The sequence below is a fragment of the Pecten maximus genome, chromosome 2, assembly GCF_902652985.1.
Source record: "Pecten maximus chromosome 2, xPecMax1.1, whole genome shotgun sequence".
Classification (NCBI taxonomy): Eukaryota; Metazoa; Mollusca; class Bivalvia; order Pectinida; family Pectinidae; genus Pecten; species Pecten maximus.
Window position 1 is genome coordinate 39895698 of NC_047016.1, and position 72089 is coordinate 39967786.

A 72089-nucleotide genomic window follows, 5' to 3' on the forward strand; every position below is an offset into this window, starting at 1 on the left:
GCAAAGAAATACATGTATATTACAGCTGAAAATCCCGTACCATCTAATTAAGAATCTTTAATTCTTGTCACATATATACAAATCTAGCTGTCCTCACTTGTACAAAGCCAAACCAATTAACAGCTTGCTTACTTTGACACCGATCGCAGTCAATATTGATTATCTGATTTCCTTCTGAAGTAAGATAACTTTCATTTGGTTGTCAAATGGGAGTTACACAATATTTACAAACACAGATAAATTGTTTGATACAAAGCTTAAGTGTCCCGATTGACGTGTACATTGCATCCATTGTTTGCCCTCACATTCTGCTTTACGTACTGTATGAATGGGCTCTAAATACAGGTCAAATTTATCAAAACGTTTTCGTGACGCGCTTTTTGTTCATTTTTAAAGGTGTAAAAATGGTTAAATCAATTAAAATATACAGAAAGAAGCCTGAAATTCGGTTCGTATTAAACACCGGAAGAACATTATGTCCCTCCTTGTTCGAATCCAAAATCAACACCGGAAGTACAATATGTCCCTCCTTGTTTGTATCTAAAATCTACACCGGAAGTACAATATGTCCCTCCTTGTTTGTATACCAAATGAACGAAATTACTGACAAACAAAATCGTAACTCCAACTCTAAATCCATAAAACAATGGCAAATATTATAAATATCTTGAAAAGGTAGAGGGATAGTTCTAGACCAGGCGCTCCAGTTGGATAAGCGTCTTTTCCTTCATTGAAATCACCCACCATGTGTAAATCTCGGTCAAATGTATGTAAGTAAAATCCTCAAAATTAGAACCAGGGTTTATAACATAGCCGCCAGACATATCAACAAGTCTGACGTCATATCTTACAAGGAAATAGATTTTTTCCCCATTGAGATCATGATTGCGAACATAAAAAATACCCATGCATGTTCTTAACTCAATCTTCATCCCTCGAAACCTTGTGGTGTTAGATTCTCTTTCATTAGTTATCATCTGTTATTGAAATCGTGATAATGAAATACACATAACCTGCTGGTATTTTGATTGAGCCTCCCGTAAATAACATTATATATACAATTCGAGTGGATAGTAATCTACATCTTAATATGTTGTCAAATAGGTCTGTCTATAGATGTATCTGTCTGCATTAGACATAATCGATGTTATCGCTAATGTTCAAATTCACCAGACACGGCATGCTGGTGACATCACTAACGGTTCACTCCCATAAATTGACTGTGTGTCCCCTGTCACGTCTCCAGGTTAAAAAAATCTCAAACAACTACACATTCCCTATACATTTGTATATACATCTCCCCGAACCAAGTTCTCTTTTCTAATTCTTGGTTGTGAGTCACAAATAATTTCCCAGTTTGAGGAAATAACATTTTTTTTATGGTTTTGTTTCGTTGGTTTTAAATAAGCCAGATAAATCGCAAAATCATCATAGATTTAGATAAAAGAACAATGTGGGTTTTTTTCAGTTTAAATGTTTTAGAAAATTTTTAAAGTACTTGAATTCTTAGTACCTACGCGTATACGTATATATTTAGTGCTCTCGAAATTGCATGGCTCACAAAGTAATATACAGACATCAGTGTAGCTGGTTAATGACGCGATGAAGCATAGTGGTGACTATATTGGATTTTAACACTAATGTATGTAGGTTTAACGAAGCCTAAAGGTTTAGCATAATGTTGTCGTAGCTCACTCAATTTCACGCAGACACGAGAATGATTATCAAATTTACATTTAATTTATCTTAACATCATAGGATATACCATATTCACGTGAAGAAATATGTACCAGTTTTCAGGGAAACGACTAAATGAATTTAAAAATACTTTACATTGTTTTATTTTCACTGACATAATCATACAGTCCCATACACATGTTATATCATCAAATACCATAAAGTTATATAAATTTAAACAGATGATGTCTTTTGTAAGGAAATAAAAATTATCCGAAACAAATGTTAGAAGTATAGAAATAATGGTTCTTGTACAGCATAGCTACAAGTACGACAGGATACTGTTAAAATACCTATTTTAGTGGAATTCTTATTTTAGCGTTTTTCGCTAAATTACGACTTCGCTAATAGCAGTTAATGTACCTTGTTTTCTACGGCAGGCATTTTCGTTACGCTAATCCATCATAGTGCTAATCTGGTTAAATGCAGTTAAGCTTTTAAATTTGTGTGCGCTAAAATGATTAGCGTACAATATGTGAAACTTTATGTACAGAATAGCATACCTCTACAGCGAGTATGGCGGTACACACATACCCACACTAAAGTAACATTCACTTCAATGAAAGACTCATTTAATACACAATGATATCTTATAAACTTGGTCTGTTGATGAAGTGATTGGCTGATTAAACAAGCAGAATAACGTAATTCAACGAAGTAGCGATATATAAACATGTACAAACTATGGGCGTACCCGTGTTTGTATGTGGTTTAATGGACCGTCAGCACAATGGGGTCATTTTGGCCCATTACATGGTAAAGTGACCCGATATAATGCGGTCAGCCACCACGAGCGGTCATGTCAAAAAGAGAGGGGGTTTATACAACGAGAAGCGACCCATATATCACGCCGTGATTTCATTGAGCTCAATATTTCGTCCGAGACACCTTTCAAATTGTATTATACCCTTTTCCTGAATAAAGTCTGGATTTGAAACTTTAAACAGCTCCGTCGTCGAGCGTTTAAATGCTACAATGATATTTCTCGATTTAAATCACTTATCTTTAGAGTAAATTTTATTACACTAGACATTTAAACTCTTTGTAACACGTTTTTGAAGTCCGACCTATAAGATAAATGCTAATAAAAGTTGATGATGAAATGCTTCTACGCTTAAAGCCACACTTACACTTTAACACTCCGATGGCCACACGCAAAGAAATTGCTGCTAGGAACGTCATGATCAGCGACATCGGAAAATCGTGTCTCTACGTTGTCTCTGTATTGTCACTATATAACACTGCCAAGGTCAATTCCGTGTTATGAAACCATGACACGGGCGTAGTAATATGCAAAATACATGTTGGTATAATTATCATACATGTAGCTTTAAAGTAAGCGCGGCCAAATTAATCTTGTCATATGACAGAAAATAACCTTAAATTTAAATTAATTGCTATTGGTTGATAACATTTTAGAAATGATATCAGTTTCTTTGCTGATTATATTCACGCTCTCTATATTTTTTTGCAGGGAAAGTCACGAGACAAAATGCCATGGGCAGTTCCGTCGGCTGTTCTACTTGTTGAACAGACATCGAAACATCTTAATTAAAAAGTTACTAGTACAAACAAAAATACGAATGTTAAGAATATGAAAAATTTAAACAATAAACATTTAACATCACTCTTTTCCGTGTTATCTTACAACACGGAACAGGATTGTGGACAAATTGCATAACGCGAGTTAAATGTTTAAATAGATGTTTAGACGTTGTAGAATAGTTTAGAATTATATAAGAAACAAAAAGTTGAAATCGACATGTATTGGATTATATTAATATTGATCCTTGAATCTGACAGTATGCTTTGTTTACCCAAAACTTGGATATCTTTCATAATCATTACCATTGCTCGCATTCATGCACCGGGGACAGCTGCGTATCTGCTGATTAATCCATGATTTATTTTGAAGTTAACTGACGAGGATGGCTTAGGCGATAATGGTTCGCTTTCAGGATTAATTTAATTAATTTTATCCGTTCCTGGAAACACCATTCTATTTCCGGGTTGCAAAGACATATAGGCTAGGGAGACTTATCTGCACGTTATTCAATATTCCTATTACCAAATAATAACTAAAAGTACTAGCTATAGCCGCGCGTCTGTATTGCAATGTATCAGATAACCGGTAACAGGTAGAAGTTGGATTTGCCTCATTTATATTAGATTTCTAGACTTTGAAATGAATCATTGAATGAACCGTTTTGTTTCTAACTCAGACTTTATCAAAACGTTTTACATTATATTGTATTACAGTCTCTGTGTCGTAAGTAATATGTGTATAGCCTTTTGGACTCCATTAGATACATTCATAGTAGTATATAGCAGAAGTATACACCTTATTTACACCCGGTAGTAATATGAAAAATACTCTCTTTTATTCTTGGAATAGACGATGAAAACCAATCTGGAACTGACACCTATTTGTCATATATTTAAGGAGAAATACTTACATCTGCATAAAAAACATGTTTCTCTGCGTCTTTGGCGTCTTGCCGGAATCAACAGGTGATTAGGCGTAGTATCTGTGGTTTCTATAATTTCCGGAACGCAGTGGTCGGTAAGTTTTATTTATAGCCGATGGAGGCGTTCAATTGAAGTTCCTCCGTTTTGTTTAATTATGACGATGCTACATAAGTCATTGTTACAGGGCCGGCAGTCGATAAAGTGCCTGTCACAAAAATGCATAGAATTGCTTCCACAGTAAAAAAAAATTCTAATTAACACCAACAAATGAAAAAAAAGATAATACTGTCCTTATAATAATCGTTTATAAGACCTAAAGTTATCACACTAGAGTGACCTATCGGGTTGACCTTTTATTGGCAGAGACAAGCCGATATTCAAAAAGGGATGTTTGATATATGTGTATACAATGCACCCCCCCCCCCCCCTTTTCAAACCTGTCACTGTTCGCTGTTGTCTTCCAAAATTGAAAGTAATATCGCAGTCAGTTTCCCCACAACCTGACCTGTATATGGACGTTCTGTACTCAGTACATCGATACCGCGATACCCCGATACACCTATACCCCGATACACCTGTACACCGATACACCTGTACACCGATACACCTGTACACCTATATACTTATACTCCGATACACTTATACACCGATACACCGATACACCTATACCCCGATACACCTGTACACCGATACACCGATACACCTGTACACCTATATACTTATACTCCGATACACTTATACACCGATACACCTGTACACCGATACACCTATACTCCGATACACCTATACCCCGATACACCTGTACACCGATACACCTATACACCGATACACCTATACATCGATACACCTATACACCTATACCCCGATACACCTGTACACCGATACACCTATACACCGATACACCTATACATCGATACACCTATACACCTATACTCCGATACACCTGTACACCGATACACCTATACTCCGATACACCTATACCCCGATACACCTGCACACCGATACCCCGATACACATGTACACCGATACACCTGTACACCGATACCCCGATACACATGTACACCGATACACCTGTACACCGATACACCTATACACCTATACACATGTCCACCTATATACTTATACTCCGATACACCTATACACCGATACACCTATATACCTATACACCTATACACCTATACACCTGTACACTGATACACCGATACACCTGTACACCTATACATCGATACACCTATACACCTATACACCGATACACCTATACACCGATACACCTATACACCGATACACCTGTACACCGATACCCCGATACACATGTACACCGATACACCTGTACACCGATACACCTATACACCTATACACATGTACACCTATATACCTATACACCGATACACCTATACACCGATACACCAATACACCTATACCCCGATACACCTGTACACCGATACACCTATACACCGATACACCTATACATCGATACACCTATACACCTATACTCCGATACACCTGTACACCGATACACCTATACACCGATACACCTATACATCGATACACCTATACACCTATACTCCGATACACCTATACCCCGATACACCGATACACCGATACCCCGATACACCTGTACACCGATACACCTGTACACCGATATACATGTACACCTATATACTTATACTCCGATACACCTATACCCCGATACACCTATACACCGATACACCGATACCACCATACACTACACTCGATACACCTATACATACCCCTTACACCGATACCCTACACTACACCAACCTACCCTATACACCGATACACCGATACACCTGTACACCGATACACCTATACACCTATACACCTATACCCCGATACACCTATACACCTATACACCTATACACCGATACACCTATACACCTATACCCCCATACCCCGATACACCTATACACCGATACACCTATACCCCGATACATCGATACACCTATACACCGATACAGCTATACACCTATACACCTATACCCCGATACCCGATACACCTATACACCGATACACCGATACACCTATACACCTATACACCTATACACCGATACAACCTATAACCTAACCCCGTCACACTATGACACCGATTACCCCTGTACACCGATACACCTGTACACCGATACACCGATACACCGATACACCGATACACCTATACACCTATACACCGATACACCTGTACACTGATACACCGATACACCTGTACACCTATATACTTATACTCTGATACACCTATACCCCGATACACCTATACATCTATACACCGATACACCGATACACCTATACCCCCATACCCCGATACACCTATACACCGATACACCTATACCCCGATACATCGATACACCTATACACCGATACACCTATACACCTATACACCTATACACCGATACACCGATACACCTATACCCCCATACCCCGATACACCTATACACCGATACACCTATACCCCGATACACCGATACACCTATACCCCGATACACAGATACACCTATATCCCGATACATCGATACACCTATACACCGATACACCTATACACCGATACACCTATACACCTGTACACCTATATACTTATACACCGATACACCGACACACCTATACACCGATACACCTAAACACCGATACACTTATACACAGATACCCCGATACACCTATACACCTATACACCTATACACCGATACACCTATACCCCGATACAACGATACACCTATACACCGATACACCGATACACCGATACTCCGATACACCTATACAACTATTACCCGATACACCGATACACCAATACACCTAAAAACCTATGCACAATTGGGATCGCCAACTTTGCGTAGCCCTTGACAACTCGGTAGTGGCGGACACGAAAGAATTTCTTTGGAATGCAATTAATTATTTATCAACTTAAATTTTAAAAAATGGAGGATGTTAATTGCATAAAATATTCAACTTTGCGTCTTGTATAAAACTATTCTACAGTCTATTCTTGTTTTAAATCGGCATCTTCAATCAATTCCAATTTCGACCATGGTTGTCCATGCATGGGGCGATAAATCCAGCACACACAAACAAACAAACAAGTTTTTTTTTTAACCATTAGTTGAGCAAGATTCCGTAACAGACTGCACGCCATTCGGATGGGTTATGCAATATTGTACATCGGAGCAGGTACAGTAGATCTCAAATGTCAGATATTTCAGGTGTGACGTCATCGTGATTTTTTATAATCTAATTAGAATTAAAAGACTAAACACTATGTCCATTCTGAAAGTAACTCTAGTCTTTACGCAGTGGCTGGGAAAGTATGATTGTATAAACATTTGTAAGAACGTGGGCTCAGAACCAACATCCATTCATCCATTAAAACTTAGTCATGCTTGTCATGATTATGCACGAAGGCACGTAAAATGTAGATTTAAAATGCGCCTTAGAAAAGAGTCTTTTTAGAAAAGTTTTCAACCCACACAATATGGGAACCAAATACCTGTCCTGGGACTAATATAATATTATACGTGTAATACGCGTGACGATATTTTCCATAGACGATGTAGGTCCTTGATAATCTTAATTATCTTTTTCGGCATAGCCGTATGAATATTCTTTTGGCCCCGGATGTGACGCGACAGGTGGCGTTACTGGTCAAGATGAAGTACGTGATTGGTCATTGTAGCGGTAAATGCAAAATGCAGATATGCAGTTAAAAACGAAACAAAGTTAAGATTGAATGCAAGTTGAATAAGTGGATGTATCTTTTCAAATGACACATTAATCAAATTATATTCCTGATTCAAATGCAGTCTTATCATCACCAAAAATGATTCAAACTGATATAATTTTGTTATCCATGCTGAAACGTATTAGTTCGTTAATTTATTTCACCAGCAGTTTTACATTATAACCACCAGCATTACAAATATGCCGTTTATCTTTTTTAAAGATATTTCTTGTTTAAATATGGTTACTATGCAAGTTACATTCGGTAACTTTGATGTTTTCTACTATTTCGTATTCTTGGCAGGACGATGAGGTCGCGAGCTCGAGGCCCGGTCATGGCACGAGTTTAGAATTCATCGAGTCTTCCTTCGTCAGTTACTATGTTCTATATATAGATTTCCTGTGGTCATGGACTCGAGCGAGCTATCGTACAATAATCAACGAATTCCGTCAAGTAAAGGTGGAGACAATTGTGGAGCCCTCATTCAATTGTTGCACATGATTCAATTATGCTCCAAATCAAATCCTAAGGAGTATAACCATTGCAATGCATTTTACTGATAATGTTAATTTTATTTCGTTTCTTTTGATGGAGTATATGACAACATTTTTGCATCAACAAACAGAAACAGGATATGGAAACAAGCTTGAAAGCTTATACTAGTCCACTTCCTTCAATTGGAATTATTGAGATGGACAGCAATAAACGAAATCTGAGAGAGTAAAAAGAAAGATGTGATCATATATAAACTTTAATATTATTTACTAGAAGGAGAGGGTGTACAGGGAAGTGGGGATAGGTGAAAGTGTTACTGATGACCCATATTCTTGACATGGTGTCAAGCTAAATAAAATATTGAGCGTAGATTGAAATCCCTCTGGTAGGATACATGACTACTCAAAAAAATATTTGACAAAAGGATGCATATGCCTGCAACGAATACGGTAATATATGTATGAACAGCGCCAGCATTAGTTTCTTATATTAAGCTAAACTATTGTCGGTACTTCATTTTAATAATAACTTGCAGGGTTTAAGAACGTTTTAAAGTTTTTTTTCGGAGATGATATAAACATAAGCTGCATACTATTGTCGTGCTATTTTATAAACTTTGGGTTTGTTATCAGATCGGAACAAAAAATGCATGAGTAACTTACGTAAATGGCTAAATACTTATAATTTAATTTTGCTTGTAACAAGCATTTTCATTGGCTCAAAAAATTATGTTATCATCTCATAACATAAAAAAAATAAAAGGAACTACTTTCAGTTATACCGGAAGTAGCGGAGTAATCGTTGTTCACAGGATTTTGTATTTATCGATGTGTTTTTAAATATCTGGAGCAAAATAAACAGGTTAAACTTAATGAAAATGTTTCTTATCGTTGTTAATTAAATCATAAGGGTTAACTGTAATATTGTTTTTACGTTATTGAGCAATTACACAAAAAACTGGGGTGTACTCTTTTCATAAACCGCTTCGCGGTTTATTCAGAGTACACCCCAGTTTTTTGTACGGTGGCTGGGAAAGGACATTACATAGCATGATAAAAACATTTTCTATCTCGATCGATCGACTTATTATCTCGATCGATCGACTTATTATCTCCGTCGATCGACTTATTATCCCGATCGATCGACTTAATTATCTCGTTCGATTGACTTAATTATCCCGATCGATCGACTTATTATCTCGATCAATCGACTTAATTATCTCGATCGATCGACTTATTATCTCGATCGATCGACTTAATTATCTCGATCGATCGAGATAATTAAGTCGATCGATCGAGATAATAAGTCGATCGAACGAGATAGAAAATGTTTTTATCATGCTATGTAATGTCCTTTCCCAGCCACCGTATTTTTGTGTTATTGCTCAATAACGTAAAAAAAATATTACAGTTAACCCTTAAATAATGAGGCATTACGCCTCTAAAAAATGACGCAGTGCAATTTATGTTAGATTTTGTGATGATTTTCCAAATGTACATAAAAAATTTATCCCAGCTAAAATTTCGCTGACCTACTTTTACATGGCGATGTCGGTTAGTATGAAATATTAGGAAATATCTAAATGGAACACATATATCTTTGATTTATTTCCCGTTTTGCAAGCAGTATAAACTGTTGGAAAGGCCTTTCGATACCACAGAAGTATCGGGTGTCACAGTGGTACACGTAACACAATCGAAGTACAGTTATTTGCGCATAATTAGACCGATTACCTTGTGGTTTAATTCATACTTATCGACATAAATACTGTATAACTCTTAATCTATATCAAAGGTGCATATATCTTGTGTACAGACTTTTGGTTCCTAGTGTAAACATTGTACGATAATACACCTTTTTAAAGTTATATTCTGTCTTTCAAAATAAATAAAGAAGAAAAATATGTATAATTAAGAGAAGAGCGGAGTGGGTGGCGACAAGAATTCCGGACTTTTGGGTCCGTCTTTCCGCCTTTATTTATCAACTTAAACATTCCGTTGTTGTAAATCCGCTTCCGGCTTATTAAAACAGTCAACACTTGATATCGCGGTATTTACGTAAAGGATCGGCGGTTCTCTCTGCCTGTCTCTCCATCAATACTCTCGAGTAATATCATTTCTGTGGGATTTAAATAAAAACAAACATAACGATTACGTATATCACGGATCGAAACGAAAATATTACAATATATTTGGGACAATGCACATAATGGTAGTCTAAGATCAATATTGGATTTTAATTAAAAGGGTTTACGAAATAGTTTGATTTTCTTTTTGTGTGAAACCATGTTATTGTGTGATTTAACAAATACTGATTTCTATAGTCATTTAGCTCGGTATAGATAGGAGATTTAATCTCTACAAGACGGCTATCGCACAGAATCAGCAATGTCACGGGATGCCACGATTAGTCAAACTAGATTCCGTCCTATATTTTGCATGACTTGTAATTTTCCAACAGAAACACACCCGAACGGAGATAGACATTGAGAATTGTGTTTCGTTGATTGGATTTATTTCTAGTGATGTTGATCAGGACTCAATTGTCGATTAGCGAACTACTTAGTCGTTATTCAAGATGAAATATCTTTATTAAGATAGCAAACTGTATCTCAAACTAGTTTTAGTTTATGTTGGGATGAAAAAAAAAGCTGTACGTCGATAGGTTATTGTCGAGGTGATGTAGTCACCAGCTACTACAATGTGATATCTCCTGAAAATGACACTTGCTATTCACGGGGCTATGAGCCCAATAAACAAACAGTACGTCGATGGGTTATTATCGAGGTGAGGTAGTCACCAGCTACTATACAAGGTGATATCGCCTGAAAATGACACTTGCTATTCACGGGGCTATGAGCCCAACAAACAAACAAACAATTCATCAATAAGTTATCATCAAGGTGCGGCTGTCACCAACTGCTGCAAGGCGACCCCGCCTCAAAATGATATAGGTTGTTCACGGTGCGAATAACCAAACAAACAAATTAACAAACAAACAGTAAGTCGATAGGTTATTATCGAGGTGGGGTAGTCACCATCTACTACGGGGTCCTACCTCAAAATTGCACTTGCTGTTCTCGAGGCGATAAAACCAACCAACAAACAAACAAACAATTCGTCAATAAGTTATCATTAAAGTGAAGTTGTCACCAACTACTACAAGGACATTCCGCCTCAAAATGACATAGGTTGTTCACTGTTCGATTAACCCAACAAACAAATTAACAAACATAAAGTCGATAGATTATTATCGAGGTGGGGTAGTCACCATCTACTACGGGGTCCTACCTCAAAATGACGCTAGCTGTTCATGGGGCGATAAAACCAACAAACAAACCATTCGTCAATAACTTATTATTAAAGTGAGGTTGTCACCAACTACTACAAGGAAATCCCGCCTCAAAATGATACTGGTTTATCAGGGGGCGATAACCCCAACAAACAACCTAACAGTACGTTGATCAGTTCTTATCAAGGTGAGTTTGTCACCAACTACTACGGGGTCCCACCTCAAAATGACACTTGCTGTTCATGGGGCGATAACCATGCAAACACACAAACTGTACGTCGATAGGTTATTCACACGGAAGAAATATATTCACTATAGATGATTTTAGTCATTCTTAGTTCTCATAAAAAGTATATAATTTTTATCAATAATTTCCCAACAAAATTTCATGTCCAATTGTGTTATTCTGTGTAATAGAACTGTTTTTTTAGTATATAGTTAACTTCGTGTCTATTTTCAATGCCAATATAGTAATAATTTAATTATCCACCGTCATATCAAACGAAGTCGTTTCGAATTCCATTGGGATCCTTCGTAAGGTAATTGAATAACACGGATGCAGTTTGATTTTAAAAAGAAACTTTTTTTTATCTTTTTTTTTTATCAATGCGTCAGTAAATCATCTTAGCCTCGTAGATTTCGTGGTCACATGACTTTGATTTTGTTTTGTAGCAATTAGACAAATAAACAACAAACAAATATTATATCACCCTATAGTGCAAACGGCTTATTTACGATGTAATCATAAAAAATCGGTATATCAGACCACACCCAAATTATTTTCTTTCATTTAATACAAGTCTCGACTATATAACGGGTGTGTGTAGATTTCTTTAATACAAATATATTTGCATTTAGATGTTTTACGGTAAGTCGTCCTGTGATCCCCCATTCACGCTGGTTATAATATATGCAGCATGTCGAAAGGTCTTGTAAAATTAAATGCATATCATTTGCATAAAAGGTCGAAGCAGTTCGGTGTTTACCATTCAAGATATCAACCTTTTTACTTAACACGCCCAAACAGAAATTCAATTTCGCGTGTGAACCTGTCACAAATATTGAAGTCGATAAATGAGCTTGCCAGCTACGGTATATCTGTTTACAAATAATGAAGAGACGTATGAAAGAAACGTTGTCTACCTTCAGAAATTACATTAAAACTGACTTTTTTAAACAGTTTGTTTAGTTCCTTTTATCTCTTATTAGTTAACCACGAGAAATGGTTGACGCAAGATTCCGAGTCATATGCTGTGCATAATTTCTGTGCCGAAATAAAAATTAAATATATTGCATTTAAAAGCGCGATGCGATGGTGTACATGGCTATCTGATGGAGAACCAAGTCCGTCAAAACCCTAATGTACTTATTCTTTTATCACCACATGGGATAGACAGCATTTTTTTTTATGTTTTGCAAATAAAATTCTTCATATGCAAACAATTATTCGTTATACAAGTGTATAGGTGTCGTCGTGGGAAAAAAACTTGCTAAAATCATATCCGAAAATCCGAGATTTTCAGCAAACCATCCTCCCTAGACCTTATAAACAAGATACATGTATACTAAATCGAGAGCGAAACCCTTGGTTTTTGAATGTATGTCAATTTCTATTAACATGTAACTTATATCATTCCGTGTTATACAGTAAAACTGACAGTGAAATGTATTCGGTGAAATTGACCTCGGGGATGTTTACTTTCTTTACCTGATATCGACATACTGTCTGTGACCACTTGGCATTATAAATACTCATCATGCCTACCTCTAGATCTATAGCCAGACATACATAGTGTATCAATGTCTGATACAGTTCACGATTCTTATCAGTTAGCGACGATCTGTCGGCCTAATAACAGTTGACAAAAGAAGTTTACTTACTCGAGATAACACTATTAACTTAATCTGCCCTGAACACATTCGTCTTTCTTTGCCGGACTCTTTTCTTTGAAAAATCATTGCGCATCTTTACTAGACAATTAATGATGACGTATTCAACAACGACGCCATTTTCATGTCACGGGATAACAATGTACCATCTCAAGTTGATTTCCGGAGATCGTCGGACAATTCCCCGAGATATTGCGATTGGACATATGATAATATGCTACCTAATTGAAACTTTTCTTTCGGTCAGGACTTTGAATGTTGACAAAACTATCGAGACAAGATTTAAATAAATCTGATATAGGGTTATTTACCTGTTGATCGAGAGCGGGACCCAGGGAGGTGAAACTAGCTTCACCTTCAAAACAAACAGTAATTTAAATTTTTGTTAAGAATTCGAGCGTTTTTTGTTTTTTTTTTTTTTTCGTTTTTTATTTCTTTCTCTCAGTCACACTGATGTGTGAAATAAGTGATCACAGGGAATTTAGATTTTCTATTGATCACGGCAGAGTGTCATACTTCCACAAATACTGTATCAATCGGGGCCCTACGCTGAGGTTAATATGGTATTATGCTAACCTGGTAGAAAGACATATTAACCGATGACAAAGTCCAAGGTCAATATTTTGGATTCCACAAGGTCTTCACATCTAATATGAAAATTTAAGACCTTTGATTTTATCAATATGGAGTTGAACTAACCTGGTAGAATCAAATATTGACAGAGGACGAAAATATTTCATTTTACCAGGTCAGAATAACACCATATCAGCCTAATCAAATGTCTTTAATTTTCATATTCATATTTTGCATTATATATATCTTGATGACAGAAAAATTGCATTTGATATTGTGAGGTCACAATGATTATGACGTCATAAATACAACTGGTGTTTCTAAAAACAGAAACATCTGTTAAATATCTCTTTCACGTTTTGATTTAAACATATTTTATTGTATTTTATTATATACAAGGGAATTGGGCACAAGTTATCAAACGTGTATTAAGCTCTTTCCCTTTTTTTCTTTCACGTGACCATATTCTAGTCATATCTAATAAATTATTTACATTTTTCTATCGATTAATCGCTGGATATTCGTTAGAAATAGATAATGACATTCATCTCGGACGCCATTTCTACAATGTGGTCATCATCTCTCTTCTCTTCTCGCGTATGATCAGCTAGCTGTTTCTACAGGAAGTTGCAGGTTCAGCGATACAAAATAGTCCTGTGATAGATGATTGTACCAGGTCAATTGTTGTCAAATCGGCGACTCACAATAGCGATTTGTGTTTTAAAAAGAGTAATAGGAGCCTTCTGTGGAAATATCAAACGGTTACGTTTCACTTCTTATTTAAAAACCACAGCAGAAAAAAAACTTGGGTTCGTTTTAAAGTTCAGTTAAAGTCCGTTAACAAATATAACCAATGCGATAGCCGGATTTCGTTTGGTATTGGACGAAACTTTATGTAAGGGTATCGTGTAGACGAACGGATGTTTAATGTTACTTGTTGACTCAGTCTTTCATCAAAAGTAAGATGCAAAAATGGCCTGTATAGTCAGTCACTATTGTTCGTACTGAGACTACAAAGGAAACCCTACGCCACTTTTATGCTTTAAAGATTCCTAGCGTTAGATAGGTTAGTTAACATCTGGCACTATTCATGACTGACTGACTAGAATTAATTACATGTACTTGTATATGTGGAAGAAATCATATCAGAGTTGTGTAGAAAATGATATTCTGATCAGAACCGAGCCTTATCTGGACTCTGAGCCCAAATTTTACACCTGAGGATGGTTGACTAATTTTCTCTCACATCTTAAAAAAGATGAAAATCAATAATTGCTCTGCAAATTCAAGAATATAGAAGATGAAACGTAGAAAGAGAGAAAATAGAGGAGAACTTCATGAGTAATTTCAATAATTGCTTATTTTATCTTCTATGCGATTGGTCGGCTGATCAACACAACCGAATCACGTAACATGCCTTCTAGTGACCAATCGGAACACATCGCATCCGTCTGCGTAGGCACTTTCGGATAAAATGACGAGGGGTTCCGATTCTTTAATGACTTGGCCATCGGATCTCCTCTTAGTTTATTCAGTTCCGACAGCGAATGCACCGTCACGGTGAACGTGTTTTTATTGAACAGTTTTCGCTGATTAATACACACGCAAATGGACAAGGCACACATTATCACGCACTGACAGGCGCTTAACAATGATCTATTACAATATATAAAGCCGAGTATACGTAAAACTATTTCTAAAACCCTTTTATAAATTACAAAATATATACACGGCCCATTTGGTTTCTTACAAAAAAACTTTTTTTTTCAATATATCAATTTTTTATTATCAAAGAAAATTGGCATATCTTACGATCTTATTTTACTTGTAGAGTTGATAAAACCGATATGGATAAATATATCTACGGGTATGAGTGTATTTAATATTATGATATACATCGCCTTAGCCTTGTATATCACCTTTCTTCAAACAGTTTAAACAAATCTGAAAAAAGGCCAACTCACATACCGGTATTCTTACAAATGACTCTGAGTTAGAATGACTTATTTGGGACACTTAACTTAATAGCTCCATTACATTATGTTAGTCTAACCCGACATTGAATTACGTGGACGGGTCAAACTCCAGGTCAAAGTAGAGCGACTAGAGGACGTATTACATTCTAGATGTATTTGGTATGTAACACTGTCACTCATTGGTCGTAATGAGATCGCATGGCATCAACTATTTCCTTGGAAAACCCAATGACATCACCGAGAAGCCACACATCGTGTATATATATATATATATATATATCGGTCATCCATCATATATACCCATATGTACCGGCCACACATTGTATATATATTGGCCACACATCGTATATGTATATTGGCCACACATCGTATATGTATATTGGCCACTCATCGTATATGTATATTGGCCACACATCGTATATGTATATTGGCCACACATCGTATATATATATTGGCCACACATCGTATATGTATATTGGCCACACATCGTATATGTATATATACAATAGCCGCATACGATTTTTGCATCTTGGTGCAATAGGGTGATCAATATTACGGATTGAAATTTAAACGGAAAACTCGTGTAACTTTGGGTGAATAGCGACTACATTATAATGATCGTAGTATTATCAAAATATAACTGGACCCTGTGTTAATAAAGGTTATCAGGTTTACAGATGTCACACCTCGGACAGTGGCTATTGGTGTGTAACAGGACAATAAAAAAAAACCCGTTCACAAGTATATAGGTGTTAAGTAGGTCTCTGTCACAAACATAACGGGCCATGCTTCTTTTGCTCAGGAGGTACCGGACCGTGGATTATAAAGTCGGACACCCGGAGTTCGTTTTAATGTGTTTCCCCTTTCTCGTTTATAGATGTGTTAAAGATTAATTCTCCGATGTTACAAAAACCACAGCAAAATATAACAAAAATATATTTTTGTGTGCAAAACGATAGACTGATAAGATTTTTACAAAAAGAAAGAAAATAAAAGTTTCTCATCTGTGATGGTATATATGGTGATTAATTACTGACTATCAAAATACTTGTACACTGTATGTCTAGCTATACAGAAAGCCATAACACGAAATCTAGACATATATGTTACACCTTGTGAACATGAATGCACAGTCTTTGAATGGTCGCGCTAGACTACACGTGACTTACATATAAGAATACTTAGCTTTACCCATATAAAGGAAAATCCTATCCCACACGTTTTCATCATTCGAAATTTAATATAAACCATGGCAGAATTGCACCCACACTGTTCGTCCATCGTGCGCACAGATTTTCGATTGCCATGTCTACCAAAACTTCCTATCGTGCGCAGACTGCACGCGTGTAGGCATAGTGCGCACACTGCACGCACAATACTTAAAATGCACATTACACGCGTACACGTAGCCATCGTGCGCACATCGCACATTGTTAAATTTAGTGAAATTCTACAACTGTACACGTTTTTTACAAGGGTGAGGGGTCAAGGTCGGGATGGGGTCAGAAAATGTATGCAGACGGATCGGCATAACTGGCCATCAGACACTTTTAACTATATTTCCTGAAAATATGTACGTAATCAATAAACATGATGACAACACGAGATTGTCGTAATCAGTGAACGCCCATTGGAACTCGGCACAGAGATACACGGAGATACACGGACACACCTGAAGACTCTCATGTTGCGATAGTACCATCAACACCGACACACATTCAGGCTAGGACAGTAGTTTTTAAGTATTCAGGTATAAAAGTACTGATAATTAAACGTAAATTTCAATGAATAAAGTCCTCATTGTTTGATTTCGTATCAATAAATCTTATCATCCACGGTTACATTCCTCAACTCGGTCTCACGATAAAACCGGTTCACCAAATATGTATATACACGGTGGACCTCGATCGCCAGTTAGCCGAAATTAAACGATAATGTTCAATATTATTTTCCCATTAGACCAATGATTTTTCTAGAAAAAAACGCGGAGGGCAAATTTATAGGAGTGTTTGAAATTCAGTAGAGCATATTATCGTTGTATATATTATCCTGGACAAACACAAATATCCCCATTCTAAATAACATGTTGGGAAACATACCTTATTACAGCTGATGCTGTCCAGATTTTTTTTTTTTTTTTTTTCATTATTTTTTTATTTAACGAACAACACCTAAGTAGAAACACCAATGAATCTGGTCTAGTATAAAGCTCTGTAAATACCAAAGTTAATATATATTTATAGGACTTTTATCAATTTTTAATTTTATTTAGATCTCGTTTTGAAACGCGCTGTATTTGTGCTACCTCTATATAACATATGATGCCTACAGTACAGAGCATATCATTTATTTGATATCTTGCATCTATTTTAGAAAAAAATACCTTCGATAATATGATAGAATTAATAATCAAAATGGCGCAAAATACCCTTAATGAATACCTGTCGTGAGCACGCACATATAGACGTGCGTGTTCCACCCTCATAAACACTTATAAAAGAAAAATGTGTATGTGTTTCACAACTTACCTCGGACTTTCCGAGATCCCCGCTTTAATCGCACATACACGTTTCCGAAACGAAATGATTTGGTTTAGTTCCAAAACCAAAATATCCAAGGATTCTGCAGGATTCACACTTGGCTTTCTATAATTTTTCCAGCGGTAAGCAATAAGGATTCACAATTTTCAGTAAAAGAATTTACCGACTTTAAACACTGCTTTTTAAGTGAAGACACTTGAAATAAATCCACTCACACCGGGAAAATATTTTATATTTTTACACAAATTTGTATTCCAATTTATGTGAAACAACGTCTTCACCGTGAAAATCTTTTTCACTAAAACACAACAGTGATCCACTTTTCCTATTTGTTAAAGCCACTTGGATATTATATGTAATAATCCACCCTTATAACATTTCAAATGATCATCACACTATGTGAGATAAATCCTGTAGGAAAATCCGGGCGATTATTTAAACATTACAACACTGGATCATAGAGTGTGAAATCTACTTGCTTTTCGAAAGTATACGAAATTGATCTATCAATTCAGATATTGACCCGGAAACATTCACGAGTCACATATGACCCGCAACCGGAAATTGCGCATGCTCATTTTAGGTTTAGTTGATGTCGCCCAGCGTTTAGCGCGAAACTGTCGATGCGTGTATAAATTTTATTTAAACACAATAAAGGATTAGCTCGATGTTATCGGACATGGCAAAGTTACAGTTGATACGGCCTAAATGAGTAGGGATCGTAAACATACGATTCAAGTGAAAACTGTGTACTTTAAATTTGATTACGCTATGTAAAAAGGCATTGGTTGTGGTTTAGTTCACTAGTGGGACATCGCGTTCCCAGCCCGACGTTAACGCACCTTGATTTTTTAAAGGGAAAATCAGAGAGCTTTTCATTGCATAGGTATATTTAATTATAAATGGACACCTTTTTCATGCTAGATTCGTTTCAGTAAAACTTTAGATTCGGCAAGAAATCATAGAACTCGAGAATATGTATGTAATCATCTCATGTTCGATTTCATGCGAAAATTATAGTTTTTAAGAAAAATGGAATGGATGCGCGTTAAGCTGACTAGTCCCTTTAAAATCCATTTCTTATATATATATGTGTGTGTATATATACCCGTATTGTAGGAAGGAGGCACGCGTGTTCACGCTTTCTACATGTGTATGTATACATATATATTACGTTTCTGCATGGAAAGATATAGCACAAAGAAAACGTGTACCGATTATCTAATATATGTATTGATATTAAGGAAATATTCATTTCAAAAATGTCTGTATAACTTTATATCAAATCTTAATATTATTTAAGTATATTGCAGTGATTTCATTATAAGAATACCGTGGCACTGTATTTTCACGTTGATCACTCAACTTTTACATGTATTCGTATGATGTATTGGTGCATAATCACATGCTGGTATTTTCACCTATACGGAATACATGAATTGAACTGAACTGTATTTGGTCTAGTTTAATTTCGACAGACAACGAGTTGCCATTGTTTGATATTCGACTGATGACGTCATGTACGACCTTTACCCATTATTTGCCAAACGCGTTCAGATTTTTCATTCGCGGCTCTGAATAATCAGAGTGGAAAATCGTTCCGATTCTGTAAACGTTTTTAAATATCTCATATCTTTGCAGCATTATAACTGCAGTATGCATACATATACAAAATGTACGTCTATTTTAAGATAGACAGTGAACATATATCTGATAAAATCATAAAAAAACATAAATAAAATGTAATATGTGCATTAATTTTTATGTATGTAAAATTAAAGATGTGTCGTGAACAAAAGTTGATATAGATCTATTTTAAAACTCCATATCGTAGTTGCTATCTAATATAGCCATACCCATGATATATTTGTAACACATATTGTATTTTATTATACCAAAGTCATGTAAAATAACACCTCATTCCCCTTCAATGAACAGGGACTTGACACACGAACTTCCAACCCAAGGTTCATATATATATTTATATATAACAAAGTTCCAAAAATGACGAAGGAAGGCAATTTTATGACTCCAGCCCTGAGAGTGGCTTCAAACTCACGATCTACAACTAGCCGCAACTAGCCGCAACTACCCGCAGCTTATACCACTGCGCCACATCCACGTTCTTATAAAAGAACGTTTCAATGGCGCTGTGATGGTTGTTCCGATACTCTGACATGATCATAGTGACAGATCGTCTATATATGATACTGGTATACACACGTATATGAACCGTGGGTTGGAAGTACCTGTGCTTCTATGTATAAAAAAAAAAACTCATGCGAAACAGGTTCCTATTTCGTTTTAGAGGAGGTCCAAATGCCTGATGGGCGACCGCTCGATTCGACTTAATTTTGTTCGCTGTATTAACGAAAAATCTCCATTGACAACTCAACAAGATATAAAGAGATGTTTCCTTGGGCATCTAACGAAACTATGTACAGTCGATAGTAAAAAAAAAATTACAAAAACAGTTAGTTCTTATCATTGTGAAAAGACAAAGGCATTCTAAAAGTCTAGGGAAAAGTTTGATTTTAAGTGTCTTCTTATTAGCAGATACGTCATCAAATCACCAAAATATGTTACTTAATGAAGAACATTAACAGATCAACGGGTTCTATTGGGTGCGCGAGAATGCCAATATCGGGTAAAGTCACCACGTTTCTCTTCACGCTATTCCCGTGCCCGTCGTGTCCTACCATACCACGAGGTAGTCGACTAGTCCCACACACGCTCAACGGGGTTCATGTCGTGGTATTGCAGGCTGTGAGAACATCTCTGTCATTTCTTGTTGAAGACAGTCTTGCACTGTGCAGACTCCGTTTGGTAACGACATTGTCATCGCTTAGGATAGGCCAATCTGCTAGTGGAAAGGCATCAAAATGCGAAACAACTATCGAAGGATCTGACCACGGTACTTCTGCCCATTTAAATTTCCACCATGGAAGCGAAGCTTACCAAATGCTGCTATGCCCAGAATGTGATTATGATGGTATGCCGTATAGAGTAACAAGAACCCAGCCGTCTGTCGAACTAAGTAAAGAGCGACTTTCATCAGACCAGTAGACTCTTCACCAAGACCTTATATTCCATATTCGGTGATCAATTGAAGTCTTGCCGTCCTTCCAGACAACAGATGACGTTTCACTGGTCGACAAGAGCGAAATCGCCTTTTGGTTAAACGTCTGTTGCTCCTCTGAGCCGACACGTGATCATGCCGTGTCTAATAATGGTAGGTCGAAAAATTAACAAATGCTGAAAGATGGCATTTGGAATGGTTCAAGGTGGTATGACGTACAGGGACGCTAGCGTAGGTCTTGCAGACACTGAAAGACTACAGATAGAGAAGAGAGACTTCTCTGTAAACAGGCAAGTCCTTTCACATGCACTGGCGACAAGCCAAGGATACGTATCTTCTCTATCTGAAGTCCAAATGTCATAAGTTTGGAACAAGAAAACTAACTGTTAGACAAAGGAAAGTGTTTATTGTAATACATGATACTGAGTGACTTATTCCAAACATGGACAGTAAATGTAATCCCCGTATAGCTTAAATGGAAGTATTTCGCCATTATCATTTAAATATCCACGTAAGCGATACATGTCCTTTGTGCCTCTTGTATATAAAATCAGTCTTAGTAACGAGGTTGAACGGTATTGAGCTAGCTTAAGGTTTTAATTGATTATTGATAGACAATCCGATTTTTAAGTATACACCTGCGGTATAATATCATTTTTGACAATCCTTTATTTACATACAACTGTAAATTTTCAATAAGAGGTTTGGCTATCTATTACATTTTGAATTAGACGCCCAATTGACTGTCATTGTAAAAGTGTTAGTAAACTGGAAATACAGGTAATAACGTTAATATTTAACACTTAAATGCTTTTTAATTGTATCCGTTGTGAATATAAATGCAATCTGCATGACGAATTAATTGAAAGGCATCCGTTAGGACGTCAGAAATATTCATCTGTCAACAAGACTGTATTTATTTTGACTATAAATACAATCCAACAAGCGTTTGATTGTTATATAGTTGTGTTTTGTATGTTTACATATTTCAAAACCTGTCTTACATTAATAGATAGTGCTTTCTTTTCATCCATTTTCTGTATAATTATTTGACAGAATGGAATCTTAAATAAAATGCATTGCTGTGGTTGATTCGCAGCCAATCTGACACACAATACAAAGACTTGCCATGACGATGATCAATGTAGCGCGAAAAGACGTTACAATAACGCAGTTGTTCTCAATCAGAAACCTCACTATGTTTGATTCTTCCGCAGCTTTTTGTGAAGCATTTCCGTGACGTTGAACAAACTGGCGCAATAATCACGTCATGTGCTCTTTACTGCATCTATGCGCCCATATATGCCACCAATATTAAGATCGAGGCGATGGAAGACTGCGGCGATAAATATATTATATAGAGAATATTAAGGTATAAATTGATCGCGAGTTACTAGCCTAATTAGCACGTGCACTGTATGATCTAGTGGATGTACATTAGGCGTTGTCAAAAACACTATAAACACAAAACGAGTCCGTACATGTAAATCCGGATAGTTACAAAGTTTGCCTTGGATTTTACAGTCTTCATTTGGGGAGGGTGATCATATTTTATATAAATGAGGCTGGTGTGACCCCTAGGGCCTGAGGGGCGGGGCCCCAAATGGGGAACTTTGATGAAATTTTGCTATAAAATCCTACTCCTCCTTAACCCTTTAGTGGATTTCAACCAGATATGTTGTGAAACATCATTTGGGGAGGGCGGTCATATTTTATATAAATGAGGCTAGTGTGACCCCTGGGGCCTGAGGGGCGGGGCCCCAAATGGGGAACTTTGATGAAATTTTGCTATAAAATCCTACTCCTCCTTAACCCTTTGGTGGATTTCAACCAGATATTGTGTGAAACATCATTGGGGGAGGGTGGTCATATTTTATATAAATGAGGCTGGTGTGGCCCCTGGGGCCTGAGGGGCAGGGCCCCAAAAGGGGAACTTTTATGAAATTTTGCTATAAAATCCTACTCCTCCTTAACCCTTTGGTGGATTTCAACCAGATATTGTGTGAAACATCATTGGGGGAGGGTGGTCATATTTTATATAAATTAGGCTGGTGTGGCCCCTGGGGCCAGAAGGGCAGGGCCCCAAAAGGGGAACTTTGATGAAATTTTGCTTTACAATACTACTCCTCCTAACCCCCATAGTGAATTATTACCAAATTTGGTGTGAAACATCATTGGAGGAGGACAATCATATTTTATATAAATGAGGCTGGTTTGACCCCTAGGGCCAGAGGGGCGGGGCCCCAAAAGGGGAACTTTGGTGAATTTTTGCTATAAATCCTACTTCTCTCTAACCCTTGGGTGGATTAATACGAAATATGGTGTGAAACATCCTTTGGGAAGGGTGGTCATATTTTATATAAACGAGGCTAGTGAGACCCCTGGGGCCTTAGGGGCAGGGCCCCAAAAGGGGAACTTTGGTGAATATTTTCTGTTAAATCCTAATCCTCCCTAACCTTTTGGTGGATTACAACCTAATTTGATGTGAAATATAAGGTGACGGCAATCATATTTTTTAATGAGACAGGTATGATAAGGGTGCATTATCGTAGTCCTTTGATTCTGCAAATCATGCATTGAACAAAACGCTGAAAATTTAAAACGTCTTTAAATTTCAAATATATACGTTTGAATAGATCATGGATTTATTGATCATGAATTGGTTCGTAAAATAAATGCAATACCTCCTACAGTGTACGTTGTCCTCGACCAGCCCATCAGAAAACTTGTTTTACCAGGAAGTGTATAAACTTCAATATGATCATGTCAACCGATATATACAATGTTTATATCCAAAAACACCAGGGTATGATTAAGACGGGAAAATATCAAATATAAGCTTGAACTATAAAACTTAAATACATGTACTACCTATAGACATATATGTTTACATTTGCGCTGTTCTGTCACAATATAAACCTAAAGTTCCGTTTCGGAATACGAACGTGAGATGTGTAAACACGCAATGTAAATCATATTTAACTCTCGTTTGGACGATAAGTTATAGAAAACGTCGTGGTTTTATTTATTCTCGGTTATTTACCATATTGTATGACTTTTTGAACATTGTATAATAGATTTGTCATATCTCTTTCATATCGTCCTTGAGATATATGATGAAGAGTTATATCCATTCAGTGGGACACAGTTCTTGTTTTTTTTTTTTTTATTTAGCTTTGAAGGGGCCACGGCGGCCGAGTGGTTAAGGTGTCCAGACACTTCATCACTAGCCCTCCACCTCTGGGTCGCGAGTTCAAAACTGTCGTGAGGCAGTTGCCCGGTACTGACCGTAGGTCTGTGGGTTTTCTTTGGGTACTCCGGCTTTCCTCCACCTCCAGAACCTGGCACGTCCTTAAATGACCCTGTCTTTTAATAGGATATTAGGCAAAATAAACCAAATATTTAGCTTTAAGCTTGTCAGCTCATGAAAATCAAAAAATAGAAAATACAAATACGTAACTTAGTAAATAACATTCTTGACTTTTAGGAATAAATAAATGGTCTTACCAACTAAATACACCATGGCCTAGTCCCCATTGTCAAAGCTTTACAATGTTTACAATATCCCTGTTGCATTTTAGAAGTTATACATTGTGCGCAGAACATGACGTGTGAACCTGGGTAACAGTTTGCAAATAATACAAAACATACTTAACTCTCGTTTGTTTGGAAGAAAGGTTTTTTATTTACTCCCATTAAATTACCATATTTTATGATTTTTTTGGACAGAATTGAATGAAGTCGTTTGAAAAATTAAAAAAGCAAGCGTAAACAATCTACATATTAGCTTTTAATCACCCACTCTCAGTCACAAGGATCTTCCTGGTTGTCGGAATGCGCAGTAAGCCTATCGTTTCACTAAGCAATTAGGAGTAGGAATTGTACCCGTAGAAAGACGATTCGTATTGTCACAAGGCTGACCCAATATACAGGTTAATGTAGGGAGATGATTCGTACAATGTACCCTATGATCAGTCGGCCAGCAGGATCATGCATGTATTCGGGTTCTCATGCAACGCAACATAATAGAAGGACGCTGACGTATTTTCCAGGGCGACCGCATTACTCAGTTTCTTTTTCAAATGCAGAGGACGTGTCTCCGCAGTATGACGTAAAAAATGCAATATGCCGTTTATAACAACGACAAGTACTCCTGGTATAGTTTTACAGCATGCTTAGACAAGAAAAGTGCAAAAGAAGAAAAGGTTTCAACTGATTCATGGACTTTAACTATTTCAAAGTTTTCGTTTCAGGAGAAAGCTCATGGAAAGTTTCTGTCGAAGGAAAGGGAGCATACAAATGTACGTTATGGGTTCTTCCGCCAATTCATCATTCAAGAGGCTCATGGAGATATATTTTATTTAATTTCGATCATACGTTTTCGTATATGGTAAGGGATGAAAATGTAACTGAACTGAATATTAAGCTGTAATCTGTTTCAGTTTATAGGCTTATGACCGCCACTACATTATAGGAAAAACATAATACAGTGGTCGTTCATTTGCCTATGATCCGAAAGCGAAAGTAGTTTAAGGCTTGTACAAATGTAACTTATAACATTTAAGATTACGTTGCCTGAAAAATTATATTAATCACAAGACAATGCCATTATTCGTCGGCCAATATTTGTATAAGGTTTGAAAACTACGTAAAGGAATTGGGAAAAGTATGTTTATATTATAACAAATTTATCATATCTGTGCAAAGGCCAGAATATTTGACATTAGGTAATGGTAATCGACCGAAGGCCGAGTGCAATAGAACATCGGTTTGTTACCAGTACCAGTTCTAGGGTTAAACATTCTGGACTCATACATAGACACCAATGATATACTTGTTTTATTACATAATCACTAAAACACACATAGAATCATTGAAATCTCCACTTTCCTCTAGACCTAGATGCCGCCATGACTGTCGGCTTGCAGTGTTGACATCTTATAATATAAGTGACTGAGACGCTTGAAATGGTAGGACTAAACTCCGAAACGTCAGGCGGTGTTCATTAGATCGCCATGCAATAGTTCAAAACATAGCTTATACGTATAGTTACGGAAAATCAAACGCATTGCGCAATAAATATATATGTATATATAGATGTTTATATTTGAACGAAATGCTGCTTGCATACAGGAATGTACAATAACGGGTTCCAGACTCGCTCCTACGTTTGAGTCATACACGTTACACTACAAGCCATTTTAAAAATAGATCTTACATAAGTTTTCATTGCATATGTAAAGCTTAAATTGTTCCGAGCACAAAGATAACGATGGAAAAAGAAACTGAACATTTGTTTATATCGGGAACATGATATATATGTGACGACATTATGAGTATTTATCTAGATAAAAGTAACGTCATTTTTATATGTACAAAAAAGTAGTCAGATACATATAAAAAAAGTATAAAAAAGGTAGTGAGATAATACAATAAACAATGTATTTCCCAATCCGTACAGTCAATTCAATTCAATTTCATTTAGTTACCCCATGATAGATGAGTACACACAATAAAGGTAACTAATAAACAATCGACACACTCATATAAAACAGAAATCTGGACCACAGAGAATATCAGATTGATACATGGCGTGTTCCTAAAATGATGAAGAGTATCAAGGTTTCTTTTATTTTATTGTGGTTGAAATCAAGTCGCATTTATTGCACCAGATCATATGCGACGTCATTAGCATATTTGTCAGTGTGGCGCTTTGTAGCAACTGCTTAATTAAGTATAAGTGATCAAGATTGATAACGTGATTCTGACGATAGGTCTCTTGACTATGATAACGCTAATTGAGTAGGAATTCGAGATTCTACTTAATCTTTGTTTATGTCTAATAGAGTGTCTTGTCTTATTTAATTAATTTAATTCATTAAAACTGAGGAGGTTAGACTCTAATACTCCTTTTGCTATATATGGTAATAAAATATGTTTAAACTAAACTAATACTCTTCTAGTATTTTTTTTTTTTTTTTTTGCCATCAAATTAATTATACAACTAGAATTGTTCAATGAATATTCTAATTTGAATTTTTATATATGTATTTACATATGCACCGGTAAGACATGCAGTCATAAAAAGTCCGCCAATACCTACATTTTAAATTGTTGCTGTTAATTTGTATTATTATTTTTTGTTGTTGTTAAATTAGTGTTTCCTTTAAAGATTTTTCTAAATGCAATTTCTTTCATGAACGATAATTGTTTTTTTTTTTTTACAATAAGCACAATTGAACTGAAGAATTGACATTACGACCACTACTATACAGCAGACATCACTTGATATAAAACACCCTGGCGAGATTTACGGACACTCTCTCCCGCTTACAATGTAAATGTGTGTAGTGACCGGTACAAATTATTCTAGCATGACCTCAACAGTATGGCCTGAACTATATGTCAACAGGCGCGTTATGACCGGTCAAATCAGCTGCAAACTCGCCCACAATGACCCACATCCATACTTCATTTAGAGTCCGTTTAAACGTACATACATATCGAGCACAGCGTGACATGTACATTGACAATGATATGGGTATCCTTATATTCTTTTTTATCACCCATCTACTTCTACATTAGTTACAAAACTGATTAATTAGTTGATATTCTGTTTACCTATTTACCTACGTGTTTGTTCCTTAAAAGTAAATATTTTTTAATGCTTTGATGTTGTTATTGATATTTGTTGGCATTTAAATGTTTATTTGTAAATCAATTTACTTACACTTTGTCAATTTGTCGACTGAGCTATGACACACGTTACATTTCGCCGCGTTACCGGTGGGTATGTCAGTGTAAAGCGTTCTCACCAGACCAGCTTGTGTCAAACTAGACATTAACACATCACACCCGGTGACGCACCTGAAAAGATTAAATAGGTACCATAGAAGGTAAGTCCGCAGGAGATGGGTGTGGCTATATATCTACTTAATTCTGAAAGCGATGTATAGTGGATGTCGAATCAAGCGTGGATTCCCATCGCATAGGCCTAATGCTTCTATCGAATGGGCTTAGGTTTGTATCAAAATAAAAACGGTTAGTGAATGCAAATGACTTTTTAACATAGTGATAATCAACATTTTCTATCTTGTGTTAGTTGCGATGACATGCAGATATTATTTCCACTCAATTTGTTTACGATAAAACAGACGATTTTCGTTTTTCGCAATTGCATTATCATTATTTTTAAAGCGTGTTAAGTAATGTGATTTAATCATATATTTATATATATGTATGCTTATATAATATCAAAATTTTCAAACGCTGATTTCTCTGGTTAATGTTACTCTGAACGCTGGCTTCATATTTATAAAGGGCTGAATCTTTATTAAATTTATACGCAAGATTTTCTACCTTGATTATTGCTACAGACATCATATATTTGTATACTACGTTAAACAACCAGGCGCGTAGCCAAGTAAAATTGTACATAAACATGTTCGGGGAAGGGGGGGCAGGGACCCCTGTTAATGTTTTACTACATGTACAAAGATAATGTTTAGGAATATCACTGTAATCTCTTGTTGACGTCGCATTAAGTTGTTCTGACTTCTGTGATGTATCTTGGGTTTCGCAATGATCTTGTGGCCGTACACGACTTCCTTCCGGTTGCGCAATGTACTGAATTATCATTATAATTGTACTGTATTATTGGCACTACAAATTTAGGCACTAAAAACGCAATGCCAACATAGTTTTTCCAATTATTTACATATGTGATAAGTCAGTTGACATGATGCTGAGGGAATTACACTTACCTCCAAATTTTAAAAGCACAATTAAGTTTGTATATACATTATGTTCAAAGAGATGCTTAGATGGTGTTCGAACAGTTCATAAAAACGATTGTTTGAATTTCCATGGATGGTGTATCCAATGTAGGTTTAGTCTGTCTTTGAAGCAATTATCACCAGGTGCAGAGATCACATGTTAAGGTAGAGCATTCCATGGTTGAATCACCCTGAAATCGCTGGAGATTAGTTGTTTCTTGCAGGGTTTTTGAACATTTTTTTGAATGGCCTCTTGTGGCTCTATATTCGCATAAGGTGAACAGTTTATCTTTGTCCAGACTGTCAATGTTGTTCAAGATTGTATATACCTGTATCATGTCGGGCTTTTCACGTTCGATATTCTAGATTTTGTAGTCCGAGAATACGTAGTCTTTCCAGATATGTTCTTTCCTTGAGAGCGGGTACCCGTTTTGTAGTTTTGCGTTGTATGCTTTCTATAGTTTTGTTTATCTTTTAAGTACAGCGGTGACCAGATTACAGATGCATATTCCAAATGGGATCTCGCTGTATTTACCATATGTATAAAGATAATGCTAAGGAATATGTGAATTACTGGATTTATCATATATGTATAAAGATAATGTTTAAGAATATGTGAATTACTGTATTTATCATACATGTATAAAGATAATGTTTAAGAATATATGAATCACTGTATTTATCATATGTATAAAGATAATGTTTAAGAATATATGAATCACTGTATTTATCATATGTATAAAGATAGTGTTTAAGAATATGTGAATCACTGTATTTACCATATGTATAAAGATAATGTTTGAGAATATATGAATCACTGCATTGTATAAATGTGACCTCTTGCTCCACATAAAATTTGGCTGACTGAAATAAAATTGTTGAAATCGTTGAATCGGGTTCACAGTGGAAGCACTGGTAGGGGGTTAACTGGAAAGAAATTAACAAATTAAGGAAAATATTTTGCTTGGTTTTTGAAAGTAGACAGATACAAGATAGAATGATGGAATAAAGACGAGAAGTCCCGGAGGGATCCTGGCGCACACAATTTTATAACCCGTATTGGTTTAGTTTAAACATATTTATTGTCAAAACATAGACACGTGATTAGGCACAAGTTACAACAACTTATCAACGCCTTCTCCCAACATATATACAGTGTATTACAAGGCATAGTTACATTTACATGGGTGATGACAAAAATTATATAATATACGGTTTACCAAATAAACTGATCAAATTACAAAATTCAAAACCTATTGCTGGATTTGATAAAACATTGCACATATCTAAAGATATTTCTATTAAGGTCAACGGAAAGTTGTGGGAGTTTCTAAACTTTTTGTAACATTCAGATTATTTAGGTTTTGCAACAAAATATGCCTTTCGTTAGTAAAACGGTGACATTCCATAACAAAAGGTGAAAGGCATTCTCACAAGGATGACCACAAATACAAGCTGTGCTTTCTACAAGGTTTACTCTAAAACGACCATAATTAAGGGAACTACATTGGTGTCTTAGTTTGGTATGCAATATATTAAGTTTGCGATTTCCAAATTTAAAATGCACTGGAGGACGTGACTGGACATTTTTCGATAATGATAATTTAAACGAATGCAAGGACGGCAAGGACCGAACTGAATTATCTAAATTATTCTAACAATGAAGGGTAGACGGTATAAAAGACGAGTTAGTAAGACAATTCTATAGTCATTCATTTTGCGTAGAGCATAGTTGATATTTTCTCGAATTAAAGGTGGTAAAATGGTATATAGATAATCAGGAGTTAATTTATTATGCATCTTATACAACAGCTGTAGTTTCCTCTTTTTTTCTACGGTTAGCTAATGTTTCAAGTCCTGTTTCGTCATACAAAATATTAATCGGTGTATAAGAAGGCAGTCCTAATATAATGCGAGCAGCTTCGCGTTCGGAACTTTTCCGAATCCAATGTAGTACAACCGTCCCACAACTCGCATGCGTATTCTAAAATTGGTAAAATAAAAGTCCTGTATATTGACAAAAGAGAATCCCTGCTTAATAGATATTTCAATTTCCTTAAGACATTGATTTTTTCATAACGGTAGTGTAAATAATATTTATATGGTCCTCCCATTTTACACTTGAATTTAAAACAACACCTAAATGCTTATGACGGTCTGTAAAATTCAAAACTTTTCTATCAAACTCAAGGTCTAAGTTATTGGTACTATGATTTTTTCTCCACTTATTTCTTCCTTCCTCCCTTCCTTCCAATTATAGAATAACACGGGAAAACAACATATAAAGTCTGAGAAAGATCAAAGAAGAACTTTCTGAGAATACGTGATAACACATTTCAACTGTCAGAAAATGCTAGATGACCTCCTGTCGGCCGCCATTTTGTTTTCCCAATCGAACGGGCGTTGTCGTAGCGACCCTAAAGGAAAACGTTATTTAGTTTACAATATTTGTGAAACAAATAACAAAATAGGATACATTTGAGTAGTCACTCTTGTTGGCCCGGATGGAAGCGCGCGAGGATACCGGAGTACCAGTAGAAATCCCAAATTGTATAGTCCTGACCGTATTAGTGATTTTGCTGGAATTTAAAGGGACATTCCTTCGTTTGAATAAAGTTTAGGTCGTCAAAATTAAACTTGCTGGAAAATTATTTTTCCAAGTAGTAAAAGTTATAATCTTAACATTAATACGGCAGTTTTACTCTCAAGATAAACCAAAGTTCTTTAAGTAGTAAGTCCTGAAAAATCTTAATTCGACCCGATGTATCACTTATTTAAGCAAAGACATACGATATTTGTCTACAATATGCATTTGTCCTGTACATTTCGGCGTTAATTGTATTACATGTAGGCACATACATGTACACTCATTTAATCATCGTTCGGACATAGATTTCATCAACAGAAATTGTGCATGTTTCTGCATGTTTTCCTCCGAACGAAGGAATGCCCCTTTAAGTTCACGTTTTCTTATTATATACAAGTGTAATCATTAGAGGTCAAGGAGTCACTTAACGACAAAATTATGTTGATCTATTGTATCTTTTGTTTCGATTTTACAATGTTTAGGACTTAAAGCCACATACTCCCGAAGAAACATATATCAATGTTTACATTTTGAGCTTTTTATAGTTTTCGGAGTTAATACATACCTAACAGATTATCGTGAATCAGAAACTGAAAGAAAATGTGTATTTATGAAAGTATACGGGGAATTCCCAAAAATAATAACTGTGGCTGCCGGACCAAGTTTCTCTGAAAATTAGCCCCACAATGCAACGGCGGGTTTTACAGTCCATACAAAATGGCGGAACGCCAAAAGCGTGGACCTTCGAAAACGCAGACAGATTCTGCCCAAAAAAGACGCAAAAGTGTGTGGAATCGGCAAAACCCGAGTATTTCCTTAGGAAAGGATATAATTCGTTAAAACTTAGCGAGAGAAGAAAAGGGAATAGACCCGAATTCCGATTTTGCCTGACGTCTATTAGATTGCTGGTTAGCTTTTGAACATTGTCAACTTCACCGATCTAAAATGTCATCGATGTTTTGTTGTATGCATATTGCAACATTTTGAAATTAAGTATTTAAATGTAAACAATTTTGTTTATTTTGTTGATTTACCTGGGTATTACGCAAATATTCTGTTAATATGTTTAAATGAAAGCATTAGGCAAAGTTTACGTATACTCGATATGTAAACAACGGTCATGTGTGTAGTTTATGTGCAGTACACGTTGTTATAGCCTCGTTCTCTGCTCCGTGACAAATCTCGCGATAAAAATATAAATGCGGCGAGTTATTTTTATACACTGATGTCTCATGGACTCCCCCGGTCAATGCAAGCGTCCAGGCCAGTGGTCATTTTAATGTTAGGATAGCGTGAATGAGCATCTTGGATTGCCATTAATACAGGTGTGCATCTGGAATTTTAGGTTGTTTGGGAGTATATGTGTCTTTAATGTTAACATGTTTGTATAAAAACAACTGTAAAGTTATCGAAAACTTCGCGGTCTATTTCTGAAATTATTTTGATTTAAAAAAAAAATTCCTATAATTTGGGTTTAACCGTTGGACATCAAAATATGTTTGGGTTATTTTATTTTTAGAATTTGCTGCCATCATCATATTATATAAATGCATTAATTTGGCATTGATCTGTTAGCGTAAGCATCTGACAAACACTTACTTACCACCGAGGAGATTCTCGTTATCATTTTGACTTGTTTCTGATACTAATGATTCTTGCCCGGCTTGAAATTTCTTCCGAGAAAGATTTTTTTTACACCGTTTCAACCAACCGGATTTCAAGGTTTGAAAGACTGCGTTCCCTTCCACGGAATAACTAATTATTTCAATTACTCTGCATGATTAGAACACTAGAACAATATCCATATTACCTAGACATATAGTATATGCTTCGTTTGTAGAGAATATATACAGTGTACATGTATTTAAAATTAGATGCGTATTTCCGTGAAGGCAGGTAAGTGCTATCTTGTTAACGCGATTGATAAAAATCTTTAAAAGTCGAGTTGTTGAAATATGGGTGGTGTCAAATTAAAATGTAACGATGAAGATAGCACTGATAGCATTTGCTGATTGTAGATTGATCTGTTTCGGAGATATTGACAAATGTGTCTTACAAGGAGATGAGTCATCCTCGCTATAAACCTTCACAGCGAGAGGTATACTAAAATGTTGATACTGTGACGTTCAAGCTCGTAATGGAAAATTTAGATAAAAACTAACAAGTTTGTGTTTGATGTATTGTAAGCTTAACTTGAATGATCTTAAACATTTTTCAGGTATTCTGCGGGTTGCACATGATGTATATAGACAAATTCACAATGATAATAAGCAAGTTGTCAGAAACATACGAGGCTATTGGCTCTTGTTGTAGGTATATTTTGTGCGATATTCGGGTATCATATCAGATGTACTATTTCATTTCTTGGTCTTTAATGTTTCTTTAAACGTCATGTGTTCATTTGAAATTTATATAAAGATGAAGTGTCTTGATACATACGGAAACGTGTAAGGGTAATTAGGTATACGATTTTTACAATATAACACAAGTATCGCCTCTGGCTGGTTTAAATATATGCATTTTAACCGAGACAAACTACCGGTTAATATGAAAGCGTACATGTTAATACATGTAAATATGCTTTATCTAAAGATGATTAACTTTGCACTAGTTAAGAAGGAATGTGCAGTTCTTTTCACGGCGTATTCACAAAATTAGTCGAGACCTGCAGCCCAATTAGCATGGTCCCTCGAAAGTGAGCGATCGGGAACTTTCGACATTTTCCGTTGACGAGAAAAGTGCTGAACGTTTCTTATTGCGACAGTGACGCAATAGATAGTCTGACATCACAGAACTGATACGTATTATGCATTATTATGAAATTTAAACCTTATACTTTGTGAACTCGTTCATCCACAAATGCGAATTTTCCTCAGTCATAAAACATCATACCGTTTGAGCTTATATAGTGACGTGTGCCATATGCAGGTCAAGAAATCTTCGAAATCAAGAAAAAAAATGACATGCTCAATGTTCCTAGCACGTTTCCATACTTGTTCATTACAGTGTATTTAACAGGCTTACAGATGTATATATTTGTTCATGGAATGTTGCAGCATTTTTTATTGATGTGAGATATATGTCTAAACCATTCAGACATACCTCATAACATCGCCACCTTCGCATATATAATTTCTTTATCAGATCGTCGATTGCAATCTTGTTCGACTCGTCTATTTATTTTGTGTATTGGAATTGTGAGATCGACGAATCGTACACATGTGCTTTGTTTACTAATGGTTTGTAAACAGATATGATTCCATTTTGCAACATTTTTTATACTTTATATACGTTTTCCTGAAGTATGATAAAATATCTCATGACGGCTTAGATACTTGTATTTGCTGACATGACTTACTAAACCATAATACAAATGCTAATTCATTCTATACGTGAATGTATACAAGATATGCCGGCGTTTCGATCGGATACAGCTCAGAAGATAGCATGTACAAGTATAAGGTTTTAGCACAATGATGCTATTAATGATGAATTTTACCCAGAAAGAAATATTTTACTTCAAAATTTATCTTGCTGAAAAGGGACGAGCAAAGGAATGATCATTTAGCGGTTTTTTGTTTTTTGTTTTTGTTTTTTTTCATGGAAAACTCGATTATTTACCATGCAAGATAAAATGTAAAATGTTGATCTCTTTTCTGTCTTAAGTTGCATTTTCTAGTAACGTATTCGTTTTAATGCGCCTTTCCCTCCATAAATATCAATATGTTAAGTTTTGTGTGGAGCTAAGCATGTTATACAAGTCATGAAAATCCGTACCCGCATGTCCGCTTTCGGTTTCCTTTTATTATTATTAGAATGGCATGACAAAGAGAAATAAGTGGGTTTAAAAAAAATTCTATGTAAGTATATTATTTACATACGGTATGTGCCAATACACAATTCAATCAATAATACAATTAAATTACAATAATGTATGAGTTGACTGATTTATTAGTAACATACATGCAATGCCTTATCAATTACACTTTTCAATGTACAACATTATAGTCGGTACCACAACGCATAAAGCACCTGGCATAATGCACCATTTGAACAAAGGATGTTTTCACGATCAAATACAGGGGTATTTTAAATGTATTTGAATGCGGTATTCAATATTCTTTGTTAACGTAAACTTTATTTATATGCAACAATTGTGAAACACGTTTGTATCAAATTATATAAGTCACACTTGTTGGCCCGGATTGTTCATCCATGCGCGCGAGGGGTCTTAAAGTGGGAAGAAACCAGAGTACCAGGACAAAATCCACGTGGTCGGGCAGGTGATCTATAACTTATACTAGTCCGATTTGGGAATCGAACCCCGGGCGCCTAGGTGAAATGGACGTGTGTTACCACTGCGCCACCAACCACCCAATATACTTTGCCATGCAAGCAGCCAAAACAATTTTTTTAATTTCTTATAGCATCAAAGCTACGACTTGTTAATTCGAAAAAAGAAAGGAATAAGTTGATGGAAATGTTATCTAGTATTCCGGCACGAATCAGTTGGACCGAGCTGGACTGTCGAAACGCAATGACCGATAGTAATAACAGTTAATAACAACTTAAGATTGTGTTTACATCAACATTAAATGATAATGATATATTCAAGAGTCGAGACTGCTATATATTATAAACGACAGGAACCTATGTCAGAAAAGGACGCACGTTTTTCGTTTTGTTTGTTTGTTTGTTGTTGTTGTTGTTGTTGTTGTTTTTTGGTTGTTTTTTTATCGTAACAAAAACAAGAAAGAAAAAAGAAAACAAAAACAAGTAGTGGTCCAATCGTAAGGTGGGAGTAAGAGCTATTCAGAACAGAAGAGCGATGTAAGGATGCCGTGTGTCGAGATTTTGCACGTGCATGCTTTTGAAATACTTGCGACAGTCTTACGACGCACGAGTAGCAAGGAACGATCGGTAAAAATGTGACGTCCGTGCGTTATCCTTACGCCCCTCTCACTTTAAGGACTCACACAACTAAATGATTTACTATATTTTATTACTAGTGACCCCATCCCTTTATTCAATCGTTTGAAGTTCAAATGATGTGAAGTTTATATCAAATTAAAGTTTGAAATTTTTTCTATCGGATAAATGTTGTTATTGTATAGGTTTAATGGCATATTAGAGCACACGGGCACTCGAAAGACAGTAACCCTGACATTAACAGTACACTGGGGAACCCCCACCTGGGGAATTCCCGCCTTTTTACACCTCGAATCCTACGCCATTCTATTTTCAGTAGGAGTGTATATTTTCGATTTTCCAAACCTCATAACCCTACACTTTATTCTCGTATATAAAAAGTACCCATTTAATATGTTATTTACTCAGGGAAATAGCTACAAACCTAAGAAACACATTTTCCTCAGGGACTTGGTTCAGGAGAAACACAAGCTGATTGGCTGATTTAGTTGTGTGAGTCCTTTAAAAGCACGTGTGGACGCAAGGACCGAACTATCGTGTTTTGAACATGTATGCGTGTTCATTGTGAGCACGACACACTTGTATCCTTTGCATTTCTTCGGAAATCGTAGAGTTTGTTGGGTATTCTCAACACCCATACGTGAAAATCGTGCGAGACTCGTGAGCTGCTTGGCAGTTTTGCCGTTACATATACCAGGTGGGGTGGACGTACGACTGGTAGGAATCGCACTACAGTAGGACAGCCTGGCCATGGGCGAATTCTTTGTTAAGCAAATAACTCCTGTATCATGATATGCATAAAAAATGAAAACAATAGATTATCACTATAATTGGTATATTCAGTATGAAGTAGTACATACAGGCTTCACATTTGTTAAAATAAAAATTAATAAATTGGTTCCGGATTTTAAATTTCCGGATTTTCCGAAAGTGTGTTTACACAGGAAATTTAGTTTTGCCTACAGCGAAAAATGGAAGCCCACAGAAAAGGTAAGATAGCGGAAAAACTTAATTTACAACATATGTAAGACAAGATTAATTCTGTCTTTGGGAAAGAGATATTTAATTTTAAATAGGTTTCAGAACAAAAATTGTGTAGAGAATTGTGTGATTTTGGGTCAAATATCATAATATTTTGTAATTTTTGAGCATTTTTTAAGCTGTTACCATGGTATTCACAGCTCTAAAAATCATAGAAAATATCAGTTTACTTATTCTTCAGAGCTGTATCAAAATTGCAAATGTTGTACAGATTACAAATATATATACTTAATTTGAGGTTATATGCAGGGTTAACTGGCAATGTTTACATATCTAAAACATGTGCCATATTTTTCAGAATTGGGTATTTTTACTGTACACTGCTACCTTACTTTAACGTATTATTCTAGACCTTTACGGTTAGTCGTGGGTGGCGACAGACCTAAAATAGGATGTCCGGTGAAATGTGACCATTCTCCCATTTCGTAGAAACAAATCGGTCACGATCGACTCAATGGGCGAGCGATGGGGCAGTGAAGCATAGTTTGCGGTAATGAACTCATTGTAAACCCTGTCAAACACATACTAAACAAGATTCGTGATAGCGGTACACTGCACTTGGAAATGAAGGACAACTGACCACAAATTTGGACAATTATCGTCAGCATGTCGGATGGGAGTGGTCAAGGTATATATGTTATGTGTCCGGTAGACCTAAGCCAGTGGCCGGTCAAACCACTTACATCATGGCAGTGCTAATGGGCTTTCGTCGCGACTCTCCCACGCCCCGCCCAAGCTCCCGAGCTAATTATACTCGACAAACAAAACCTATAGGACTACAGAAAATACAACAACGAAGATTTCCTTTTGGTCTACTTAAACTTATATATAATCATCTTTGTGCTAAATTTTCCCACCTTTTCGTGTGATTCCGATACAAAACATTCAATTTCTAAACTGTGAATTTAAATTCTATTCATCATTTTCATTAGGTTTTAGAAACTGGTGCATGCGTCCGAATCAATTTATATATCTTTTACAGAATATGCGTGAACGAATAGATAGATGCAGATGATACGTGCATTTCTATAATCTTAAATGAGTCGTATTCATTTCATATGGAACATATAAAATGAGTCTGATTTTACATTGGCGAGCATTGGCGAGCAGAAATGAAAACTTAGGGTAGGCGGGCGGCACAGTGGTAACACACTTGCCTTTCACCAAGGCGGTCGGGGTTCGATTCCCCGATCGGACATGAAAAGGTATGAGGTCACCTGCCCGACCACGTGGGTTTTCCCCGGGTACTCCGGTTTCCTCCCAAAGTAAGACCCTTCGCGCACTTCCATCCGGGCCAACAAGTGTGATTAATATAGGTTGATATAACTTGTTTCGCTATTGTTGTAAAAAAAATAATAAAATTTACATTTACAAATGAAAACTTTCAGACGAGTTTCATCAGATCTCTTATTAAATGAAAACAATTTTAAGATACTATTATATAACTTAGAAAACTTACATTATAACAAGGTACGATGTCAAAATTCTTATGAAACGGTGAAAAACACTTTGTTGCGCCATTCACAAATCATGACGTCACGTCATTTTTTCATATTTTAAGACGTCATAAATAGCGCAGTTGGTTGAGGCGCTAGCCAGGTGACTTAAGGTGTAGGTCTGAGGTGCTTGGTTCGAAGTTCCCTATCTGTCGGTTTGTGTTTTCGGTACGCTGAAAAACGGGACGGTCTGTGCGGTCGTTGGCAAGGCACTTTACTCTTTACCTTAGATGGCATCCCACTGGCGTCCCTTATGTTGCTCAGTGATAGTCACCAACTACTACAAGGGAACCCCCATCTCAAAATGACCCTGACTGTTCACGGATAACCCTGGCAAACAAACAAACATCCCATAAATCACAGACGTATTTCATCTCCGACAAAATAAATGTTCCATTTTTATCAGGGATTTTTAATTTATTTAAGAATTAATATTTTACTAAACTGTTTTAAATCCTATTATCAATTGTCATTATATCATTGTCATCAATTGTGGTTTAATTGAAACATCTGATAGATGATCGTGGGTCAGCGACTGTTGTTCGTCTATCCTCTAGAGTTTACGTCTCCCTACTACATATAGGTTGAAAGACGACATATATGATGCAACCGCAAGGATCTACTCAATTTCAATGACACTGGCGTCCTTAATAGGAGAGAAAACAAACAGATGGTATGTTATGATGATTCAAATATTAGAACATATTGTTTGTCGCAGTTTCCCTCTTCTGCGTTAGGCTTCGCTTGGAAATTACAAGGAGCGCAGCCTAGCGGAGAACGGGGGCACTAAAGCAGGTCCATTCCAATCTAAGATAACATCTTAAAAGCTCGTTAACATAAAGGCGTTGTCTGTAAACATAATTTGGTATACAAATGCAGGTAATATGTTAAAGAGTTCTGAGGACTGTGTATACATTTTTGTATAGTTTTAAGATGGTATCTGCTGATGAACGTAGGCATGTGTGTTTATGAGAAAAGTAATACACTTATTGACATGTAAGCTGAAGGATGAAAGGGGCTATATAGATTTCTCTGATATAATGTTGTTCATAACATTTCAAAACATATTTATTGATAATCTACCTGTGCGCCAGAACCAATTTAATGTCGATTTACTTAGAAAAATAAAAATATGTTATACAATTTGATAATTGTGTAATTGAAAGATAGTGAGCCACTTTATCGTCTGTGAAAATTTCACCATTGTCTAGTTAATCCATGACCATCCCTCTCAAAATTAATAGCCATCTGGTCCATAATATCGTGTATGACCCCCATAAAATGCGAAACAATTTAAAGCAACTTATATTAATCACTCTCGTTAGTCCAAATGAAAGCGAGGGGTCTTACTATGGGAGGAACCCGGAAACCCACGTGGTCGGCAAGTGACCTCATACATTCTCACGTCCGGTCGGGAAATCAAGCCCTGGTTGACTAAATGAAAGGCAAGTGCTTTACAACCTTGTCACCCGACCACCGTGCTCAAAAGATAAACATTCAGCTAAACAATTTATGTTTTAAAACACATCGAAGTATAAAAAATAACTTTTCTGGGCACATTGTACTAACCCCCACCACTTAGAAGATTTAGAATGTGATGTTGTAGGTGGTGCTGACGTTTGGCTCTTTCCAAAACGTAGATCCCTTTACTATCTAGCGAAATATATAACGGGCCATGGCAGTATTATTCAAAATTAAAGTGACGTTTTCCGACAAACGTTTGTGATTGCGAATTATACATGTTCCACACGATTTCATTCTGCATTTATCTGCGCTTTTACGGAATATTTCGTTAAAGGGCAATAGTTAGGGAGCGAAACTAAATAACCGATCTGCTACTGTATATCTAGGTCAACTCCAGTTTAAACCCAGTGTTCATTTTCTTAACAACGCATTCTCTTAAACTACTACATCATTTCGAGCAGTCTATCATCATCTTTTGAATAGGCATTTGATTTTCTACCACTCAGTCACTTCTCCCTTTCAATCTATATCCAGGTGTAAACAACCTCTGTCTGTCTGTCTGCTTGCTACCTCAACTGGTTTCTTCTTGTCTGCCCCAATGACTCCTAGTGGTCGAAATGGTCACCAGAGGCTGTCTGCCTATAGGGAGATTCCCTTGTATCCGGCAATCATTCGTCTTCATGGACCAACTTCCGGTACGTCTGTCACTTCCGGTCGTTTTTATCCTCCATCTTGATTTCCTTTTGACCTGTCAGCTGAACCTTTACTGTTTGCATACAGCTGTGGGACCACAACACAATGTCCGGTCGGAGCGGTGAAAAGACCATTTGAAATTTGAAACTCGCTTTCTGATGGATATTTTACACTTCTTCCTTGCCACCTGTTGTTTCTTTTCTGAGATTAAGAATCAAATGCAACATAGATGTACAGTTTGTCAATGTGTGAAGTTCAATGTCAGGTCTAACGAGACACACACGTTGCCAGATTTAGAAGATATACGGTTACGATTGTGTATATGAAACTTTAATCTAACGACATATCTTGACAAATGATGTAGTTTTTCGAATAAAATGCTGAATTTAATAGACAATTTGGATATCTGTCAACGAAATACGGAGATAAATATATACATATATATATTGTCGGATTAACGTGATAAAGATTCGGAACATGGAAGATACTAGCAGATTCAAGAAATAAGTGAAGTGAGCTGTTTCCCAATATAAGGGGATGGCTATCAGAGAGGAGAAATATCCTTTTTAAAAGGGAAACAATTTTTAAAGTTACATTAACATATTCTTCAATGTTTCCTTTCTTAAAAATCAAGTAATTTGTCATTTGTATCCTACACTCGAATTAACATATCTTTTGACATACATATTTGCACTGTCGTCATAAAGCCATCAAACTGATACGATCTGAAGGAAACAAGTCTACAATCAAGCTAACAACGACGACATTCATATAATCTTATTGAAATTAAGGCGTTTTCTGTAAATCTACTTTTATGTAAAACGATTGGAAATGTTTAACTCATAATTTGTACATTATTAGTTTGACTTTTAGAGCAGAACTAGATTTTTAAAAATCAGTGATAATATTCGTCTCATTACTTCAATTATATCGTTGATACTGATACACTCCTACTGTGTCACAGTGGAAAGGCAATTGCCTTTCACCAAGGAGACAGGGTTCGAATTCCGATTGGTGCACACCCCTCGAATTCCGATTGGTGCAAACCCCTCGAATTCCGATTGGTGCAAACCCCTCGAATTCCGATTGGTGCACACCCCTCAGAAAGATCCCTCGCGGACATCCATCCGAGCGACCAGAGTGATTAATATACCAAGTTGATATATGTTGTTTTATAAGATAAAAAAAAGACAATGCCCCTTACTATATATTTATATCTCATTACTCCGGGTTTGTTCATAAACTGTTCGAAAGGCTTTACCAAATATTTCTGTCAATGGACAACTGAATCTGACATGTGGGGAATATCTTTCCGTTTTAGCCCGTATACTTATGTTAATTAGTTTATATGTCTTAAGTCTTGACACTTGACACGTGACTTTAAATTTGTATGTTCCTCTGAAATATTGTTTTCTAATGCGTCGGCAAAATCTTCGAAACAGTAAATATCTCAAAATGTCGAGGATGGAGAATAAGCAAACGCATAGAACATGTCCGTATTGATGTCATATCAAAAAGAGGGACAGATTTTTATGACTTCGGTCTACTGACTTCTTTAATAGCCGTTTGTCCTGAAACATCATACTTTGATTACAACTCTTGTACTAGGGTGTGCATCAACCTCCTTGGATCACATAATATAATAGTGATCAGTTGTTGGTGAGAGGAGATCGATTCGTTTCGTCTTGCTTGTATTGCTTCCAATGATTTCTGTCTTTCCATCTTTCTTTTCTTTTTATATATTTATGGGAACGAACGAATGAATTAATTAATGAGAGAGTAAATGAGTCAGTTAAGATTGCAGGACAAGAAAGACACCTCTTGCGAGAGACGATTTTTGTAAGAAGATAGAATCCAGGGCCTCCCAACGCTGGCATCTATAAAAATTTTGCTGGGGAATAAAACTTTTTCTGTTGGAAAATAAACGGCCTATTACAATAAACATGTAATGTTATACCTTATCAGCCTAAACTCAAACTGTCACAATAATAGGTGTGTTTTTTTCTTCGGTTTATTGCACCCATTTGAACGTTGTATGTCCATCCTATACAATTGTTTACTGTTTTTTCTCTTTCTCTTTTTTTAAGTTTTTTTTTCTCGAACATCAGCAAAAGGTCATGTTTGAAGACACCGGTTGAGATATGTAAAGCAGACATACATATATGAAGATGGCAAATCAGTACTTATGTAATTAAAATACGGTTTGGCGATGTGAGTTAGTCAGTAAATGGTATATTAAAGTTTATGAGTTCATAAAAAGAGTTCAATGACAGTAGAACATGCTTGTCTCATTTTGTTACAGAGCAAACACTTTTAAAATGATAATTATTAAGTCCCTCGATACACTTAGGTCTCACGGAGTTCCGTTACAGGTACACGATTGCTCAGTCAGTCATAGAGAGCCGGCCACGTGATCAGGTGAAGATCTGAGTTGCGCGGTTCGACGCTCCTTACCCGTGTTTGCGTTTCTATGGAAACTGAGAAACTGGTCAGTCTGTGCTGCCGTGGTTGTGTCCTTAGGCAGGAAACCCTACCCTAATTGATCTGGTTGGCAGGCGACTGGACTCCCATATGTATTTCAGTGAGGTAGCCATCAACTACTACAAGGAGACCCCGCCTTAAAATGATCCTGGTTGTTCACGGGGTGATTAACCCAGTAAACAAACAAACTAGGTAGACAGATGTTCGGCAAAACCGCTAAAATCATGGAGAATTAAGAATATCAGAGACCAACGTCCATTTTCATACATTGACATTTTGGTCTTTTGAAAATATTGGTACCCGAAATACTTGTAAAATGCATGCATGTTAGTGGAAACAACCAAACCTTTTACGATAGTTCGTAACGCATGTGGGTTAATGTTGCATTTATAATTAAAAAGAACAAAAAACGTCATGTTTTGATATAAATTCAATATTTAATGATTTCCCGGTTAGTTCTGTTTGTTTTTTTGATCGGATTTTAATGTTAGGTGTCCAACGTCTTTATCGGGATGTTTTCGTCGTTCCTCGTGTTCTCGCGTGGTCACGTGACCGGCTCGAAGGACTACATTAACACTTGGTCGGTAAATATGGCCAGAGCACCCGACCAACGTATTTTGTCGTACAAATAAATATGATACACTTATTCATCGTGCTAAGAAACCGAGCTGTACATTCTTCTATTTATTCAAGTATGGTTACATAACGGCGTTATAAACTGGTGTTAATTGAAGAAATGCCGATTAATTGACTACTTTTTAAGTAATTTTGACGATGTTTGTCAATTTCGTAAGAATGTACAGCACTTTTCGTTGCTCTCATACAATTACCTTCACGCTCGTACCTGTTTCATAAGTATTGATTTAGGGTAGTCGGGTGCTCTAGGACGATTTATAGAGCAAGTGTTAATGTTCATTCTCCAATATTGGAACTCTTCAGTGTTTTAAGTATCGAAATCGGCATATAGAAACGAACAAACGTTAATAAACGAATGCAATGGATCGTAATTAATTCAATTAATTATTTACAGATGATTTCCCCTAATTTCCTTCGATAGAAACTGTCTACATCAGGCTCGCATCCTTCTTTGAAATCGGATCCACTTTCTTATTCTTAAATAAATGTTTCAGACTTGCAACACTTATAAAAGACGATTAAGATGACTTTTTTTATCGAAGTGTAAATTTAGAATTTTTATTGCAGTTTGGAGTGACTCACTTGAGGAATAGTCACGATCAGCCAATGCAGAGCATCATGTGGAAATCAAAGAAAGAAGAAACAATTGAAAAGTAAGCTTTTTTTTTATTTCCTTCCAAAATAAAATGTAGATGCCTCATAGTAAGCGCTCATGTCAGAAAACTGTTCAAACTATAGGCTAAATTCACCATTAAACGCACAGATGCCTGTCAGTAATTTGTCACACTGGTTTGTAAAACGTATCTGAAATGTACCAAATTTCCTAAAGCATACATATTTTTTCTGAAAATTGAAATAGACAAAATGTAAAACCTTTGTAAATATTCCAAACACAACGCGCTGTATACATATGTATGTTGTTTCTGAGGTATTGGAGTTCCGAGGAAGGCTAGCACATCTTATGTATTTATAGCGTGTTATCTGAGCATGGCTACAAACGGATATCTTGCACTTACATTAATGCACATCACCCTCTCTATGAAAAAACCTTGAAACTAATTGTATTAAGTTATATTTTCTTAGTATTCTTTCGTGTAACAGATAGATAGGTATCTAATGAGGGGGATTTCAACCTCTTTTTATAAATACATCCATGCATTAATGATAATGACTGATGCCGAGAATGCATACATTTGTCAGTGATAGTCGATAGCGTAAATCATAATTGATGCACATTTTGATAAAAGCATGAAATTTGGCACAGGTATATATTGGGTCATAGGTAAATGATTTAGATATGGGGGCGTCGAGTCCTAAACCTAATTTAGTCTAATTAGCTTCTCCAGGTGGTGGGGATTAAAAATTGTAGAAATGTTCGGGCTACCCCCAACCCCACCACCGGGGGCTGAGTGACGGGACAAAAATAAATATAAAAATAAATAAAAATTGTACGAAACGGTTGGCTGACCCCGCGGGGGCTGAGGGGGCGCGGCATTCGTTCCTTTCCCTGGTCGGGGACTACTACTTTGGCAAGACTGCGCTCATGAATATGTATAGATATAACGTCTGTTGTTGTATTTAATGTAAACATCAGAAACAAGACATTAACTTTATTTAGTTACCCTGTCCAATTTTTCTTGACAAATTGGCCACCATCTTGAAAAAAAGAAGTGGGTTGTTTTGACGTTGTGACCATAACTAAATACTTCAGTAAAGGTTGATATGTAACGAGTTCCGTGTTTTTATCTAAAAGTTCAGCTATTGGCTATATTTGGCAGTTATCCGCTCCGCTGTGCTGACTAACCAATAACTAAATATATACTGTGTGTAGTTCAGTGCGTGAAAAACTATTTAGCCATACGAAAAGAATCAACAAAAAACATAAGTACATATATATAAAAACCGTGTTGATCATTTAAATTTAGGGGAAAAAAATCCCTTGAATCATTGGAGCATCAATGAATTAGCTTCTTTTAAATATCAACATATATCTCGAGTAACTCACTTTAGCGTGATGAATGTGTATCATACATGAAAGTGTAGCTATTAACTTTGCAGTCAGGGATGAACAGAGAAAAGTACCTTTTCGTGGTATATTTAGAGTACATATCTGGTATCGCTATATCTGTGGATATACCAGTTCACTAGTACTTCGAGTAGGACATTTTATGTGGGGGATAATTTCAGTTTTATGATTTAGCAAAATTATCACAACTGCACAACAAGTTTAAAAGTACACATTTTAAAAATCAAATGACAATTTAACAGTGTCTAGCATAACATGTATGATTTTTGTGAGTTGTTTTTATTGTTTATTTAATAACAATATAAAATGACATATGTTTGTAAGTGACTAAAGACAATGTGTAGGTAGCAAAAACCCTTCTACAATGGTCACAATTTTTGATACCAACTGTGTAGAATGCCCCACTTTTCCCTCGACATCCCCGGGTGGCGTTTATAGACAGGGTTGACTATCTCGCTTTATTAAAGACTTCAGATCTGGACTTTAACTGATGATCAAGAAAATTAAATATACGAATTAATACTACTGGTACTACTAGTATATACAATTTACATTATTTCATTTAATAACAAAATGAAAAACAATCCAGCATAGAGGGGCGTAGAATGCCAAGATCATATCAAATCTAGATTATATACACCTTGTGGATTGTTTATAGCATAATCTGGCTTGGCAGGATATAAGGCCTCCCAAAAAATGACATATGAAAAGTAACGATTCAACATGTGGATATCGCATTGAAATCCATATAAGTAATCAAATGATACCCATATTAAATATGCTTGCGAAAACAACAATGGTTAATAGATTTACATTTTCTATAAATGAAACCTATATTTTTTTTAAGAAAATAAACGAGAAAAGAAATTAAGAAAAACAAACTAGATTAATGGAAATGGGAAAAAAACTACAAATAAATCTGCCGTCTTACGCCAACCAGTCTTTATTAACACCTGATTCAATTATGCACGTTTTATAATTTTCAACATAACAGTTTAAACCTCCTTCACACTATCCTTTATTAGCTAAACCTGTTACGAATTAGAAAATGAATAGTGATGATTTTCTGTGCATTTCTGATTATATCATATTTGGCTAAGTATTTGCTTCTTCTCATGCACAACAATCCACGATCATGTAAATTCAGATAAACTACAAATGCGTATGTATTTTCCCATTTGATTGCAGTCTTGATATCTAGACAGTTGAATGGTAAATCTTTGCAACAATACATAAATGCAAAATAAAAATTATCAAAATGTTAATGACATAACGCTTGCAACCATTCCTACATGCTAATGTCGCCTACAATGATATAAACCTTAATAAATCAATGACTTTGTAGCCGGCCTTAAGGCAAAATAAGCAATTTAGCGATGGTTTAAATAACGTGGCTGTAACCCAGTAATGTTTCGACATTTTTGTTGCATATTCTCAAGATATATTTATCTATATTTCATCTATAAAAAAACGTATATATACATGTTATAAATTCCATGAAAATATCGCTTGCGTCCTAATTAGCTTTCTTATTTAGCCTACTGAATATTCATTCTTTCATTTGCATGCATGTACATGAACGTTAACTTGTTTTACTACATAACTTGACGCATTACCTATTAATATTATATAATTAACTTTTAACCGGAGAAGGTGTCACAATGCCAGATAATTTTACACAATATTACAATAAATGCATATACACTGTGGTATATATACTCCATGAGATAATCACAAGTGTCGTAACATGTTTCTGGCCATACGGATACCTGATCTGAAACTCTCTTTCATGGCTTGTGAATATTCATTTGATCATTACATGAACAACAACAACAACAACAACAACAACAACAAAACTGTACTATATACTATACTATTCAATATTAACAAAAAAACTCATTACAATTACGCTGAAATAATGACTTTTTACCTTGATTAGAGGTGACGTAATGCATCATATGTTACATATACACAATGCATATCACAATTAGCTCATACTGATTACAATGTATGATATTTATTCCTATGGAAAATCGCCGGTGCCTTAGTTTTGAACCTAAGAATATCTCATTTTAAACTCATGGGGTCTTCGATAATCACATTAAAAATACATGTATCAAAATATATACCGTATGAATATGTAGTCATATAAAAAGGAGACAAAATATTACACAGGTTTTATTATTGCGCTCATTCTCTTTTAAAAATATTAATTATGGTGTTAAAATCAGACTACGTCCAATGTATTTCATATTATGTATATCAAAAATATCTCACATTTGCCAAGTAGCTAAATCACATTCATCTTGATAGTTATCAAAATCCACTATCCCTTTGGACGATATGGATTTTGATATATTGAATACAAGTTATATGGATATTATACATACTAGTTCATAACATACTTATAACATTTCTTAACACTAGATATTGGGATGAAAAACCATTGCTGAAAGACTTCATATTTGTTCAATGTCTTTCATATTATGTATATCAAAAATATCTCACATTTGCCAAGTAGCTAAATCACATTCATCTTGATAGTTATCAAAATCCACTATCCCTTTGGACGATATGGATTTTGATATATTGAATACAAGTTATATGGATATTATACATACTAGTTCATAACATACTTATAACATTTCTTAACACTAGATATTGGGATGAAAAACCATTGCTGAAAGACTTCATATTTGTTGAAACTTTGCCTAATGGTTCCTTCGAATTGTGTATTATATAAACTACTACAACGTAATCTATGGAAGCAATCCAAATACATTTCTGTGTCAAGTAGAATTCATAATTCAAGCTGCAGTAAACAATTCAATAACTTGACAAGGGGAGTAATCGTCAAGAACACATATGTTTTTTTTACATGTATTATGATTTATGTAAACAGAAACGTACCGCAAATACAAAACACATTTCAAGTGGAAATAATCTTTGTTGTTTTATCTTTTGAGACGGTGTCACTTGTGGCCAAATGAGGAAGATTTGTCTTTGGTCTTGGTCTAGCTAAAATCAAATCTCTCATTCCAATTTGTTTTCTGTATTTTGTTGCATTGAAATCTGACGGAACCCCATTGGAACCGTCGTTCCGTTGGACATTTATTAGCATCGTAGGTTATGAATCATTCTACCATGTTTGCTATGCAACGCCAGTTTTGATTGGTTTAAAACCATGTATTATTTTCCAATAACCCATGCTCGTGCCAATAATACACGGTCGGGAGTCACGGCTGTAACAATTTTATATATCTAATATTCACCCATTTTATAAAAGTTACCATAGCCGAGTGGGCTAATGGGTTAGTCTTTCAATAAATTTTTATCACGACGCGAGTTCAAATCCTACGGAGGCCCCCATTTTTTTTTCTTCTTTTTTCTTTCTTTTTTTATCCTTTTTTCATTTTCAAAATCAATGCTATATGATAGATGCTCTTGATCGTAGTACTGTTTTGCCTGTATATTTCATCAACAAATAATGCAATACTCAAGAAATAAATTACAAGGTTTTCTCGGGGTTTCTTTGCTGTTTTTCTATTAGAAAGAGGTCGATCTCAGAACTAAACAGTACATGGTAGAATAGAAATAATCAACTTTGACTCGTGTATTGTTTCAGGATATACAACTCGGCCTTCGTTATTAATTCAATTGCAAAATATCCTCGTCCTCGTTGTATATCCTGCAATAATACACGAATCATCGTTAATTATTTCTTAATTAACCAATCATATTTGTTCGTTCTGTCTATAATGTCCCCGATTTTTAAACCGAAACGGCTCCGACGGTTAGCCCCTGCTTCATCGACTGTAAATCCTTTTGCTGAAGCTCTTTGTCAGCCCTCTGAAAGGTTCCATTAATATTTGATGCCAAACCCGGCAGTTTTGACGTAGTGACAAAAAATTGGCCTTGTTTACATGTAATGAAAACGTTGATTTCAATCAAAGTGGTTCCTTAAGATGATACCAAACGTATGAAAGCAACGTAATTGTGATGGATGTAATTTTAACATGCCTTTGACTGAATAAACATTATTAATATCATTTAGTGAAGTGTAAAATGTTTTAATTAGATGGACTTTAACTTACTAAATTTCTCGTAATGATTCTCATTCATCACATTGTGAGAACGGTCATATACACCACCCCCAGTGTCCTTAGTTTCTGATGGATTTATAAAATTGTCATACTCAGCTGCATACGGTGTTTTTTTTTTGTTTTTTTTTCTTATAATTCTTTTATTTTTCGAAGATTTTTCACATATTAAACAATAGACATGAATGACAAAGGTTAAAACAAACATACATACACACACTCTTACACATACATGCTGTGATCATCATCATCATCATCATCATCATCATCATCATCATCGTCATCATCATCATAACGTATCACCATCACGTATCATATAAATAAACAATTATCAGCATATATCATCATGCATCATCATCAGCATATATATATCATCATCATGCATCGCATACAGTATTTCATACATGAGTAGGCCTACGTGTGGTCCTCCGGCATCTCGGGTAATCGCCGCCTCCCCGTTTCTGAGTAGTCTACTCCGTCTGGTTTAATGAAGAAAAAAATAATGATAATAATTTCTCTCTTTTTTTACTTTTTTTTTTAATTTTCACTTACCAGAAACAATGTCACATTGTTAGTTATGATTTCTGCATTGCATGTTCGTTTGAAACAATATGTCAGGGAGTTTTCTGAACCGTTAACGGAGTTTCCAATTCTTCAATATTTGTAAAATATCACTTTCCAATATATATATTTTTCTTAAATATTGCGGCCGAATTGCCTAATCTAATATAACACCAAAACATCATCAATCATCCGTATTTAGACCATGACTATACAAGTCATTGAAATCTACTGTCAGCATCCGTAGGTAACGAATACAGATCATTATACATCAGAATAGTTTTTGAATCTTATATTAAAATAATCGAAACGATACAATCTTATCCTAGGTCTGTTACATTTTCTCTTTTCCTTCTCTGTTGAAATGTTGGAGTTAAAGAGGCTTGCCCGCAGAGAGATCAGAAAAATTGGCTAATAGAAAAAGATTTTTTACACATGACAGATTGTTGGAATTGTTGAGTTTTTCATTTTATTTTCCTTATAAAACGCTGAAAAGTGATATTAAAACCTCATTTTTTAAATATTATTTATTTAATCGCAACCCGCAATAAGTCCCCGCTATAAAGTGGAGTCTAATTAGATTGACACATCAAAGAAACAAGCACGTGCACAGTGCCGCACAGTGATAACTTCAAAGGCAGCGGCGATTTATAAAGAAGATTTGCCGTTATATTCCATACATTTCCCTCTCAGGTTGAGTTTTAAAACGTCTTTTAAATACATATTCTGTAGTTGTTTTCAAGAAATAAAGTCGGAAAGCCTCCAATTTCGTCACATAGAAACGTGTACTGAAGTGTATTTAGTGATCGGAGATGTGCCCTTTACCGGTCCGTCTGCGGGTAAGCCTCTTTAAGATTACTTGATTTTACATTATCGTAGACATTGACGGTAGCAGTGTTGTCTTTTTGAAGGTACTCTGTTAGGGACAGATTTCGTCCGTTTCCTGTTAATTATTAACTAATCAAAACTAATTAACATGCCTAACATGGTGTTAATTTGGGATTGATTTATAAACAACTGTTACTCTCATGTTTTGTAACATAAACAGCATAAGCTAGGGATATTTTACTTTTTTCCTATTTGATCAATTTGAGTTCCGTAACACTAATAAATCTTAAATTCAGGTCCGACATCACTATGGATATGATATGTAATGTAATAAACAGCAGGAATATTTATTTTAAATTATTGTTTCAACAATAAAATTAACGATAAAAAGACAGGATATGTTTGTGTGCTTTCATTCGCTTTACCAAATGGTTCGAAAGCTTTAGAACTGTCTCTTTCATTAATTAAACAGATATCTATAAAGGATATTGTTAACGTTAAATAACGAATAACGTCAGTTTCAAAATATAATTCAGAAATTACCGGCAAATTGTAAATTGATCTGACGATTTATTCCCAATCTAAAATTTTGACGGAATGAAATCAATTTATATGTGTACATGAACATAATCTGAAACCACGCTTACAGTAAAAAAAAAAAAAAAAAAAAAAATTCAAAAATGGCTGTTGGAGCTCAAAACATATATGATACAATGTTGATATATATATATAGAAAGGAGATCCGTGATTTATTAGCAACGCCTGACATACAAGTGTCCCGAAAGGAAGAAGAATCCTGATTTGTTAGCGACGCCTCACATACGAGTGCTCCAAAAGAAAAGAGACATGCTGACTCAATTTCTATTTACAGAAAACTGTAGATAACTGTAGATCCAGATAATGTCAGACTAATACAGTATACATAGATACTGAATAATTAAATAGTCAAACGTATCAATCACGCACTATTCGTTATACGATATTTGAAAACTGTTTTGGTTTCTTGAATAATTACAAGATCCGGTTTCGTTGTTTAAATATACTTTAAAACCCCATCATGAACGCGTTTAGCTGAACTTGATATTAAAGAGTTGTACACTACAGATAAATTTGTTACATGTGAAGCAGATACAGTTTAACCATATGCATTAATTGTAGCGATGGAATACCACAGCTTAGTGCCAATGTCTTAATACACTGTCATTTAAAGGGCGACCACTCGCACGTTTTTTTTTAAGGTACACCTTAATGCATGTACACAAATTATGGACCTTCACAACATGCGTGCTATTTATATTTTCTCCTCATTTTGCAACCTACTAAATACTTTGACAGGAATTAAAAATATTACTTGTATATTCGACATTTGTGTTTACGTGATGGCGGACTACATACGGGCAGACATGATATCATCATTCGTGGTGTAAAGTGCACTTTTTTTATGTTAATGTAAAGCTCGAAAGATCGAACGAACGAGAGAAAGAAACGATGATTGAATTAAAACAAATATTTATATATATCACTACAAGAAGGATTGCTTGAATGCATGACAGGTGAAAGCGTGATGACATGTGTACCATATATGATAGCTGATCCCAGGGCCCTAATATTGGCGGCCTTCCAATGTTTGTATTACAGTTATATGAAATGTCTAGGGAATAAGACGTTTTATCAAAAAAAGAGAGACTGATTCCCATTAATTTTTAACAGTTTGGGACCTTATCAAAATATTACTCGCTAAAACGACGACATTGAACTCTGAAAAATAATGTATAATTCCAATTCAGTAAACAAGTTAATGTATCTTACCTTTTACTGAAATCATATGAAATCATAATTTGCATCTAAATCTAGAGCATTTACATCAGAAATTTAAACATAAATGGAAAGATATATTTTTATTTATAATCCACAAAAATTTTATATTGAGGAACATTAATATACCTTTCTTTACACAGGCAAATGGGAATTGCATGTCACAACTAGAAGACGTATGACGCACCACATTTACATATTCTCCATAGTATCTACAAAGACAAAGGAATGGTACGTAAAAACAAAGGTGTACCACGATTTCAATATAAATGTAGTTAAAGATAAGTTATATGTCAAATAGAAAACCTAAAAGCAAAAAATCAGGAACAGAGATCCTTTGATGATTTTACAAAAGACAGAAATAAACAAACAATACAAATTTTGAGTAAGATACACTAACAAGGCAGAGCCAGGAATTTATTATGCAGCTGTTCTGTCATTCTAGCTCGGACTCCACAGTGATACAAAGGGGCTTAAATGATATACCTAAGAAGTGAGTAAACACACAACATGTTGGACGAAATGTCTTGAAGTAATAATGACATGTGGCGTCCATTTACAACAATGACACCTGGTGTCCATTTATAACAATGATACCTGGCGTCCATTTATAACAATGATACCTGGCGTCCATTCATAACAATGACACCTGGCGTCCATTTACAACAATGACACCTGGCGTCCATTTATAGCAATTACACCTGGCGTCCATTTATAACAATGATACATGGCGTCCATTTACAACAAAGACACCTGGCGTCCATTTATAACAATGACACGTTGCGTCCATTTACAACAAAGACACCTGACGTCCATTCATAACAATGACACCTGGCGTCAATTTACAACAATGACACCTGGCGTCCATTTACAACAATGACACCTGGCGTCCATTTATAGCAATGACACCTGGCATCCATTTATAACATTGACACCTGGCGTCCATTTATAACAATGATACGTGGCGTCCATTTACAACAAAGACACCTGGCGTCCATTTATACCAATGACACGTTGCGTCCATTTACAACAGACACCTGGCGTCCATTTATAACAATGACACCTGACGTCCTTTTATAACAATGACACCTGGCGTCCATTTATAACAATGACACGTGGCGTCCATTTATTCCTCACAATGACACGTGGCGTCCAGTTATTCCTCACAATGACACGTGGCGTCCAGTTATTACTTAAAATGACACGTGGCGTCCAGTTATTACTTAAAATGACACGTGGCGTCCAGTTATTACTTAAAATGACACGTGGCGTCCAGGTGTAATGCACCCTGGTCACATAGACAGCGGTAATCGCCCTCTGAGATTTTCAGGCACTTAAGGTTTACCATGCAAGATCCAGATATGCAGGTGTCATTGTATTGTTGACTTGTAGATAATGCAGAATTCCTTCTATTGTCTCCATTATGTAAAATAACAATTCAGATATATCTAGTGTCATCCATTTAAAGGTGAATCTTTAATATCTAGTTTACATCACATTACTTTTTCATTATGGTGCTAATTTTACCCAATACATATACATCATTAGAATCAAGGCAATGGCTAAGGACCAATGGTGAGTGCCATTGAACAATATTTCATGCACATAACAATTTAATTAATGTTTTCGTGCTTATCTCATGACATCAAATGTGCATTTATGGTGTATTGTGTTAATAAACTGATTGGAGGAGAGGGGGTAAATCCATTTTCAATTCAGCATTTACTGGAATATCATTCGAATATACTAAAAAAAATGTTAATATTTATATGAAAATAAGTCAAAATGAAAGTAATACATTTCCTACATGGATAAATAATTGAAAATAATTTCGAAAAGGGGCCAATAAAAAACCCAACAAAAACCCCGAGGGGGTAGAATTCTGCCGAGAATACAAATTTGAAATTCATAATACAGTTATCTCGAATTCAGATAACTCTAGTGCTATGCTATATATGTACATCGAAATAAAACAACAGTAAATTCTAAAGAAATTCAAGATACACAATTTCAGAACCTTTTAATACAATTTTAAAGTTAGATACAGTAGAGTAAACCTACATCAATCAGATGTTAAGTACTTCTTGGAATCGCCATTGATGTTAGGGACCCTATACAGCTATTTCGTCTTTCTAGGACTCGTCAGTGATGTTAGGGACAACATACAGCTGCTGGCCTTTCTAGGACTCGTCAGTGACGTTAGGGACATCGTACATCTGTTCATTCTTCTAGGACTCGTCAGTGACGTTAGGGACAAGATACAGCTGCTCGCCTTTTTATGACTCGTCAGTGACGTTAGGGACATCATTCAGCTGCTCGCCTTTCTAGGACTTGTCAGGGACGTTAGGGACATCGTACATCTGTTCATCCTTCTCGGTTTGAATTGGTTTCAGGACATCATATAATTGTCTTGTCGTTTTAGGATTCATCGGTGATTTTAGAGAAATCATACGTCTGTTTCGTCCTTCTAGGACTCGTCAGTGATGTTAGGGACAACAAACAGCTGCTCGCCTTTTAAGGACTTGTCAGTGATGTTAGGGACAACATACAGCTGCTCGCCTTTCTATGACTCGTCAGTGATGTTAGGGACAACATACAGCTGCTCGCCTTTGTAGGACTCGTCAGTGACGTTAGGGACATCATTCAGCTGCTCGTCTTTCTAGGACTTGTCAGTGATGTTAGGGACAACATACAGCTGCTGGCCTTTCTAGGGCTCGTCAGTGACGTTAGGGACAACATACAGCTGCTGGCCTTTCTAGGACTCGTCAGTAACGTTAGGGACATCGTACATCTGTTCATTCTTTTAGGACTCGTCAGTGACGTTAGGGACATCATTCAGCTGCTCGCCTTTCTAGGACTCGTCAGTGACGTTAGGGACATCATACAGCTGTTTCGTCCTTCTATGACTCGTCAGTGACGTTAGGGACATCATACAGCTGTTTCGTCCTTCTATGACTCGACAGTGACGTTAGGGACATCGTACATCTGTTCATCCTTCTCGGTTTGGTTTGGTTTTGTATTTTCTTAGTCCTTTAACAGTTGTGGTCATTTAAGAATTAACTCCTTTATGTGAGCGATACATGGGTGTGGTGTATGTTTATGTTGTTTGGGAGGCTGCGGTATATTCGTGTTTGTCTCCATGTGATAGCGTGTATCTGATGTCGATTTAAAGTGCTTCCTCACTAAAGCCTACTGCCGAAGACTCTTAACAGAACACCAATCCGGTCACATTATACTGACAACGGGCAAACCAGTCGTTCAACTACCAAAATGTTGAGCGCTAATCAGGAGTAGCAACTCACTATCATTTTTGTGAACAGCACCCATAGCCCTCCTCACAGGGACGAAGGCGAAACTAAAGGCCTAAAGGGAGGTAGTGTCAAGGGAGACATTAGGAAGAAAGTTGTTTAAGAAAAAGAGAAATGACAAAATCCCAAATATAGTCGCGCTGTTACAATTATGTAATGGGGATAACAGGTACAATTGTTACGCCAGACCTGCATTGCATTAGTCCTAGAACTCGTCAGTAATGTTAAGGGCCTTAAGTGTGATGATTCATAGGATGCGACTGAGGAAACTTAAGAAAGGTCGAACAAAATGCCAAACTCTCGACACAAGCCCAATAATTCAATAACTTCTATGATTTTCAATAATTTGGTTTAATTAAAAGAACGTCCTTTACATGTGTATCTTCTAGACCGTGACATTATTTATGAGAAGTTCGATGTTACATAAAAGATAACGGGGAATTTCAGGCATTTAAAAAAGCACCAACATAGTTACCAACCAATTTAATATTAATTTAAAAACAACAACAACGTTATCATATGACAAATGAAAAAATATAAGAAATGGAATACTGACAATGAAACGAAATCTAAGATCGAACTTAAAATCAACCAAATGAAGGCAAATTACAAACGAAAAACATGTATTTGCAAGGAGGCCCTTGAGCAAGTATGGGAAGAAAAGGACCAGGTGTTCCGGAAGAGAAAACGACTTCTGCTTCATAGGCGATACCCGCCATAAACACCTAGGTCAAATCCGGGTTTGATTTCATTCTCCAAATTGCAACGAAAGGAATGACAACCGAACCACCAGGCATATATCATCTGTTTCGATCTCGCTCATTCGTCAGTCATGATTAATTGACTCCACATGAATATGATATAATTGTTGTTCATATTGTATTATGTTTAATTGTGCGAACTTAACGAGACATAAGGTTCCTAAATTCACAAAGAAATGAACAGATTTTTGTTATCGGTTTCAGTATCAAAGGCGAATGCTGCATTGACAGAAGTACTGTCATGATATTTTACAAATAATCTTTTCAATAGATATTTATCTAATCGATCGATTTGTCCGTTTAATGTATTTTCACTACATTTAATAATTCTTGAGAGCACACCACGGGTATGTATACATACTTATCGTACATATTGCCATGGGCACAATTCACCCTGATTAAAAAGACAGACAGTGATTCCTATCGCTGTATCAGAGCAGACCAATGGAGAGTAACATGATGTTGGTTGTGCCCGATCACAATTGTCATTATATACAGATTCTGTAGCAAATCAACACGTGAAACAAATCAAATATCATCCGTCTTTTATATAGGGATTGGATTAGTCTTTGTGATTACAATATTTTTTCTTTGTAAAAAAAAAATCATATAAAAGTCGGACACAGTCGGAGGAGTCAATTATTAGAACAGCTAATGGTGACGCTTCACAACAAATTGAGACTTTTTTTCCGCGGTAAAAAATAGTTCTGTTTTTTATTATGATATTAACATAAATAACAAAAACATTTTGATAGATTATCATATTTAATATTGTCAAACATGTTATTTTTATACATTTAACAATGGTAAACAAAGCGTAACATAAATTGTAAATGTAAACAAGGCCATGTGCTTGGCGAAAGTAGTTCCCGTACCCTGTCATATTTTCATACGCAAGTTCAAAGGTCAATGTTTCCATGCAAGAATGGTAAACAAATCGGTCTGGTATTGTTATATAGTGACAAAACTTTGCAAGTGTAAATATATTGTAATATCTTTCAAAGATAAAATGTTTAAAAAGGTTCATCAGTTTACTAGAACTTTTCGGTTTCTTTAAAAAAAACCCATTAAAACATCACGTTATTCGTGTGTCCAGGCTTGTCCAATCAATAGATATATTTCTTAGTACACATAAGGCATTCAAAAGATTACAATAACCTTATCAGTAAGTCCGATGTCTCTATACAAATTTGTTCATCGACAATTTAAATCTGTAATGAGCTTTAAAGGAGAATTATATGTCTGATCATTAATTTCGTATTAACATATGTTTAAATGGTAAATGCAGTTTATTTCAAAGAAGAAAGGATAATAATGGCTTTAGATAATACTTGTCCCAACAGGTTTCGTTATAAACATGCAAATATTAACTTTTGACATACAGACATGTCGGGGTTCCTCCGCTTGCATTACAAACTAATTCGGAGCCACAAGGCGCTACTAGTCAAAGCAGTCCGAAATCACATGTCTCGTTATACCCCAAAACTGAGTCAAAATACGAAATTAAGGAAAGTTGAAATCATCTAGTGCATGTGTGTTATAATTACTACAATTAATGAACCATTTTTCTTTTAAATTTCATGGTATTTTCTTTTATTGTCAAACAATTCTTTACACAATAACAACATATAACATTAATTCCATTGATAGTCGAGACCGAGAGAGTGTTTGATTCAGTGACCTGGTAAAGCATGCACAAGTTTTGTTTTTGTTTTTTCCCTCCGGAATTTATCAGATGAGTTGAAGCTGAATGTGGTGAAACATAAATATATATTTGCAAAATAGAATTTGACGACTCTAAATCGAAGATGACCAGGACTTTCTTGGTTTACAATGTACATCATCCTTTTATAGAAATGGATTGTTACCGAGATATATATCAAGATAGTTTTTGCTTTATGTTTACTGATGACATGAGCAGTTATGTCAGACTTAGATATCTCATTTGCAATTGTGAAGACGTGGTAGTCTAATTGATTCCAATGTTATCTATAAGTGCTAAATTAATGTCAATTATAAACCCACAACATTTCGACCCAATCATACTGATCATGACTATCTTTGTATCGGTAGTATAACCAGCCATATTTAACAAAGTATAAATATATATAAATATATATATCACAATTAAAGATAAGTATTTATCAATTTAAATAAATACGATTACGCAATATTTACGTAATCAAGTATATTGTGTTACATTTCTCCCACGGCCGAAGATTCATCGGTATATTAATCCACATAAACAGTTCAACACAATAGACTTTTAATTAAGTTTAACAAAGTTCTTTTTAACACAGTTCATAGAAATTAAATATCCATAAATATGCAATTAACATAGTTCTATAAATACTTCACGGGATACATACACAGTTCCATTCGCCACATCGTTAACGGTTCATCATCAGACAACTAGGTTAACTTCCCTTGTCTAGTCTCTCGCTGATCAGCAATATTACCGGCCTTCCAGACCCTGAAGTTTAAACACAAGTTCTGCTCGACGCACTAAGTGTCAGGTAGCTCGTATGCTCTTTTGTAACCAGGTACTGCAACAACACTTACCGCAATCACCATGCCCCCTGTGAAAGGAAGTAACATCACACTCCTTAAACAGTTTCATCAGCCTTTAAGAGGAACGCAGGTGGGTATAACGATGGTCTCTCTGGTTCCGTAGATTCGGTGTTCATAATAGGAGCTGTTGGATTAACTAAATCCGTCCGTGATACTCATCGTCTGTCACTGATTACTGCCACTTCGTACTAGGCGCAGCCTTTATTTCTCTTTCACCATACCTAAACATGGTCAACCAGTGCTTTTTGCTTTTCGGACTTTTACAATAACAATAAATACATATCACTAGCCCCAACCCAATAGCTATGGCCGCACATATAAATGTTGCTATCCACACAGAAAATTGTTCACCGCGTACGATTGGTTGTAAATTGTGTAAAGTTTTAATCAAACTATTCATTGGTATTTGCTTAATATCTTTCAACGATTCCGGCAACTTGATATTGGTTAAGTTCGGCAGTGTGACACGGAATGGTAATCATAGTTCCACATTCGACATGTTAGCGTATGTTTTGATTAGTTCATCTAAAGGATCTATGATACTGTAGTGGCTGTCTTTTTAGAAGAAGGGTAATAGTATTATAAAATCGTTTGAAGCCGAACACGAGTTATTTAAGCGGACTACATCCAAAGGATGAATAACGATGACACCGCTGTCAAGAGGCTTGGTTATCCCATTAGTATTATGTTTGCATTCTGCCGTCAAACGAGGTTTAGTCTGTGTAGCAACAAGCCACATCCCGTTTGATAAGTATTTAGCCGTAGGCAAAATTGTATTATGTGCGACCACGCTTCTACAGTTGAGTTTGATCTTCTTAATCGATTTCGTGAATAATCCACATAAACAGTTCAACACAATAAACTTGTAATTAAGTTTAACAAAGTTCTTTTTAACACAGTTCATAGAAATTAAATATCCATAAATATGCAATTAACATAGTTCTATAAATACTTCACGGGATACATACACAGTTTCATTCGACACATCGTTAACGGTTCATCATCAGACAACTAGGTTAACTTCCCTTGTCTAGTCTCTCGCTGATCAGCAATATTACCGGCCTTCCAGACCCTGAAGTTTAAACACAAGTTCTGCTCGACGCACTAAGTGTCAGGTAGCTCGTATGCTCTTTTGTAACCAGGTACTGCAACAACACTTACCGCAATCACCATGCCCCCTGTGAAAGGAAGTAACATCACACTCCTTAAACAGTTTCATCAGCCTTTAAGTGGAACGCAGGTGGGTATAACGATGGTCTCTCTGGTTCCGTAGATTCGGTGTTCATAATAGGAGCTGTTGGATTAACTAAATCCGTCCGTGATACTCATCGTCTGTCACTGATGACTGCCACTTCGTACTAGGCGCAGCCTTTATTTCTCTTTCGCCATACCTAAACATGGTCAACCAGTGCTTTTTGCTTTTCGGACTTTTACAATAACAATAAATTCATATCACTAGCCCCAACCCAATAGCTATGGCCGCACATATAAATGTTGCTATCCACACAGAAAATTGTTCACCGCGTACGATTGGTTGTAAATTGTGTAAAGTTTTAATCAAACTATTCATTGGTATTTGCTTAATATCTTTCAACGATTCCGGCAACTTGATATTGGTTAAGTTCGGCAGTGTGACACGGAATGGTAATCATAGTTCCACATTCGCCATGTTAGCGTATGTTTTGATTAGTTCATCTAAAGGATCTATGATACTGTAGTGGCTGTCTTTTTAGAAGAAGGGTAATAGTATTATAAAATCGTTTGAAGCCGAACACGAGTTATTTAAGCGGACTACATCCAAAGGATGAATAACGATGACACCGCTGTCAAGAGGCTTGGTTATCCCTTTAGTATTATGTTTGCATTCTGCCGTCAAACGAGGTTTAGTCTGTGTAGCAACAAGCCACATCCCGTTTGATAAGTATTTAGCCGTAGGCAAAATTGTATTATGTGCGACCACGCTTCTACAGTTGAGTTTGATCTTCTTAATCGATTTCGTGAATAATAGTTTACTCAGGTCGGCTGGGTCCTAAGAGTGTCCTACTAGTACTGAGTCCTACAAACACGTTAAAAATTTCAGTTCTTTCTGGTGTACCATACTGTCGTACCACAGTGTTAGCTAACAGATTCGCTTTTTCGATGGCATTGGTCAATTGGGTCATACATTTCTCATCAGGGATTGAGTCTATAACAAAAGTAACCAACCATCTTGACCTGGTAGTTGTCACTTCCTTTACCTTGTTATTTCCCTGTACGATAATAGCATTGGTTAGACCAATAATAAGTAATGGTAAGATCAGCTTCATCTCGTCTGATTGTACATAGCCACTTCAGAGGGGTCGTTCTTCGTATCCGTCTGGAATGACACGAAGAGTGTCGCTGCCTGTTCTGGGGTCCGACGGAACGGGTATATTGAGGCGTTCCCGGATTTCCGCAAATGTGATTGGTGGTCTTGGTGTTGTCTTTTGGATCTCCACAATAGTCATTTGCATTGGTCGTCGCACTGGCTTCGCTTCGCCGCTTAATTTAGCTTGACGTTTAGGTGAGAGTTCCTTTTTCGTTTCAGCCATCTTATCCTAGTTTATCCTGGTCGTAAGGCACCAAAATTAAGCCTTATGTAAAACTTCAGGTGTCTACACGCGCTTAAATAAACAAAAGTTCAACCCAGGTTCCAAATATCATCTGTTTATAACACCAGGATCATCCGGATGAGGCATACAACCACACAGTAGTAAGACAGCCACACAGTAGTAAGGACAGGTACAAATACAGCTATAGCCTTTAACAATGTTCCACAATATGAACGTATACTGTTAGTAAAAGTAGATAAATTAAGCAACTACGAACATGTTCCAAAAGTAAAAGTTACCGAGTTTTAGGTTTCGTGTCCGAAAGTGAGTAGTGTTCCAACGGAGACGTCAGTAGAGACGTCAGTAGAGCCGTCCGTTTATGAAGCTTTTGGATCACTCCCTCCGAAGTCAAATGGGTGCTGTTTAAATAGGAATCATGACCTAGATGCCACGACAGCGCCACGTCTCCCCATCACCTAACCAAAACTTGACCACGTAGCTGGTCATCTTACCCGCGGTCGGGCCTCGGTCACCTCAACATGATAATTAGTTTAAATGGGATATGCCGTCTACTAATGTTAGTCTTCAATAGTTAACAAAAGATCGTGTCATGCCTCGGGACATTGTCCATTTGGTACACAATACAATCTCTAGGGGTTAGATTGCCAATTTGATATGCAATGCAATGCTATCTATCAGTGCTCAATTGATATCAATTATAAACCCACATCACTTCGACCCAATCATTCTGATCATGACTATCTTTGTATAGTAAGTATGACTAGCAATATTTAACAAAATCTGACCAGTGGTCAACTTCCGGTCAGGTGATACAATGTTATCTATCAGTGCTCAATTGATATCAATTATACACCAACATCATTTCGACCCAATCATACTGATCATGACTATCTTTGTATAGTAAGTATGACTAGCAATATTTAACAATATATAAATATAAATATGTATATCACAATTAAAGATAAATAATTACTCAATATAAGTAAATACGATTACGCAATAATTACGTAATCAAGCCTATTGTGTTACAATATCTGCATACAATAAGTGTGAAAGACAAAGCTCTGCGCATTTGTCGTTATATTCAATGAACGCATTGCAACAGTCAATTACATGTGAGTATAAGAAAGAAAGAAACCAGATTTCGGAAAATTGTGTCTTATTTATGATAGGTTCCATATTACCTTCAACAATTGCAATTATGCTTTTCAAACATACCTCTACATTTCATTAATAGGAATTCATCGCAATCCCTGTGCTCGACTAAATTTGCGTTAAACATCTGTTACTGAGTTACTGAATGTAGAAGTTTGTAAGTTGTGGATTAAACATTCATGACATCATATTTTAAACGTTATGTGCTTTATATTTGTGTGAGTTACGTTGTTTTAGTTGCTGAATTATTGTTAGGTTAGATTGAGAAACCCCCGTCATTTGCTGTTATGAGTCTGAATATCAGACAGATATGTATAAATACGATTGTTTTTATATGGCAGAGCCCTGAAATGTTTCACAATGAATTAGATAAGCAGTGGAGAAGCATTGACTTAAAGAACAATTTCAAACAGGATATATATAATGTAAAATTATTTTTGTATTGTAATACAGCAAATTATCATTCATAGTCTGATGTAGGAAATATTAAGTTGCAACTTGTCACAGTTATATATCATTAAAATATATTGGTTTTCGTTGTTATTTACACATCCGTGTTGCTATTTTGCTTTTACTGTAAGTGTTAATGTATAAGATATATTCAATATATTAGGCTATAATGAAAATTAATGATACCGCCTCATTTTCCAGCTGGCTGATATTTGCCCTCTCCTCGCAAACAGTATTAAAAAGGCTATATATATATCAAATGAATATAAATATACATCCACATTAGAGTAACTAGTAGCACCCCCCCCCCCCCCCCCCCCAAAAAAAAAAACAACAAAACAAAACAAAAAACAAAAACAAAAACAAAACAAAATAACAATATTGTAACACCATTCTGCATTCTAGATAATATATCTCAAGGCAAAAATCATTCAAGCAGTAGCAGGTGTTCTCATAAATTAACAAAATGCAAAAGCATATACATTTTGTATATCAAACTTAACAAGGAAATAAGAAATGTCATTTATTAAACTGATGTACACGTATTTTTCAATTTTCAAATTGATGTGTTATTGTGTGATTTGCTAGATGTGTATGTCAGTATTAGTTACAATATTTTTGATTTCGACATCCAAATCAACAAGATAGATGTAAAAAAAAAAAAAAAAAAAAAAAACCTTACTGCTCATATTTTTTAATCCCTCTTTTTTCCCTTTTTATGTGTCAATATTCTTTTAATGCGACAATGCACATTGTTTTGCCAAAAATGACAGGTCCGAAAAACAGAGTTTGGACATAATAGAGCAAAGTATTAACAAAAACATACGACCATAATAAAGGTGATAGTCGACCATATCAAAGTTGGATATGAACAGTTTATCATGGATTGAATATTAACTGAGTACACACATGTTCTCATTATCTTTAATGAAGTATTTTTATATGAAATGTTCACGTCAAAACCTATCTTGTAGGTATCATGGAAGAAATGTACCTATTACTCCGACTATAATTTATATTTTATTTTTCACTGTGCTATTTTCTTATCAATGTCTTAATTGACACTTCTTCGCTTTTGTTCTTTAGTCTGACACCTGCTCGTGACATTTCAAAATTTTATGATTTTGAACTTCATGCTTTTTTCTTGGTGTTCAACATTACATTTAAGGGTAAGGACCGTTTTAGCCATTGTCAGTATTACCAGGTGACTTGTCACGATACCGTATCACAATACCGTGTCCAGGTGTGGCATTTCAGTGTTATAACACTATACAAGTCTCACTCAGGAGCTCCATCATGCATGAATACCGTTCTTAAATGACCTTATTCGGTTAATAAGACAACCTAACCACTCCCGTCAATATATTGTATTACTTGCTCGTATGGCAAACATGTTTGAAACACAGTAGATTTGACACTGTACAGCCGCATCTGACTGATGTAAGTTGGCAGGAATCGTATATTGAGAGCTACCAGGGTCCATTGTGCAACCAGTGAGTTTCAACAACATGCACATTAGTTGTTCCTCTGAATATCGCTCTTGCAATTGAGAATGATAAAAAAAAATAAGAGTGGTTGATTAAACACTATGAAAACCAAATTTAAAATATATATATATACATATATGCGACAAATTGTTTACTTATCAAATTCACTTCACCATATACATGTGTAAGGATACAACAATTAGCATGCACCTTATCGTACGAATATATTAATATTACTATATAGGATTTAATCTGCACCATTCATCACACTCGATGGCAAATTTCTTCTGGTCGCCATTTTTTCATAGATATAAAGGGCAAAAAAATGAAGAAATCCAGAAATGGGTTAGAGTTAAAAAACAAATAATAGAACGAAGTAATTCCAAATTATAAAAGAAAATGTTCACTGACACCCAAAACGTTATTGGCTAATTTTAATGAACATCTAATAAAGGTACACATTCAAAACTATTCCGTAAGAGAATTAAGACGAGTAGAGTTAACATCATAACAATTCAATACAATACCTAACAATGCATAAAAGAAGTATTTGAAGAAATTTTTTTAATTAATTGTATTGCTCCGTTAGATAATAATAGTCGATATATACACGAAGAATTCTGGGGAGTTTACATGCGATATAAATTAATGTAGATTACCAGTTAAATTAAATCCATGTAAGACTGCATGTAATGATGAACTCCAAACTGTATTGATAAAATGTCCCTACCTCTGATGACGATAAGTGGGGATAGCTGGTACGAGCTATGGTGGTTGTCAGAATTGCAAAATGCTTACGCTAATATTTCATAACAATCAGGACATAAAAGAGCAATATCAAATTAATGCATTTGATTTACTTCATTTGCAAGATACATGTATTTATGAGAAGATGAAATAAATTCAAAATAACACACAGAAATTAGATTCGATATCCAACGGTTTACACTAAAATATGCTTTTGATTGCATACACAGAAACATAAACTGTGTGCTATAAATTAGCGCTCAACATTGTACAAAATGTTATAAAATACAAAATAATGTACACTATGAACGTAACAATGACAATTTTGGAGTGAATACTCACTGTTAACATTGGCGGAAAAGGCAGCAAAACAAAGCAAAATTGCCGACTCAATTTTTCTAGTATTGCCTCGCAAAATAATAATAATAATAATAATTTATTCCACTTTGCATAAAAAAGGTAAAGGAAATCTTTCTAGAACAGATCTAGCATCCGTTTGTATCCTTCCTATGATTAACAGAGTCTTCCAGCTTTAATACAAAGATGCTGGGTAAGTGTTCTGAATTTGAAACATTAGCAGCTAAATAATATTTTGTACTCTTATTGTGTATTAAAATCGTACCAATCTACCATATCATCAAACTCTTTTGAGATTTTGATAGGCATGTTTGTTTAATTGTATCGTGTACACGTAAAAAATAAGAGTTGACGCTTGGTATAATAACTGGTTGGTTATTCGATAGAGGTTAAGCTGTCAATGCTGATGTTGATTTCAAACTACATCCTTTTTGTAAAATATTGCTTTTGATAAAATTTCAAAATTTATGTTAAAAGTATGATGCATATATTCACTACACAATTGAGAAGATATGTGTGAAAGTGCGCAGTAAGATATAGTACAGTTTATCGAATACGATGAGGGTGTATCGTTACCTGGTTTTTAAAATATATGTATGTATGATATGCACGTGCATGATATGTGCGAGTTTCACATGCACATACTCTGATACTCTGACCTATAACTTAATCTATGACTAATGTTTACCTTTGCAACTCATAATATGTACAAAAATGCTAATAAATGAACTATAGAGTGTCCAATAAGTCGTAAATTCTTCATCTGCTTTTGTGGAAACTGTTTGTAAACTTCTAATAGTGTAATGTCATTCACTTAGTGATCTGTTACTACAGCTCTTATAGTGTTATGTCAGTTATTTAGTGACTTTTAATAAAGTGTCGGTCACTCTCGCATTCTTTTATGTAATTCATGACATGCAAGCTTATCTGACATCTAAAGATAGTTGGTTTGTTGATGACGGTCTTCTCTAAAAAAACCAGCAGAAGTGTGGTAGAATCTAAACAACTCCATCAAGACCAAGCAACACTTTAGGAGTGCAAGTGCATTACACCCTTCAATCCATTCACCTCTGTGGTATCTTGCAAGCCTTACAAGTCTAACGACTCAGCTAACAATAAGCCCTAGATATTACTTAGCATCACTGTTTAACTAAACATGTATATTCAAATTGCATTGGATAGTTTAATAAATCACAAAGGCTATGTTGATGTCAAAGTATACCTTTTACTTATGTAGAGCGCCATGATAGGATGTTTCTATACTTATAATACACGTTCATTTTCTCTGGGTGAATATATGTTAAATTCAGTAGTCGCACTTCTTTGTGGAAGATCGTATTTCAACACTGTGTCAGAATTTGTAATTACTGTTTTTTGTTTTGTTTAATTTACATACATACATACCTACATAACACTAAGTCAACTTTCTTGACGACCAAAGGAAACATAAGTTATTATTTCTATTCAATATTCAAAGTGTTGATTTGCCCAATATATTTTTGTCTCATATCTTTAATAATGATTATGAAAAGGTGTAAATATATTGTGTCTTCATGATAGCGTCTGTAGAGGAATGACGGAGCTACATTTCTCTATGATGTTCATAAATTAAGATAAAGTTATAAAACAGATTTACACGCTTGAGAATATATTTTATCTAACATATTGGATAATTCCATCACACAATAACTTTGTATATACGTTTCTCCTGAATTCAAAATAAACTGTATAGCCTCGAGAAGTCATAAAATAATAGCATGTCTTTATTAATCTAACAGGCTTAAAGTCTTAAGTGCTTTCAGAGGAATAAAGTTATGTGATATGTTTCTAAAAAGAATAAACAAACAAATGATATGAGATCTATTACAAGTTATGAAGCATAGAGTTAAATTGTTTCATCAGTCTTTTCTAGTCGAATCACAAGAGTTAATATTTAGTTTTGTTAAATTAGATTAGTGTATATGTTGCTTATAGGGAACAACAAACCAATTGAAATTTATTTATTTTTTGAAACAGCCTGTGTATAGAAAGTTGAGCTAAGGATAAAATGTCTGGCAGCCACTGATTGGCCAGTTTATACAATAACACAAGTCACATTAGCTCTAAAAGTTACATTTATTGAAAAGCTCTACTTTCATGTATCAACACATTATAATTGTTTAAGCATTCTTAAGGGGCTACTCTGTAGGATTATTCCTTAAGGTAAATTTGGAATTAACTTGGTAATTTCCAATCCATAGTGATAACCGCAGCCCCTGGGAAATCCCCATAGGTGCATGGTTGTACAAGTTTGCATATAAATCCGAATTGGGGGTAAAATTCAAATATATTGAATTATAAGGCCCCGAATCAATAATTAATTAGGGATGACCTACAGAGTAGTCCAAATTTTTTTGGTTAGACATAAATTGAACTAACAGCATTAACTGTTCATGTACACAATATAGTTGTTAACAATATCTTGATCGTGAAACAGACATACAATGTTAATGATATATAATAATGGAATTGCCACTACAATCTTTAATTTGCACACAATCAATAAGCTTACTATATAAACACAAGACTATTTATTCACCTTAGCCGGATTGATTTACATTTCGATTCTAAACAATCATTAAAATCACACCCGACAAATACTGTGGGAAACTTATTGGATAAAGCGGGCGGAACCCATAGACAACCTGTAGGCCAGGGAACCCAGTAGGTCAGATGTGGAGACCTCTGAGAGAGCCCCGCTGGTCAGAAGGCTGATCCCCAAGATTAAAGTAACAATCAGGAAAAAACCTGTGGGAAACCCAGCAGGTTAGATTGGTAAAGCCTAGGACATGCAGGATAATACTAGACCCAGTGGAGACCCTAACATGTCAGATGGGCAAAGCCCAAATTTAGGGTAAATATGGATGAAAGCCTGTGGGGAACCCAGCAGGGTAGATGGGCGGAGCCCACGACATGCAGGATGGCACTAACCTGTGGTGCACCAATCATGTCAAATTGGCAAATCATAAACTAAATATAATGGCAAACATTAGCTCTAAAAGTTACATTTATTGAAAAGCTCTACTTTCATGTATCAACACATTATAATTTTTTGGCATTCTTAGGGGCTACTCTGTAGGATTATTCCTTAAGGTAAATTTGGAATTAACTTGGTAATTTCCAATCCATAGTGATAACCGCAGCCCCTGGGAAATCCCCATAGGTGCATGGTTGTACAAGTTTGCATATAAATCCGAATTGGGGGTAAAATTCAAATATATTGAATTATAAGGCCCCGAATCAATAATTAATTAGGGATAACCTACAGAGTAGTCCAAATTTTTTTGGTTAGACATAAATTGAACTAACAGCATTAACTGTTCATGTACACGATATAGTTGTTAACAATATCTTGATCGTGAAACAGACATACAATGTTAATGATATATAATAATGGAATTGCCACTACAATCTTTAATTTGCACACAATCAATAAACTTACTATATAAACACAAGACTATTTATTCACCTTAGCCGGATTGATTTACATTTCGATTCTAAACAACCATTAAAATCACAACCGACAAATACTGTGGGAAACTTATTGGATAAAGCGGGCGGAACCCATAGACAACCTGTAGGCCAGGGAACCCAGTAGGTCAGATTGGCAAAGCCTAGGACATGCAGGATAATACTAGACCCAGTGGAGACCCTAACATGTCAGATGGGCAAAGCCCAAATTTAAGGTAAATATGGATGAAAGCCTGTGGGGAACCCAGCAGGTTAGATGGGCGGAGCCCACGACATGCAGGATGGCACTAACCTGTGGTGCACCAATCATGTCAAATTGGCAAATCATAAACTAAATATAATGGCAAACCTGTGGGGAACCCAGCAGGTTAGATGGGCGGAGCCCAGGACAAGCGGGATGGCACTAAAAACCAGTGGATACACTATATAGCTAGTAGTTCAGATGGGCGAAGCCCAACTAAAGTAAATATGGAGGCAAACCTGTGGGGAACCCAGCAGGTTAGATGGGCGGAGCCCAAAAAAACATGCAGGATGGAACTACATAAGGTAATCAAAACGGAAAACCTGTCGGGGACCCAGCAGGTTAGATGGACTAAGCCCATGACATGCAGGATGGCGCTGAAACAGGTGGAGACCCTACATATAGCTAGCAGTTCAGATGGGCGAGACCAAACTTAAGGTAAATATGGAGGAAAACCTGTGGGGAACCCAGCAGGTTAGATGGGCGGAGCCCACAACATGCAGGATGGTACTAGTACTAAAAACCTGTGGAGAACCCAGCAGGTCAGATGGGTAAGCCCAATTACGTTAATAAAATGGCAAACGTGTGGCCTGGGGCACTCAGCACATCGATGGTTGAGTCCCAGAGACATGCAGGGAATTTATGTCATATAAATGTATAACACTACTAACACTTGGTAAATATATACACTCTGGCGACAGATAGGGG

The 72089-nt window shown here is 35.8% G+C and overlaps 2 long non-coding RNA genes across 2 annotated transcripts; both read left to right on the forward strand.

Moving 5' to 3' along the window:
• Nucleotides 1–28541: 28541 nt before the first annotated feature.
• On the forward strand, nt 28542–54437 carry LOC117322067. Its single transcript, XR_004531453.1, has 3 exons — nt 28542–28667; nt 45441–45526; nt 54347–54437. It is a non-coding gene; the product is annotated as an uncharacterized LOC117322067 (long non-coding RNA).
• A 15373-nt stretch (nt 54438–69810) lies between these two features.
• LOC117322066 lies at nt 69811–71476 on the forward strand. Its single transcript, XR_004531452.1, has 2 exons — nt 69811–70435; nt 71268–71476. It is a non-coding gene; the product is annotated as an uncharacterized LOC117322066 (long non-coding RNA).
• Nucleotides 71477–72089: the final 613 nt, after the last annotated feature.